This window comes from Elephas maximus, chromosome 9 (genome assembly GCF_024166365.1).
Source record: "Elephas maximus indicus isolate mEleMax1 chromosome 9, mEleMax1 primary haplotype, whole genome shotgun sequence".
In the NCBI taxonomy this organism is placed as follows: Eukaryota; Metazoa; Chordata; class Mammalia; order Proboscidea; family Elephantidae; genus Elephas; species Elephas maximus.
This window is the reverse complement of record NC_064827.1, coordinates 30,818,837-30,890,925: the sequence shown is the minus strand read 5'-3', so window position 1 is coordinate 30,890,925 and position 72,089 is coordinate 30,818,837. Positions and strand designations below refer to the sequence as shown.

Below are 72,089 nucleotides of genomic sequence, written 5' to 3'. Positions count from 1 at the left end.
TGCAACATTTAGCTCTTTTTTGCACCTGATGGAGCCCTGGTGGTGCAGTGGTTATGAGCTCGGCTGCTAACTGAAAAAATGGTTGGCAGTTCAAATTCACCAGCCACTCCTTGGAAACTCTGTGGGGTGGTTCTACTCTGTCCTATAGGGTCACTATGAGTCAAAATCGACTCGATGGCAATGGGTTTTTTGGTTTATGGAACAGAGACCTCTTTTCTGCTTCCTCTGAGACAGATACTGTGCTGACCACTCAGGATACAGAATTACTGCACTCAGGGAGCTCACAGTCTAGCAGGGAAGTCAGATGTTAAACCAATAACTAGACTGATTACTTAACTACAAGCGAGCTGAGCACAGCTAAAGGAGAATGCTTAAGGCTAACGAGGAGTATAACATAATAAAACATAATAACGAGGAGTATAACATAATACAGCACGGCATTTGGGGAGAGAAGCAACCTCTTTGAGTTTTCAGCTTCCTTATATACAAAATATAATTCTAACAATTATCTAATAGGGAAGCTGTGAAGATTAAATGAAACAATGTTTGTAAAACACTTTGCTGAGATTCATAAAATAAACAATTACTTTCATTAGTATTAATATTATTAAAAGCAATTTGTACCTTAGAGATTCAATAAAGACATGTTATGACAAGCGTTGAATACCATCACAGCTCCAGTTACCCCTGAGTATGTGGTGGAATATCACTTGTCAGTGGAAAATCTAAGGAGATAAGAATATCTGCATTACCACATCGGAACTGAGACAAAGTTTTAATAGCTAAAGGTTGTACTTGGTGGAGAACAGAGTCATACACAGGAGAATTTGAAACTCTTTTAGGGAAATCAATACTTCGCAAAGTTCCTGACAGACCATAGGTGCACCATAATTTTTTAAAAAATAATTTAACAATATTTTTAAGAAAAACAATTTTTGATATTGTTCACCAAACAAAATCATGAGAATAAATATATCTTCAGTTAATTTTAGACCAACTCAGGTGATATCTTAAAGGCACAGATAAAACTTAAATATTTTTTTCTTTTTTAAAAATTTTTATTGTGCTTTAAGTGAAAGTTTACAAATCAAGTCAGTCTTTCATACAAAAATTTACATACACCTTGCTATATACTTCTAATTGCTCTTCCTCTAACGAGACAGCACATTCCTTCTCTCCACCTTCTATTTCCATGTCCCTTCAGCCAGCTTCTGACCCCCTCTGCCTTCTCATCTCCTCTCCAGACTATGCCCACAGAGTCTTATGTGTCAACTTGATCCAAGAAGCTCACTCCTCAACAGCATCCCTCTCCATCCCATTGTCCAATCCAATCCCTGTCTGAAGAGTTGGCTTTGGGAATGGTTCCTGTCTTGGGCTAACAGAAGGCCTGGGGACCATGACATCGGGGGTCCTTTTAGTCTCAGTCAGATCATTAAGTCTGGCCTTTTCACCAGAATTTGAGGTCTGCATCCTACTGCTCTCCTGCTCCTTCAGAGTTTCTCTTTTGTGTTCCCTGTCAGGGCAGTCATCGGTTGTAGGTGGGCATCATCTAGTTCTTCTGGTCTCAGGCTGATGTACTCTCTGGTTTATGTGGCCCTTTCTGTCTCTTGGGCTCATAATTACCTTATGTCTTGATGTTCTTCATTCTCCTTTGCTACAGGTAGGTTGACACCAATTGATGCATCTTAGATGGCCTCTTGCTAGCGTTTAAGACCCCAGACGCCACTCTCCAAACTGGGAAGCAGAATGATTTCTTAATAGATTTTATTATGCCGATTGACTTAGATGTCCCCTGAAACCATGGTCCCCAGGCCCCCGTCCCTGCTACACTGGCCTTCAAAGCATTCAGTTTATTCAGGAAATTTCATTGCTTTTGGTTTAGTCCAGTTGTACTGATCTCGCCTGTATTGTGTGTTGTCTTTCCCTTCACCTAAAATAGTTCTTATCTACTATCTAATTAGTGAAAAACACTCTCCCTCCCTCCCTCTCATAACTATCAAAGAATATTTTCTTCTCTGTTTAAACTATTTCTCGAGTTCTTATAATAGCGGTCTCATATAATATTTGTCCTTTTGCAACTGACTGATTTCACCTGGCGTAATGCCTTCCAGATTCCTCCATGTTATGAAATGTTTCACGGATTCAGCATCGTTCTTTATCGATGCGTAATATTTCATTTGTGAATATACCATGATTTATTTATTCATTCATCCATTATGGGCACCTTGCTTGCTTCCATCTTTTTGCTATTGTAAACAGTGCTGCAATGAACATGAGTGCATGTACCTGTTCGTGTAAAGGCTCTTATTTCTCTAGGATATATTCCAAGGAGTGGGATTGCTGGATCACATGGTAGTTCTATTTCTAACCTTTTAAGGAAGCGCCAAATCAATTTCCAGAGTGGTTGTACCATTTGACATTCCCACCAGCAGTGTATAATTGTTCCAGTCTCTCCGCAGCCTCTCCAACATTTATTATTTTGTGTTTTTTGGATTAATGCCAGCCTTGTTGGGGTGAGATGGAATCTCATTGTAGTTTTGATTTCCATTTCTGTAATGGCTAAGGATCGTGAGCATTTCCTCATGTATCTGTTAGCTACCTGAATGTCTTTAGTGAAGTATCTATTCATATCTTTTGCCCATTTTTTAATTGGGTTGTCTTTTTGCAGTTGAGTTTTTGCAGTATCATGTAGATTTTAGAGATCGGATGCTGATTGGAAATGTCATAGCTAAAAATTTTTTCCCAGTCTGTAAGTAATCTTTATACTCTTTTGGTGAAGTCCTTGCATGAGTATAGGTGTTTGATTTTTAGGAGCTCCCGGTTATCTAGTTTCTCTTCCTCATTGTTAGTAATGTTTCGTATACTGTTTATGCCATGTATTAGGGCTCCTAGCATTGTCCCTATTTTTTCTTCCATGGTCTTTATCATTTTAGATTTTATATTTAGGTCTTTGATCCATTTTGAGTTAGTTTTTGTGTATGGTGTGAGGTATGGGTCTTGTTTCATTTTTTTGCAGATGGATATCTAGTTATGCCAGCACCATTTGTAAAAGAGACTGCCTTTTCCTCATTTAAGTGTTTTGGGGCCTTTGTCAAATATCAGCTGCTCATATGTGGATGAATTTATGTCTGGATTCTCAATTCTGTTCCCTCGGTCTGTGTATCTGTTATTGTACCAGTACCAGGCTGTTTTGACTACTGTGGCAGTATAGTGGGTTCTAAAATCAGGTAGTGTGAGGCCTCCCACTTTGTCCTTTTTTTTCAGTAATGCTTTACTTATCCGGGGCCTCTTTCCTTTCCATATGAAGTTGGTGATTTGTTTCTCCATCTCATTAAAAAATGTCATTGGAATTTGGATATGAATTGCATTGTATCTAATGATCGCTTTTGGTAAAATAGATATTTTTACAGTGTTAAGTCTTCCTATCCGTGAGCAAGGTATGTTTTTCCACATATGTAGGTCTCTTTTGGCTTCTTGCAGTAGTGTCCTGTAGTTTTCTTTGTATAGGTCTTTTACGTCTCTGGTAAGATTTATTCCTAAGTATTTTATCTTCCTGGGGGCTACTGTAGATGATACTGATTTGGCGATTTCCTCTTCGATGTTCTTTTCATTGGTGTAGAGGAATCCAACTGATTTTCGTATGTTTACCTTGTGTCCTGATGCTCTGCTGAACTCTTCTATTAGTTTCAGTTGTTTTCTTGAGGATTCTTCAGGGTTTTCTGCGTATAAGATCATGTCATCTTCAAACAGAGATACTTTTACTTCTTCCTTACCAATCTGGATGCCCTTTCTTTCTTTATCTAGCCTAATTGCTCTGGCTAGGACCTCCAGCACAATGTTGAATAAGAGTGGTGAAAAAGGGCATCCTTGTCTGGTTCCCGATCTCAGGGGGAATGCTTTCAGAATCTCTCCATTTAGGATGATGTGGGCTGTTGGCTTTGTATAAAAGCTCTTTGTTATGTTTAGGAATTTTCCTTCTATTCCTATTTTGGTGAGAGTTTTTGTCATCAGTGGGTGTTGAACTTTATCAAATGCGTTTTCTGCATCGATTGATAAGATCATGTTGTTCTTGTCTTTTGTTTTATTTACATGATGGATTATATTAATTGTTTTTCTAATGTTGAACCATCTCTGCATACCTGGTATGAATCCCACTTGGTCATGGTCAATTATTTTTTTCATATGTTGTTGAATTCTACTGGCTAGAATTTTGTTGAGGATTTTTGCATCTAAGTTCATGAGGGATATAGGTCTGTAATTTTCTTTTCTTGTGGTGTCTTTACTTGGTTTTGGTATCAGGGATATGCTGGCTTCATAGAATGAGTTTGGGAATAGTCCATCCTTTTCTATGCTCTGAAATACCTTTGGTAGTACTGGTGTTAACTCTTCTCTGAAAGTTTGGTAGACCTCTCCAGTGAAGCCATTCAGGTCAGGGCTTTTTTTTTGTTGGTAGTTTTTAAGTCACCTTTCCAATCTCTTCCTTTGTTGTGGGTTTATTTAGTTGTTCTACCTCTGTTTGTGTTAGTTTAGGTAGGTAGTGTGTATCTAGAAATCCATCTGTTTCTTCTAGGGTTTCAAATTTTTTGGAGTACAATTTTTCATAGTAATCTGGTATGATTCTTTTAATTTCAGTTGGGTCTGTTGTGATATTGTCCATCTCATTTCTTATCAGGGTTATTTGCTTCCTCTCTTGTTTTTCTTTTGTCAGTTTGGCCAATGGCTTATCAATTTTGTTAATTTTTTCAAAGAACCAGGTTTTGGTCTTGTTAACTCTTTCAATTGTTTTTTCTGTTCTCTATTTCATTTAGTTCTGCTCTAAATTTTATTATTTCCTTTCTTCTGGTGCCTGAGGGTTTCTTTTGTTGCTCTTTTTCTATTTGTTCAAGTTGTAGGGATAATTCTTTGATTTTGGCCCTTTGTTCTTTTTGTATGTGTGCATTTATTGATATAAATTGACCTCTGAGCACTGCTTCAGCTGTTTCCCAATGGTTCTGATAGAAAGTGTTTTCAGTCTCATTCGATTCTATGAATTTCTTTATTCCATCCTTAATGTCTTCTATAACTCAGTTATTTCTGATCAGGGTATTATTCAGTTTCGAAGTGTTTGATTTCTTTTCCCTGTTTTTTTGTTACTGATTTTTACTTTTATGGCCTTATGGTCAAAGAAGATGCTTTGTAATATTTCAATGTTTTGGATTCTGCTAAGGCTTGCTTTATGATCTAATATGTGGTCTATTCTTGAGAATGTTCCATGTGCATTGGAAAAGAACCTATACTTGGCTGCTGTTGGATGGAGTGTTCTCTATATGTCTATGAAGTCCAGTTGGTTGATTGTGGCATTTAAATTTTCCGTGTCTTTATTAAGCTTCTTTCTGGATGTACTGTCCTTCACCAAAAGTGGTGCATTGAAGTCTCCTACTATAATTGTGGAGCTGTCTATCTCATTTTTCAATGCTGTTAGAGTTTGTTTTATGTATCTTGCAGCCCTGTCATTGGGTACATAAATACTAAATATGGTTATATCATCCTGGTATATTGTCTCTTTAATCATTATATAGTGTCCTTCCTTATCTTTTGTGGTGGATTTAAGTTTAAAGTCTATTTTGTCAGAAATTAATATTGGTACTCCTACTCTTTTTTGATTGTTGTTTGCTTGATACATTTTTTCCATCCTTTGAGTTTTAATTTCTTTGTATCTCTAGGTCTAAGGTGTGTCTCTTGTAGGCAGCATATAGTCGGAATTTGTTTTTTAACCCATTCTGCCACTCTCTTTATCTTTATTGGTGCATTTAGTCCATGTACATTCAGCATAATCGTGAATAGCTAAGAGTTTAGTGCTGTCATCTTGATTTCTTTTTTTGTGTGTCGTTGACAGTTTCTTTTTCCCACTTTATATTTTGTGCTGAGTAGTTTATATCTATATATTGTCTTTTCCTCTTATTTATTGTTGTTGATTTTGTTTCTGTTGAGTCTCTTTTTTTTTTCTTGTATTTTATTTTGATGAGTAGGATTGTTAGTCTCCTTTGTGGTTACCTGAATATTTACCCCTATTTTTCAAAGTTTAAACCTAAGTTTTATTTCTTTATATCGTCTTATCTTCCTCTCCATATGAAAGATCTATGACTACATTTCTTAGTCTCTCTTTATTGTTTTAATGTTGTCTTCTTTTACATGATGGCATTGCTGTTTCCCTGTTCTGAGGGTTTTTTTGACTTGATTTATTTTTGTGATTTCCCTATCTGGGTTGACATCTGGTGGCTCTGTCCTGTATTGTAGTCTTTGGCTGATATCTGATATCATTGATTTTCTAACCAGAGATCTCTCTTTAGTATTTCTTGTAGTTTTGGTTTGGTTTTTACAAATTCCCTACACTTCTGTTTATCTGGAACTATACTAATTTTGACTTCATATTTGAGAGACAGTTTTTCTGGATATATGATTTTTGGCTAGCAATTTTTCCTTCAATGCTTTATATAAGTCATCCCATTGCCTTCTTGCCTGCATGTTTTCTGCCGAGTAGTCTGAGCTTATATTGACTTCCGTTTGTAGGTGACTTTTTGTTTATCTGAAGGCACTCTTAAAATTCTCTCTTTATCTTTTGTTTTGGAAAGTTTGATTATAATATGTCTTGGTGGCTTTCTTTTGAGATCTACCTTATTCGGAGTTCAGTGAGCCTCTTGCATAGATATCCTCTCATTTTACATGATATCAGCGAAGTATTTTGCCAACAAATCTTCAACAGTTTTTTCTGTATTTTCCATTATCCCTCCCTGTTGTGGTACTCCAATCAGTTGTAAGTTCTTTCTCTTGATAGAATCCCATGTGATTCTTAGGGTTTCTTCATTTTTTAAAATTCTTCTTCGACTATGTTGGTGCCAGGTGTTTTATATTCAATCTCACTAATTCTGCCTTCTACTTCCTCAGTACTGCTCCTCTGACATTCTACTGAGTTGTCTAATTCTATAATTTTATTGTTAAACTTCTGAATTTCTGATTGTTGTCTTTCTATGGACTGTTGCAGCTTATATTTTTCACTATGTTCTTGAATAACCTTTTTAATTTCTTGGGCATGCTCTGCATTTTTTCTGATCTCCTTGTTGATCTCATTCCTGATGTCTTGAAGAGTTCTGTATATTAATCTTTCGTATTCTGCCTCTGGTAATTCCAGAAAGACACCTTCATCCAGAAAATCCCTTGGTTCTTTGTTTTGAGAGTTTGTTTAAGCAATCATGGTCTGCTTTTCTTCATGTGATTTGATATTGATCATTGTCTCTGAGCCATCTATAAGTTATTGTATTAGTTTATTTTATGTTTGCTTACTGTGTCCTAGCTTCTTGCTTTGTTTTGTTTGATATGCCTAAATAGGCTGCTTGAGAGAGCTAGCTTGATTATTTTCACCTTTGAAGCTCTAACGCATTGTTACCAGTTGGCTAGACCTGTTACAGGTATATGAGCCTAGGAGCCCATTCATTTTTCTTGTATGGATTCAGCTTAGGTGTCCAGGTAGCTGGTCATCAAGTGTGGGGTACAGGCTCTGTCCTACAGTCTTAGAGTGGCAGGGATGATTGGCGTAGGTACAGGTATCTGGTTGCTACAGGGGGTCACACTCTGAACAAGGCAGAAGGCTGAAACTATGCCCCTAGTGTCTGTGAGGAAAGCAGGTCCCTGTTGTCCACAGTGCACAAGTGGGAGGGTTCTGCAGACGGACCATGAGCACTGAAAGTTTTTGGTTGTAGGGACTGGGAGGTACCAGTTATCCTCAAACCCCTGTCGCGGGTGGCTGGGTGACATGGGTGTTGCCACCAGTCCTTAGGCCCCTGATGTGGTAGGTGAGGACCCTGTTTAATCAGCAAAGCAGTGTCAAACGTCAAACACCCACCTCTCCACCACACAGCTGAAACAGTTGCAGTCTGCCAACAAGGGCTTATTCTCCTGAAATAGGCCCACACAGGTTCATGCAGGGGGGAAAGGTATTCAATGTCCTCGGACCATTTATACCTGGATAGGAGCCCCTTCTGTCCTGAGCTCCCCAGGTTTGCGGAGCTGGCGGATTACCATTTCCCCCTATTGTAAATCTAGTCCTTCTCCAAGGGTGGGAGAATGGCTCAGGATGCTCAGCAGAACCTATCTCAGGCCCAGGGAAATTGACAGCCACTGAAGCCGACTTGGGGTCTGCGTGGATGGTAACATATATGCGAGTACTTAGCTTTTGCCGAGAGCACAATTCTCTGGTTCCAGAGGTGTGAGTAGGCTGTGTTGCTGGCTGTCTCTCCCTGAGGAAACTGCATCTGGAATGCTACCACCCACCCCACCGTGGTTGCTCCAGGGAATGGTGCCTGAGGGTTCCCAGCGATTCAGGTCTGGCAACTCCTCTGCACTTCTGAACTGTCTCTCCCTCTCCCTGTCACTCAGTCCATTTTCTAACTTTGCCTCCGATGTTCAGAGCTCCTAGTTTGTTATAAATATAATCATTTCACTTGCTTGTTCAGGCCTTTGTTGTAAGAAGGATCACTGGAATTGTCTGATTGCTCTGCCATCTTGGCCCTGCCTCCTTAAATTTTCTAAAGAAGGAGAAAAAATGTAAATATGAAAAATAAGTAAAATCACAACCTTCTATGGTGATGCAGTGGCTGAGAGCTCAGGCTGCTAAGCAAAATGTCAGTAGTTTGAATCCACCAGCCACTCCTTGGAAACCCTGTGGGGCAGTTCCACTCTGCCCTATAGGGTTGCTATGAGTCAGAATTGACTTGATGGCAATGGATTTGGTTTTTTGGTTTGGTTTAAATTTCCTGGAAAATCACAGTTTTTTTTTTTCTTTTCTATTAGTATTTTCCCCTTCCCTGACTTTGTCTAGGCTTTTCTCTCCAAGAACAACTCAGAAGTTGTGAAAAAAAAAAAATACTATAATCCTGTGCAGATCCCTGGTGGTGCAGTGGCTAAGAGTTCAGCAGCTAAACAAAAAGTGGGCAGTTTATATACATCAGCTGCTCCTCGGAAGCCCTGTGGGGCAGTTCTACTCTGTCCTATAGAGTCACTATGAATTGGAATTGACTTGAGGGCAATGATTTTTTCTCTTTTTTTGTAATAATGCTGGGGTAGATACTGCATTGGCACTTCCTGGTTTGGAGTCTCCCATCCAAGCTTTCATGTCAATAAATTTATATATTTAATTGACTTTCAAAAAAGGAAAGAAAAAGTAGAAATGGAAAATAAAGAAGAAAAATGGAATTGCCCAGAAAATGTAAGTTCTGTACTTACCATTTAAGAGGTATTCTTCACCAAAAGTCCTCAGAACTTTCTGAGGCAAGGCTTCCACTTCAGATAGTCCTGCAGAATCACCCAGCACCCTGATGGCCCTCCCAATCTCTGTGCTGATGGCCCTGGTGATGTTCTGCTGCAGACCTGCCTGCTTTTGGTGCTGTGACCTACCTCTGAGCCATAGCAATCAGGAAACCTTCACACTTTTGAATCAAATGGAGAGAATCTCCCTTCTGTCATGTCTGAAGGACAGGACTGATTTCAGATTTCCTCAGATACTTATGGATATGAACCAGCTGGAAAAGACGCAAGCTGCTGTTCTCCTGTATGAGATGCTTCAGCAAACCTTCAACCTCTTCAGCAGAAGTGACTCTCTTGAGGCTTGGGATGAGACCTTTCTGGACAAATTCCTGTTTGGACTTTATCAGCAGTTGAATGACCTGGAGATCTGTTTCGAGAAAGATAGGAGGGTGGAACAGATACCCCTGGGAACTGAGAACTCTGTGAAGAGTTACTTCCAAGGAATCGGTCTGTATCTGAAAGAGAAGGAACACAGCCTCTGTGCCTGGGAGGTTGTCAGAGTGGAAATCAGAAAATGCTTTCTCTTCATTAACATGCTCACAGGAAAACTCCAGACATAAAGTAGAGGCTGACTCTTAAAATAGTCCATCTGATCAACTAAGTTGCTATTTCCTAATACTCAAAGTGCAATCTTCATATCTATTTTTCATTCCAGATAAAAAATAAGTGTTGACAAATTTATGGGATTATTATAAAACTATATTAAATGTCATAAATTATAATAAGCTGTTTAGAATAGAGAAATGCATGATCCATTTGCTATGGCTGAGAAACTTTTGTTTACCTATTTAAATTATTTGAAATATTTATGTGGTTCACAGTATTTAAATATTTATTATTCATAAAACACTTATTTAGTATTATATTTTGTTTAAGACTACTGTTCATTTTCAAGTTGTGGGAAATAAATGAAATTTTCAAAAACCAACTTTCTTGATTGCACACACTTTTTGAAACCTAACTCAAATTCTAAGCCCACAAAACAAACCTAGGTAAGGTCATTTGAATGAAGAAAGAGTGGGGGCATGACCTAACATGGGTCATAGAACATGGACATTTTGAGAAGGGAATGAACCTAATTTCCAAAGACATAGCTTCCAGTTGCTGTTGAGCTGACTCCAAGTCACAGTGATCCCATGTTTGTCAGAGTAGAACCATGGTTCATAGGGTTTTCAATGGCTGATTTTTTGGAAGGAGATCATCCGGCCTTTCTTCTTCAAACCTCCAACCTTTCAGTTAGCAGCTGAGCATGTTAACTGTTTGTACTATCCAGGGACTTCTTAAGAGATCTGTGGAGAAAAACCCCGGGCATGAGCAAAATCACCTACTTGGTGCATGTAACAACTGGAAATGCTCCAAGGTCTAGCGAAGAACTGAGTGAGCCACAGGAAGTTAATTCAGCTTCTATCTGTGGACACTGGAGAATATTGGAGACAGCTGAGAAAAAGAGGGAGAGTTTCTATATGTGACCAGGCAGTTGGCCAGGTAGTTGTCTTCCAAATTTCTTGGCATAGACGAATGAGCACTTCCAGCACTGCATTCCTTTGTTGAAATATCTCAGTTGATACTCCGTCAATTCCTGGAAACTTGTTTTTTGTCAGTTCCTTCGGTGCAGCTGGACTTCTTCTTGAGCGTATGTTACCTGCTACCATTTGAATACCAGTGACAGCTTTCAGCATCACAGCAACACGCAAGCCCCCACAGTATGACAAACTGACAGATGTGTAGGGGTCTCCATGTATAACAGAACAAATCATTGCCTGTTCTTGCACCATCTTCACAATCCTTGGTATGCTCAAGTCCACTGTTGTGGCCACTGTGTATTTTCAGTGTCTCCCAACCTAGGAACCTCGTCTTCCAGCACTATATTGGACAATATTTTGTGATTCATAGGATTTTCATTGGCTAATTTTCAGAAACTCCCTGAAACCCGTTCACTATGGATGTCCCTGGTGGTATATGAAATACCAGTGGCATAGCTTCCAGCATCCTAGCAACACGCAAGCCACAACAGTACAACAAACTGACAGAAGAGTGGTGGAATCTAATAATTACCCTTGTTCATATCTACCAAACAGATCATAAATTCTTTATGGACAAGGTAATGTCATATCTTTTTTTTTTATCAACAAAATATTTCTTAATTATAAAACCCAATGTTCATGAGGCTGTGGGGAAATACATATGTTTAAAGTGGCAATCATAACCACAACAGTTGATTTTGTTATCATATCTTTTTTTATCCCCAAGGCATTCAGCCCAGAACTTTGAGCAGAGTAATATTTAAATATTTGCAGAGTAGTCATTCTTTCAGAGTAGCTATCATGACTTCCTTTTTAGAATGTCTCATCCAGTTTGCTGGGCTGTACAGAAAGGTACTAAAGATTGCTAATAAAAGTGAAAAATTAAGTCCATATATCTATTAGCTGTGTTTACATAATAATTAGTGTTTGTGTGAGTATGGCCTTATTTCTAATTTTCTCTAGTCTTGTCTTCTCCTTTGCGTATAGGTTTCTTACAACTGGGAACCTTCTTAGCCTCTCCCACAGCTTACTGCATGTCTTTGAGCAAGTTACCTGAGCTGGCTGTGGCTCGTTTTCCACAGCTGAAGTATGGGGATGTACCTCACAGACCTGTTGAAGTTAAATGAGTAATGCATACAAAATGCCTGGCACATGGGAATTGCTCTTATGTGAGACATTTGTTGTTGTTTTAACTGTGTAAAATGTATTGTACGTACGTGGTAAATAATGATTGATTCCTGAACAGGTTATAGCAACTATATAAAAGAATTTGGGTGCCTGTTGGTCTCCAACTAATGTCTCTACATATCCGGAGCTGGAGTAGAAAAGGAACTGGTCAAAGATACAAAGAAGCTATAATCAATGATGCGGGAGAGGAACTAGAAGCCTATAGTGTTGAAAAAGCTAAAGTTTTTTTTTTTTTTTTAATAAAAAGTGTTAAAATTCTTGCATAGACCTCTGAGAATCATCAGATCATTGTGGGTGAGGGCATGGTGTTTGTTCATAGTCTGAACTAAACTTTAAATTCTAGATTTCTGCTGGTTAACTGTAACATCTTGGGAAATTAACTGTTTTGAGCACTTGGCTTACTTCTGTATAAAATGGGGGTAATAATGCCTTCCTTGGAGCACTGTCAAAATGATGAAATGAGATAATCTATGCAGTATAGAACTATACTTGGCCCATAGAAAGGACTGTTATTACTGTTATTAAAACTGAGGACAGTCTATTAAATTTGGCAATCAGGTCCTTGGTGATCATGAAGAGGGTAAAGTCAATAATGAATTAGTCACAGACTGAGTCTTAGAAAATAGTGAGAAAATGAAGGCGATATCAAGGAAGTCATCATTTCATCACAAATAAATACAGGAAAAATATCTAAGGGTCTCATGGAAACTTCTTAGATTAGAAACGCTTATCATTCCCTCCTCGTTCTTACTTATCGTAGCTTCTTTCATATAATACTTTTAAAGAACTGCTTTCTGCTGTTAATAAACTTTTTGTTTAAAAGATGTATATAACGGGGAGAAAAATATTCAGGTATAAGTATTCTCGGCCCCTTTCTTACCCCCTGTGAAGCTGTTTGTGCCACTCAACTATCTCTGTTAAGTTAATTTGGATAAAGAATGAAGACGCACAACTCAAGCTACTTGGAGGAGAAAAAAGTCTTAATATTAACTGTTCAGAGGGAGGCAAGAAGAGCAAGGCAGGCTGTAGCATGCAGAGAGACAGATGACAGATGTGAGAATGAGTAGCTGACATGATGAATGAATGTGGCTTAAAGAGCTAAAGAGGATTTAAGTCTATGTTTATAAAATACATATTAAAATTGTTAAAAATTCGAATGATTCATATCAAATGGAGAGTCCTGCCTTGACTTCTTAGAGGATCCACTCTAAACCCACACTGTTATATCTTTCTAGATATTTTACCATTTATTTAGGAAATACACACATATAAAAGTATTTAGTGAGTTGTAGGGGAAAAAGACCCCAGACTTAAATTTAATCAAAAGAGTTTTTTTTTTTTTTTTTTAACTAAGCCAAGACAAAGATAAAGACAATTTTTACAATGAGGGATTTGCCAGTGTGAACAGGTAGGTGGGACTAGTAGAATTTCCTGAATTATAGTTAGGGAACAGCTAAGATACTGTTACAGAAGGAAGGAAAGATACGTCATTGTTGAAGGTGGGATAACAAAGTGGGACCTTAATAATGATTGGTTTACATAGCTGTATTGACTATTTACCTACTTAGTGACGCTACATTTGTTGGTGGCTTACAGTTTTGTTATAAGCCTCCTTGGAACAAACTGTAGAGATGAGCTGTTTGTGTTAAGGCTGCTTTGGAAACAAGCTAACAAACTTTTGATTGGTGCTTGGTGAGGTAAGATAGCTACTACTTGGTGATATGGGTGCTTTGTTGCCTAGTTACCACTTATCAACTGTAGGGGTTCACAGAGTGGCTACAGAACGTTTTCCCTGGAAATGTAGAAGTTACATAAAAGCTCCTTGGCTTTTTTAGAAGGAAAAGCCACATTCTTTCAAATATCAGATAACAGACAGAACTGCCCTAACCACTGTAGTTTTCTGGTTCTACAGGTTTTCTATACAAAGTGAATTCCAAGCCTGGACCCCACTTTAGCTTCTTTCACTCAGGCCAGATACTTCATAATAATTTTTTAGGGTCTCCATACCAAGTGTATATTACACAGATATTATTTTGTACACACACACACATACATACTTCACTCTGTAATTTTTCTTTTTTACTTACTATCTTAGAGGTTTTCTTTATTAGGCAATAAAAATCTACCACATTGCTTATAATTGCCGCATTATATTTTAATATAAATTCAATACATTCCCAATCAAAATCTCAACACAGGTTTTAGATAGAACTTGTCATGCTGACTATAAAATGAATCAAGAAGAAAAAATTTATAAGAAGATCTAAGAAAATTTGAGAAGGAAAAAAATACACAAATGGACTTCCTTTGTTAAATACCAAATTATCTTCTAAGGCTAAGGAAATTGAAACCAAGTGGTTGTGTTGCAAGAATAGACAAATAGATCAAGATAACAGAATAGAGTCCCAGGAATAAGACAAGTGAATTTATTAGTCTTTTGCATGAAATAAAGATGGCATTTTACATCAGTGGGAAGAGTGGGTGTTGGGCAACTAGCTACCCATTTAGACATAATCCCTGTGTCCCTTTCTTTGAGGTTCTCCTTGCCACTTCAGGCCCAGGTCCATAATAAAACATGAAGATATCACTAAGTGACACAATTATTATTATTATTATTATTATTATTATTGTGACACGATTCTAAGCAATGAGATTTGGGGGAATTTGACTGGGGACATCTGGAAGGGATTTCAGCTCTCATTTTTCCCTTCCTGCCAGGGATGCTTTTGAGGATTAGATGCTTAGATCTGGCATAGCCATTTTGTGACCATTAGTAAAAGACCAAGAGAATCATAGAGATACAAGTCCAACACACTTACAGCTTTGAGCTGCCGATTTAACCCTGCAACTATCGCCCCTAAGACTTCCAATTATGTAGGATAAACAAATACCTTCATTATTTCAGCCTCTATTACTAACCTGTTGCCGTCGAGTCGATTCCTACTCATAGCTACCTATTAAAGGACAGGATAGAACTGCCCCATAGGGTTTTCAAGGCTGTGATCTTTGCAGAAGCAGACTGCCACATCTTGCTCCCTCAGAGAGGCTGATGGGTTCAAACCGTACTTGTTAGCAGCTGAGTGCTTAACTACTGAGACACTACAGCTCCAATTAGGCTAAGGTACTGCTTTTTAATTAAAATTTTTGGCACCTATTGAGATCAGTGTATGGTTTTCCTCCTTGTTACACAGTGATGTAGTAAAGGAGAGGAACAAATTTTCTTATCTTGAATTAGCATTGATGTCTTGCATAAACTCTAGTTGTTGATATATAGTGCACTCTTGGATTTGATTTGCTAATATTTAACATGGTATTTTTTTTGTCTTCATCTTTGTAAGTAATAATTGCCTATGATTTTTGTTTCTGATTTTGGTATCCAACTTACATCAGCCTCATAAAATGAATTGCTTAGGTTTCCATCTTTTCCTATGTCCTGCTAAAACAAGAACTAAATACATTTTACTAAATAGTTTTAAGATATAATTTGCCATTTTTCCATCTCTTCAAAATACTTCAGTGAAGACCTATATTGCTCTTTAAAGACTTTTGATGATGAGTTTATGTTTCTTTTGGATGCACTGAAAAGAGTAAGAAACCCATTGCCAACGAGTTGATTCTGACTCATAGCAACCCTATAAGATGGAGTAGAACTGCCCGAATAGGTTTCCAAGGCTGTAATCTTTATCAGATCTTCCTCCTAAGAAGCAGCTGGGGGGTTTGCACTGCTGACCTTTTGGTCAGCAGCTGAGCACTTAACCACTGCGCCACCAGGACTCCTTGAAAAGAGTATAAGGAGGGGCAGCACTTTGTCTGAGGCTATATTTTAAGTTATTTTTCAATAGAAACTCTATTCTATTTTGAACTTTATTTTTCCTCCTTTGTTCACATTGCCTAGCAATGTGCTCATAGATACAGCAAGTTCTCAAATTCTTGTCAAGAGAACTTACTAAACGAACTCAGCAAATAACACTAGGACAACCCCTTGATTTGACAGCCAGAAGCTCATCAAAGCACATATTCCTAGGATAGTATTTCTTCAAAAAACAATACTTACATTCCTACCATGGAGTAGGCACCAGACTAATGATTTGGAGGTATAAAGTTTGGACTCAAAAAGTCCAACCTTCTGGGAGAGAGAAAAAAACCACCCATCAATTACAGAACAGCATGCTAAATGTCCCAATGGAAGCTCAGTATTTGCAAAGAGCTATAATGCACAGTGTAGGAAGAGAGGTAAAATAAATAAATAGAATTAAATAATCAGCACTTTAGGACTGATGGAAGGAGGTGAGAAGACATTCAAGGAATTAGTGGAGAAGAGAGAGGTGTACACACCATTTGGAAGCAAGACTAAATCAAAGGGTGGACAAAAATGGGCATTTTATAAAAATAAGAAATGAGTAAACAATAAGAGCTAGGAGTAAAGTCAAGGTTCCCTCATTACAGGTGCTCTAGAAACAAGAGAAAGTAAAATACACCAGATCTTAAATATTCCTATTAGAACTCGGATGCCAGGACAGGGCCCTACTATTCAATTTCTCAAAAAGAAAAGGGAAATAGACCTCTCTGTGCCCAATTTACTCATCTGCAAAATTACAATAATCATAATACCTCCTCATAGAATGGTGGTGAGAATTAATTGCTTTGATGAATATTATGTACCTAAAACTGTACCGGTTGCGGTACTCCAGCTCCTGGCAAGCCTGTGTATCAGAGCAGAGCTCTGCTCCATAAGGTTTTCTTTTCTCTTTTTTCCCTAAGGTTTTCCATGGCGATTTTTTGGAAGTAGATCAGCAGGACTTTCTCCTGAGGTACCTCTGAGTACCTTGAACTTCCAAGCTTTCTGTTGGCAGCCAAGCACTGAACCCTTTGTTCTACCCTGGGACTCTGCTCAGAATGGTACCTGGCACTTAGTAAGTGCTTCTTACATGTTACGTGCTCTTCTCTTTGGATCTGGTCAGAGATTATTCCTCAATATTCTACGTCTATGGGCAGGAAGACGAGGCAATTGCAAGAGTGGGCCAGGAGCCTTTTAGTGCCAGCTCAACTGCTGCACAAAAGAGGCAGCATTAGCCATTTACTGGGATGACTGAACCAAGCATGTGGCAGTAAATGTCCCCAGGTTCTAGACAGAACCACTTCTACTTGGTGCACACATCAGATGTCCACAGGGACACACCTTCCCTGACCAGTTTGTTGATCCTTGCTTGGATTCAAGGAACGGAAAAGGCTTACCAGAATGACACACGTATTTTCCAGGCAGACAGAAAAATTCTCTGCCCTGTGAAGATTCTGTGCTTTTATCTCACCCAAGCAGCTGGGCTAGAGGGGAATCTCTGCCTGTTCTTCAAGTCCAGTTAGCCAACGTATATTTAGTTCCCTTTTCACTTTGTTGCATCACCTTCCTTGTTATTTTCGAATCACCCTGTTCCTGTGTAAGATTCCTGATGATGAAATAAAACTAAATTTAGTTTTAAGTCTAAACTATCTGGAGGTTTTTACTCTTGGCTGTTTCACTTTAAATAATAGCCAGAAACTGCTTCAGACACAGGAACCAGTCCTTGATTAAAACAGAAAACAAAAGACCCACACACACACACACACACACACACACACACGTGGTAGCAGAGGGAAGGAGACTAATGCTTATTCAGGAACTGCTGTAAATGTGTTGCTTCCTTTGATTCTTTTCTCAATCCTGGGCCTGGCTCAAGTCACCTCTCAGAGTGGTTGTGAAAATTCAGTGAGCCTGGCTGGCAAAACTGCAGGGTTTCCAAAGGGAAAAGTAAATCCAGGGTTGGTTCAGACTGGCTTCTGTATCTGAGAAGGCCAATCTGGAGTTTTTAGCAGCGGGAGTCTTGGCAGCAAATGGGTGGGAGATATTAGGTGGGTAGGTTTGTGTGTCCCTGGGCCACCAACCCATGGACTAGGGCATTCCCAACTGCAGCAGGGGGTGCGGAATATAGGACACCCTGCTTGTGTTCATGTATGGGAGGAGGGGTACAGTTAGCAAGAGCTGGAATCCCCACTGGATCCTGATGTGACCAGAAGGAAAACTGAGGAATGAGTCTAGTCAAAGGCCTGTGACAAGATCCAGAATGTAGGGAAGGGAAAAAGAGCAGAGAAGACTCTGGAACTAGTGGTCCAAGGACTCTTAGGCAGCATTCTCTGGCTAACCTCATACCAGGTCAAGGCTTCAAGTTGACTTGTCTACCCTCCCAGCTGTTGGTCTGTGGTTACAGAGGAACCCCTGCTCTGGCACAGAGTGAGAGTGAAAGTGAGGCAGCAGGTGGAAGACTGGACAGACAGACTCTTCTCCCCGCTTCCCCTGAATTCAGGATGTCCCATTGTGGTTCCTAAGTTTCACAGGAACTCTCTAGATGGCCAAGAAAAATTGCTCCAGTGAAATTAGAACTTTTGGTGAGATTATCACTCATGTTTCTGCTGTGGAGGTTATTGTTTCTGAACCAAGCTCTTCCTCCTTTTCCGTGTCCCTGTTGCCTCTTATTCTCATCCTGTTTAATAAATTTTACTCCGTGTATAATCTGGGGCTACACCACCGTTGCTACCTGTGATAAAGTAAACTATCTCACTTGTCAGAATCGACTCGATGGCAACCAACAATAACAACAATTCTGTGGTTTGAATAGGATAACCATTAAAGAAAAAGAGATTGTTATTATAAACCTATGAGACACATCCCCAACTAATCACTCAAATTAGTGGTAAATATTATTAAGAGTAACAGTTCTCAAATATTTTTGTCTTAAGGTCCACTGACACTCCTAAAAATAAAGAGATTGTGTTGATTTGGGTTAAAAACTGAGAAAATTTTACGTATTTATTTGTTTAAAAATAACAAAAATAAACCCAATTACATGTTAACAAAAAATGGATATTTTTATGAAAAATAACTATATTTTCCCAAACAAAAATCAGTTAGAATAATGGCAGTGTTTTATAGTTTTGCAAATCTCTTTAATATCTGGCTTAATAGAAGACAGTTGGAGTCTCATATCTGCTTCTACATCCAATCTGTTGTAGTATGTTGTTTTGGTTGAAGTACATAAACGGAATCCAGCCCCACACAGATATGTAGTTAGAAAAGGAAGGATCTTGAAGACCCCTAAAAGAGTCTCTGAGAACCCCAGGGGTCCTCAGACCATAGTTTGAGAACCACTGATACACATCATTGTCATAGAAGGTTACAAGGATACTGCACTGCCCACAGCGTACTTGAATTTCTGCTCACCTTCTGCCTATTTTTCCAATTCCGCTTATGTTCGTTATAATTTCAAAAACAGAGAAGTATAGGACAACGTTATATCCTTGTGGCTAAAATTGTTCAGGATTATGAGCTAAAAGATTTAGATAAGAGTATGCACACATGCACAGTTTTTATTCTAGTTTATTAACTTTCTTTTATTATGAAATACAGCAATTACATAAAAGTGCATAAAACCTAAATATACATTTAAATAAAAATTAAAGCAAATTCTTGTGAAACCACCGAACGGTAAAAATAATCAAAATCTGCAACACTCTGGAAGCCTCCCACTACTACCCTATGTGTCCCTTCCCCTCCCCCCGATAGTAACCATCGTCCTGAATTTTATAGTAATCACTCCCTCACCTTTATTTATCATTTTACCCTAAAGCCTGTTTTTAAATTTTCATGGGTTATGTAATCTTTTTAAATGGAGTATATATTTTTCATGTATTCTTTCAGTCAACATTATGTTTGTTGGGTTCATTCATGTTTGTCCATATAATTGCGATTCTTCATTTTTATTGCTATTTATGATTCTATTACATATATAGAGTACAATATGTTTACCCATACTACTTTTTTAAAAATATTTGTCTTATTTATTTATTTTTCTTGTTGTTAAGAATATAAACAGCAAAACATATGCCAATTAAACAGTTTCTACATGTACAATTCAGTGACATTGATTACATTCTTCTAGTTGTGCAACTATTCTCACTCTCCTTTTCTGAATTGTTCCTCCCCCATTAACATGAATTCAGTGCCCCTATGGGTTCTACCTAATCTTTCAAATTGTTGTTGTCAATTTGATCCAATATGGGTAGACCTTAAAAGAGCATAATGCTCAGGCAGACATTCTTTACTAGTTAAGCAAACTATTGTTTCATTTTAAGAAGACTTCAGAAGACAAAGTAAAGTATTATAATGAAACGTGCTAAGACCTGGAGTTAGAAAACCAAAACGGAAGAACACAGTTGGCATTTCTCAAGCTGAAAAACCTGAAGAAAGAAATTCAAGCCTTGAGTTACAATATTGAAAGGTTAATTCTATGGGCAGAATATGGAATGATGCAGGAAGCATCAAAAGAATATGGAAGGACTACAGAGAGTCCCTGTACCAAATAGAATTGGTCAATGTTCAACTATTTCAGGAGATAACATATGATCAAGACTGATGGTATTGAAGGAGAAAGTCCAAGCTCCCCTGAAGTCACTGGCGAAAAACAAGGCTCCAGGAACTGAAAGAATGCCAACTGAGATGTTTCAACAAGTGGATGCTACGCTGGAAGCACCCAATTGTCTACTGCAAAAAAATTGGAAGCCAGCTACCTGGCTGATCAACTGGAAGAGATCCATCCATATTTGTGCTCATTCCAAAGACAGGTGATCCAAGAGAATGAGTAAATTATCAAAAAATATCATTAATATCACATGCAAATAAAATTTTGCTGAAGATAAACTCAAAAATGGTCGCAGCAGTACATCAATAGGGAACTGCCAGAAGTTCAAGCTAAATTCAGGAGAGGATATGGGACGAGAGAGATATCGTTGCTGATGTCAGATGGATCCTGGCTGAAAGCTGAGAATATCAGAAAGATGTTTACCTGTGTTTTATTGACTGTGCGAAGGTATTTGACTGTGTGGATCATATCAAATTATGAATAACATTGTGAAGAATGGGAATTCCCAAACACTTAATTGTGCTCATGAGGAACTTGTACATAGACCAAGAGACAGTTGTTCGAACAGAACAAGAGGAGCCTGAGGAGTTTAAAATCAGGAAAGGTGTGCATCAGGGTTATATCCTTTCATCATACTCATTCAATCTATATGCTGAGCAAATACTTTGAGAGGCTGGAAGAAGAACACAGCATCAGGATTGGAGGAAGGCTCATTAACAACCTGTGATATTCAGGTGGCGCAATCATGCTTGCTGAAAGTGAAGAGGACTTGAAGCACTTACTGATGAAGATCAAAAACTACAGCCTTAAGTATGGACTACATCTCAACATAAAGAAAACAAAAATCCTCACAACTGGACCAATAAGCAACATCATGATAAACAGAGAAGAGACTGAAGTTGTCAGGCATTTTGTTTCACAGGGATCCATGAGCAACACCTATGGAGGCAGCATCAAGAGATCAAATTATGTATTGCATTGCGCAAATCACCTCTTTAAAGACCTTTAAAAGACCTTTTTAAAAAGCAAAGATGTCACTTTGATGACTAAAGTGCACCTGACCCAAGCCATAGTGTTTTCAGCCACCCCATATACATACAAAAGCCAGATAATGAATAAGAAAGACCAATGAATTGACACATTTGAATTACGATGTTGGCAAACAATGTTGAATATACCATGGACTGCCAGAAAACAAACAAATCTGTCTTGGAAGAAGTGCAGCCGGAACGCGCCTTAGAAGGGAGGATGGCGAGACTTCATCTCACGTACTTTGGACATATTATCCGGGGACCAGTCCCTGGAGAAGAACATCATGCTTGGTAAAATAGAGGGTCAGTGAAAAAGAGAAAGACCCTCAATCAGATGGATTGACACGGTGGCTGCAACAATAGGCTCAAACATAGCAACGACTGTGAGGATGGTGAAGGACTGGGCGGTGTTTCATTCTGCTGTACATAGGGTCACTATGAGTCGTAACTGACTAGACAGCATCTAACAACAATAACAATGTTTGGTCTTAAGAAGACTACAGGGGATATTTTTGGTTCAAGTTTCAAAGATTATCTCAGGGCAATAGTTTTATGGGTTCCTGCAACCTCCACGGCTCCAGGAAATCTGGATTCCATGAGAATTTGAAATCCTGTTCTGCATTTTCTCCCTTTTAATCGGGATTCTTCCGCAGAATCTTTGATCTAAGTGTTCAGTAACGGTAGCTGGGCACCATCCAGTTCTTCTGGTCTCAGGGTACCCATGCTTCTTTTAAGGGACAGTTAGGCTGTCCAGTTTGGGCTACTATGAATTGTGCTGCTGTAAACATCCTTGTACATATATCCTGAAGCATATCTGCATAATTTTTCCAGGATAATTTCTAAGAGTGAATTTGCTGGGCCGTAGGGTATGCATAAGGTCACAGAGTTTGTATAAGAGTCCTGGTGGTGCAGTGGTTAAGCACTCAGCTGCTAACTGAAAGGTCAGCGGTTCAAACCTGCCAGCCCCTACCTAGGAGAAAAGACCTGGCAGTCTGCTCTCCAAAAGATTACAGCCTCGAAAACCCTATGGGGCAACAACAACAGGATATGCATATTTTCAGCTTCAGAAGATAATGCCATAATGCTTTCTAAAGTAGTTGTAAGAATTTACACACCCAACAGCAATTGATGAGAGTCCCTGTTGCTTCCAGTTCTCACCACACTTAATATTTTTAGCCTTTCAATTTTTTAATTTGTACCCAATATATTTCTTATCTAAAAATCAGAAAGAAAAAAAAATGAGACATAGTGTTTGACCAGATACAAAACCAGCAACTTTCATATATGTACATATATGAGGAAGGAGGTATCCATTGTGCTGGTAATGTTTATGTCTTAGTTTGTACTTACAAAGGTATAAAAGGTGTGTTTGTTTTCTAATAATTCATTGAGATTTGTGTATGATTCTCTACATATGTTATTTTTAATAAACTTTTCTTTAAAAAAGGGAAGATAGAGAATTCCCTTTTTTATATATTATAATTAAAATTATTATAGACTTCGCTGCCCATTCCAAGGTATCCTTGAAAAATTACTTTTGGCATAATTTCTGTTCTGCTACTGCTTATGGACTTCCCAGTAGCTCTTAATCTTGTCTAATTTATCATTTTTTGATAGGGACCATTTTCCTTGTCAAATGATTGAAGAGATGAGAAGTAGAGAATTTTTTTTTTTTAATTTCTAGACACACAATTGTCCTGCATAGATAATTGTTTTGAAAAAGCATGGAGGAGCCTCTTCCTGTCTGTAAGGTTTACAGCAAAGCAGCTCCAAATTCAAATGATTTCAAAAGGTGAAATATCATTCAAGATTTTCTAAATATCACTGTCTCTCTGAAACACCTCATCAACCAGAAGAAACTGGTACAAGGATTGGAAATCGTTCTTTGCACCACATAAAGTTGGTAGAGGATGCTCACAGAAGGGTGAAATGAAAAGTAGCTTTAAGTAACAAAATAAACAATGAAAGGAAGGACTGAAGTATTACCATGCAATGGAGCCATATATCAGGGCCAGTCTGAGAAATGTTTCCCTGGTAGAGAGAGTGTTAAATGAACCTGGTTATTGTGATAAAACTCTAACTAAATAGGGAAATTAATCTAAAATAGTGAATAAAAAAACCAAACCCATGCCATCGAGTCGATTCCGATTCATAGCGACCCTAAAAGACTGAGTAGAACTGCCCCATAGGGTTTGCAAGGAGCGCCTGGTGCCCTACAAAGGAAGAGATTTAACCCATTCGAAGGTGGACTTCCGCCGTTATTATCATTAAATTCCCAGGACAAGGGAAAGAGCAGAAATTTTATAAAGACAACTGCAAGAGAAGTATTAAGAAGTACTCCATGTGCACAACAGCAGGATATGGGAGGAGGACAAAGAGCAGAAAGTAGAAAAACTAATTCTCTTTTTATTATCCTCCTCCATCCCCTTCCTTCCATTTTCATAGCTACCACCTTTATTTTTTTTAACCATGAGAGGCCCTGGGCAGAACTTCTCATTACCTGCCTCTCCCTGTTCCAATTCTCCTCCAACATTTCCACTTATCACTCTGCCTAGAGCAAAATTTCAGCCCCCTATCTGCCCAAGGACCTCTTGAATTAATTGCAAACGCTACACACAGGCATTCAAGACCCTCCACAATACATCTGAAGCTCATTTTCTACCCTCAGTCCCCTTGACTTCTGATGCATAGCCTGTCCACAAGTTGAAGCTCCTTGTATTTGCTTCTTGCAAACTTGTCCATTCTCCTGGCTCTCCTTTTAGAGCTGCGCTATCCATGATGGTAGCCATTAACCACGTGCAACTGTTAAGCACTTGATATGTGACCAGTCCAAACGTACTGAGTGTAAAATCCGCATCATAGTTTCATAATGATGGTGGTTTCAGCCCACCCAGAGGCACCTTGGAAAAAGGGCCTGATGATCTGTTGTTGCTGTTAGGTGCCATCTAGTTGGTTCTGACTCATAGCAACCCTATGTACAACAAAATGAAACACTGCCTGCTCCTCCACCGTCCTCACAATTGTTGCCATGTTTGAGCCCATTGTTGCAGCCACTGTCTCAATCCATCTTGTTGAGGGTCTTCCTTTTTTTCGAGGACCTTCTACTTTACCAAGCGTGATGTCCTTCTCCAGAGACTGGTCCCTTCTGATAACATGTGCAAAGTACATAAGATGAAGTCTCTTAGCAAATTTCTTGGCATAGATCCGTGAGCTTCCGTTGAAATTAGCCACTGAAAAACGTGTGGAGCACAGTTCTGCTCTGACATACATAGCATCACCATGAGTCAGAATTGACTCGGTGGTAGTTTTTTTTTAATCTCAGTAATAATTTTATATTGATTACATGCTGAGATGATATTTTGGATACATTAGGTTGAACAAAATATATTATTAAAATTAACTTCACCTGTTTTCTTTTTACTTATATAACGTGACAACTAAAATTTTTAAAAATATGAAAACTTACAATGTTGCTCACATTATATTTCTGTTGGACAATGCTGATCTAGAATGTCCTCCACCATGTCACCTTTACCACAGCCATTTCTACCTATGCCAATTCTACCTCTTCTTTAGGCTCACTGCCTACATGGAGTGCCTCCTAATCCTCTCCACTGGAAGTAATTACTTACTCCTTTTGAGAGTCACCATAACCACCATCATCAGCACTATGTACCTACCTAAAGGAGTTGATCATGTTCTATTTTTTGTTTTAACTCTAGTATACTGGAAAGGGAGAAGATTTCAATGGAATCCACCCATCTTGTCAGTTGTGTATGTCTTGGGCACATTACTTAACCTCTCTGAGCCTCAGCCGCCTCCTCTGTAAAATGGGGATGATGGTAACCCATCTCAAATGTTTATTATGAGGATTAGTCAGAGAATGGCACATAGCAAGTGCTTAAATATTAACTAATACTACTGCTACTACTGCCACCACTGTTATTTTTATTCCCTTAGGTTATCAACAAGGAGCCCTAGTGGCACAGTGGATAAGCACTCAGCTGCTAACTGAAAGGTCAGTGGTTTGAATCCACCATCTGCTCCACAGGAGAAAGATGTGGCAGCCTGCTTCCATAGAGATTACAGCCTTGGAAACCCTATGTGACAGCTGGCTTCCATCAAGATTACAACCTTGGAAATCCTTTGGGGCAGTTCTACTCTGTCCTGTAGGGTCACTATGAGTCAAAATCAACTCAACGGCAACGGGCTTTTTTATGAGGCCATATTAAGAGGTTTTCATTTATATTTATGTATTTATCCTAAGAGTAGTAGCGCCATGTTAAAATTTTAAGCTAGGTGACATTAACTTGATTAATAATTTTGAAAAAAAAATATGAATCCGACCATACTGAACAAAAAAGTAATGGAGAGAAGGCAGAATGGATGCGGGCAGATCAGTTAGGGGACTTATCAATTCTTTAGACCAGGAGACTGATGGTGAGGAGGAGAGACTTGTATAGATTCATCTACATGAAATCTCTCATACCCTGACAACACCATATCCAAATGCTTGAAAAAATTTTTCCACCATTTTACAGATAGCTGTATCAGTTCTACTTTTTTGTTCATTTCAGTATATGCTTATGTACACGAACATTAATTCTATTGTAAAAAGTTGAAATAGAGGCTGGAAGTATCTGGGTAAATGTGGATTTATAAGCTTGGAGTAACCTTGAGCTACAGGTTTCACATCATCTATAGGTTTCCTGTCTTCTGGTCTTTATGATATGCTTAACTTATCTCCCAAATTGTTGTTGTTAGGTGCCATCGAGTTGGTTCCAACTCATAGCAACCTTGTGTACAACAGAACAAAACACTGCCTGGTCCTGTGCCATTCTCACAATCATTGTTATGCTTGAGCCCATTGTTGCAGCCAGTGTGACAATCCATCTCCTTGAGGATCTTCCTCTTTTTTGCTGACCCTCTACTTTACCAAGCATGATGTCCTTCTCCAGGGACTGATCCTTCTTAACCCCACTCTCGGTACCAAATTTTGTCTTAGTCATCTAGTGCTGCTGTAGCAGAAATACCACAAGTGGATGGCTTTAACAAAGAGAAGCTTATTCTCTCACAGTCCAATAGGCTAGAAGTTCGAATTCAGGGTGCAGGCTCCAGGAGATGGCTTTGCCTCTCTGTTGGCTTTGGAGGAAGGTCCTCATCACCAATCTTCCCTTGGTCTGGGAGCATCTCATCGCAGGAACCTCAGGTCCAAAGGACTTGCTCTGCTCCCAGCACGCTTTCTTGGTGGTATGAGATTCCCATGACTCTCTGCTCTCTTCTCTCTTTTATCTCTCAAAAGAGATTGGCTTAAGACACTACCCAATCTTGTAGACCTCGTCAGTATAATTGCTGCTAATCCATCTTATTGCATCATAGTGATAGGATTTATAACATATAGGGAAATCATATCAGAAGATAAAATGGTAGACAATCATAAATCATACAAGGGATTGATGACCTAGCCAAGTTGACAGATATGTTGTGGGGACACAGTTCAGTCCATGACACCATACCATACCCATTGCTGTCAAGTCGATTCCAACACACAGTGACCGTATAGGACAGAGTAGAACTGCCTCATAGGGTTTCCAAGGAGCAGCTGGTAGATTCAAACTGTCGACCTTTTGGTTAGCAGCTGGGCTCTTAACTACTTTGCTACCAGGGCTCCTATCCCATATCACAGCACCATAAATCTCTCTTCTGGAACACTTGTCACAGTTGCATTTTACGTTTGTATAATTCTTTGATGAATATTTTTCTTTCTCAGTTAACTGTAAGATCCATGAGAGTGAAAACTATGTATCTTCAGCACATACCTTGCACACAGTGGGGTTTCAGTAAATTCAGGTTGGAAGATAATCTACGTTTGTCTGAAAATTGAAAATAATTTTATTAGAACTATGAATGGAACCATGAGCTTTTATGCATGGGTTGTGTAACATTCAATTGTCTGTTCAGAGATCTTGTATAATCCCCAGCTTTTAGTTGAGTTCCAGATACTTGTGATTTCCAGGTAAGCAATTAGCCATGTCATGTCTTGTACATGGTTAAAGTCCTTCAAAAAAAATTCAGGTGAACTTAATTTAACACTATTCTATTTTAGATAGGATAAGTAGGTGTCCTTTTTTATTTTTTTAAGTCATAAACTGTATATCTGTATTATTTGTGATAGTGTAATGGGGAATTAAATCTAATTTTTAATGGGGAACTAAATCTAATTCTTATGAAAAATGTAACTCCCAGATAAACAAAGGCAAAAGGTAAATCTTTTAATACTTAAATAGAAAAACAAAAAAATCTTGTCAAATTAAAGTTCTCTGTAATAGTAGAGTTCTCAATGGTTTGCCCTTATTGATTTTTTTCTTTAGTATTTAGCAATTCACTGAAACTTTACAAAACATTAGAAATCTTCACAGTTTGTATATCTCTTTTTCTTGTATACATACATATATATAATAAAACAGTAAGGAGCTAACAGAAAAAGAGTTTTAGTGAGTCTACTAATAATTTAAAGTGACATAGGAAAACTGAAAGGGAGAACTGAAAGTGGGAAATTCCTCGGCAGTAGAGGGACTGTTCTATCCCATATAAATAGCCCATACCCATGGAGGAAAGGCATTCAAACTCTTGAAACCTTCACTGGGTGCGCAGGTAGCGCTAGACAACCTTGTTCCTGTTTTCATCATGACCACCAGGTGCATCCTCCAAGTGGCTCTCCTGTTGAGCATCTCCACCACAGCTCTTGCCAGGAGCTACAAGTTGCTTCAGTTCCAACAAAGAAGCAGCAATTTGGCATGTCAGAAGCTCCTGTGGAAGCTGAATGGGGCCCCTGAGTCTTGCCTTGAGGACAGGATGGACTTCAAGATCCCTGAGGAAATTAAGCAACCAGGTCAGCTCCAGAAGGAGGATGCTGCATTGGTCATCTATGAGATGTTGCTGCAGATCTTTGATATTTTCCTTGGAAATTTCTCACATACTGGCTGGGATGAGACTGTCATTGAGAACCTTCTAGCTGAGCTCTCTCAGCAGAGGGACCGTCTGGTGACAATCCTGGAGGAAAGTATGGAGGAGGAGAACCCCACCTCGAGAAACATCATGACCATTCTCCACCTGAAGGACTATTACTTAGGGATTGGCCAGTACCTGGAAGCCAAGGACTACAGCAGCTGTGCCTGGACAGTAGTTCAGATGGAAATCCTCCGAAACTTTTCCTTCATTAGTGGACTTACAGATTACCTCCAAAACTGAGGATCCGCCAGCTTGTGTACCTGGGACCGGACCGTGCTGACAACAATGTCAGGCATTCTTCAACCAGCAGAGACTCTTCAAGTGACTGACAGCAAATGCACTGCCTTTGAAAGGACAGTTAAAGACTTTAAGCTTTTAAAATTAATTTATGAATTAAGTTATTTTTTATTCTTTATTTAAACTCTCACCTTGAAAAATAAATTATTTATGAAATGAAAGTCAACGTGGATGTTTTAATTTGAGTTTGATATTATGGATATCCATACCCATATTATGGATATTCATAGCCATCCATATTAAAAATTGCTGGGCATCTATTAGATGGTCTGTGTAAAATGTGCCTACAGAATAGTATAGTTTCTGGACACTGCCTTCAAGGAATTTAATATCCAAGGAAGACATGTGGAAGATACAAGGTAAGAGATGATAAGGAAACCCAAACCTTATAAGGGAATAAATGTGACTTGGATCTATAGGGTGTTAAAAGGGAAGAGGCAGGCAGGTGGCTCTGAAAGGAGAACCACTGCTTCTTCTCTGTATGCCAGGCTCTCTGGCCTGAAGTTGGGATGGTGGTGCAGTGGTTAAGAGCTATGGCATGCTATGGCTGCTAACCTATGAAGTCGGCAGTTCAAATCCACTAGCTGCTCCTTAGAAACCTTATAGGGCAGTTCTACTCTGTCCTATAGTGTCATTATGAGTTGGAATCAACTTGACAGCAATGAGTTTTTTTTTTTTTTTTTAGCAGTAGCCAGAGGAATGTGCCAGCTCTATCCCAATTATCTGCCCTCAGCAGGATTTTAAAACTCTGTGTGCCCGCTTTGTGTAAGGATGAGAAGTCCCAGGTACTTCCATGGCACTGTGTAGCAGCAGTGCCTTTATCATGCTCTCCAGGGGACAGCCCAGATGTTTGGGTCTCTTAGGGAGATAAGGTTCACCCTTCATTTCCATGGCACTGGTGCCATGGGGAGGGAGAATTTTGCTTTATCCCTCTGCCATCTGGCTAAGTTTTCTTTCCATTTTTCTAGAAAACTAAGTCAGCTCAAGGTCCTCCCTACCTTGCTCATACAGAATTCCAAGGACAGACTTGCCTACTGCTCTGCATCTCTGAAGCCATATACTCCCTAAGGCCAAATCCAAAACTTATTTGGCAGATGAAGTCCAGCGTCAGGCCAAATGAAAAACCAGGATGCATGGGAGAAAAGGACATTCAGGGTGGATAAAGAGGGCATGGGCTTTTCCCAGGGCTTCCACTGGGAAAATACAGTTTTCTCAGGATCCCTTTTGGACACCTGGTCAGCATGTGCCAAATACCTGAGGCTTTGTCTTTGTACTGACCCCTTGAAAACTGGGGTTATCATTACTGTTAGTATCATTAGCAGCTGCCATTTACTGAGAGCTTCTAATGAAACGGGCACCGTGCTCAGGTCTTAGGTACAGAATCGGATTTAATCCTCTTTACAAACGCCCCTCAGGTTGACATAATTGCGTTATTTTCATTTTACAGAAAGGAAACTAAGTCTCCAAGAGGTTTGGTAACTGCCCTGAGGTCACATAGATAGTGAACAGAGGTTAAAAAAAGTACAAAGGGAAGATTCATAAAAGCCCTTATTTGTATCTAGACTTTTTTTTTTTTCTTAGAGTAGTACAGAAGTCTGAGTTCCTTTTAAAGGAGTCAGCCTTTGGGAGAAGAAATCTGTGTCCGTCAAGAGTTGCAGAGATGACACTGTTATGCAGACAGTAAACTCTGGACTCCCTCTTCTGACTGAAGGCGAGTATCACATGGACTGTGGCACCAAGAAGTGCCATCCTGGTGGGCTGCTGCCATTATCTTCAGGCTAACCAAGGCCCCCATAAAACAAGATCTCCTTTTTCTCCCAGTTCCCAACATGCTATTCCATATCCCAGCTCTGCCAAAAGCCCTTCCATAGCAATGCTCCTTTTTGCCTGGGAGTCAAGGACAAGATCAGCATGTAGGAAAAGACTAGGCAGGGTTTAGAGCAGCCAGAAGATGCTAAAGAAGTACTCTCTCAGCAATGGACCCTGACTGGACCAAATAGCTGACCTGACCCAGAAACCGAGAGGTTGGGGGAGCCTTTGGAAGGTCTGCCCAGTCTTTGTGCTGGGGATAAGGAAGACAGGAGGAGGCTTTTCCTGCAGAATTATAAATAACTGTGCCACAGCTGAGCACGTTGGCCCATCTAGAACATCAATGGCACAGCTATCACCACTAGAAATAAATGGTAATTAAAATTAATTTTGCTGAAAATGGGGTAGGCTACCCTGCAGATACATTTGTGAGCATTTGCATATGCTAAACAGATAGCCCACCACCCTACTGCCATTTTGTCATACTGTGGTGGCTTCTGTGTTGCTCCGATGCTGGAAGCTATGCCACCAGTATTTCAAATACCAGCAGGGTCACCAATGGTGGATAGGTTCAGCAGAACTTCCAGACTAAAATAGACTAGGAAGAAAGGCCTGACAATGTACTTCTGAAAATTAGCCAATGAAAACTCTAAGGATCACAACACAATATTGTCCAATGTAGAGCTGAGAGATGAGCCCTGAAGGTTAGAAGGCACTTAAAATACACAATAGCTACAACAGTGGACTCTAACATGCCAATGATGGTGCAGGACCAGGCAACATTCCATTCTCTCATACACAAAGTCACCATGAGTTGGGGCTGACTTGACACGTATTTGGTGTGAAACTGTTATTACCTTAGCTGGGAACAGAATACCTCTTAGGGAGAGAATATTCTTTAAAAAAATATTTTATGAAGCCTCTTGAGATGTAAGACAAGATCTTGAAATTAAGGATATAGCAACCAAAAAGACAGTAAATGCCTATAGCATGTTTCTGTATGCCTGCTTGTTTCTGAGAAGGAAAGAAACAGAGAAAAGTATGGTGTGATGCTCTCTGGCATAAATAAGGCAGGCAGTGAAAAATTCCTGGTGGGGGTGAAAAAAGGACTTTTAAGAAGAGGGATGTTTCACCTGCAACTTGAAATTATGTGCACTGATGTGACGAAACCCTCTCCTCCTTGTCCTCCAATCTTCAGTAAAGACCGCTACCCACATAAAGCCTTTATGTATATAGAATTTCTCTGTGCGAATCGTAGAAAGTGTTCGGGCCGATGTCTGACATAGTGTGGGGAAGCAAGCACAGGGTGGCCAGACCTCCATAAATGAACCAAATTAGTGGGGACAGAAGACAGACCTATGGCAGCAGAACCATCTTCTTTCCTGCCACACCCTCCACCCCCACCCTGGGATCCAAGGAAATCATGGAGAGAACACTATGCTACCACAAGACACAGATTCAGACGTGGAACAGTTTTATCTAGCTCTTAACAGGTAGGAATACCCCACTAACATCCAAGTTACATACAAATATGTAAATATTGCCTAAATGTAAGGATATACAGATACAGGGTAATAGCAACATATACGTGTACGGTACTTTTTTTTTTTTTTTTACAGTTAAAGCTGATGCTTAGGTACTTTAGATGGCCGTGGGCACTTTTAATATTCGATATTTTCCCTGTGGAATCCTTCAGTATTGCAACTGCAGGCTTGAATTTTTTCTTCTGTTCTTTCAGGTTGAGAAATGCTGAGAGTGTTCTGCCCTTTTGGTTTTCTACCTCCAGGTCTTTGCACATATCATTACAATACTTTACCCTGTCTTCTTGAGCCCCGCTTTGAAATCTGTTCAGTTCTTTTACTTCATCATTTCTTCCATTTGTTTTAACTACTGATGTTCAAGTTTCAGAGTCTCTTCTGACATCCATTTTGGTCTTTTCTTTCTTTCCTGTCTCTTTAATGACTTTTTACTTTCTTCATGTATGATACACTTGATGTCATTCCACAACTAATCTGGTTTTTGGTCATTAGTGTTCAACATGTCAAATCTATTCTTGAGATGGTCTCTAAATTCAGATGGGATATACTCAAGGTCATACTTTGGCTGTCCTGGACTTGTTCTTATTTTCTTCAAACTTGCATATGAGCCATTGATGGTCTGTTCTGAAGTCGTCCCCTGGCCTCGTTCTGACTGATGAACCTGGTGCTTATAGGCATTTTCTCTACATTTGTTGCAGCGATGCTTATTGAACCTAAAACATAAACTGTTTTTATGAATTTATCCTTTTGTTTTCAATGCTAACTGTTGCTTTTTAAACATCAGTTTAATTGCCAAAAATCTCCAGGGATAGTTAGCTTAAAACAGTCATACTACAAGATTGGGCTAGAAGTGCCAGCACAGAGAGGCATACTTTCCTAATTTAGTGGCATCGAAATAATCAAAAGGCATTGACCTCGACTTGATGGAGAGTACTCCAGAAACTTGCTCCCCTCAAGCAGTTACCAGCAAATCAGTAAATTCTGCTTCAATTGATATTCTGTTTCCAAATTCATGCTTTGCTTTATAATTCTCTGTGTAGCGTGTTCTTAGAAAACTCAAAATGTATGCTGAACTATATCCGAACAATTAGCCTAGCAATTAAAAAAATGAGGATCACTTCAAAAGATCCTCTTAAGAAAAAAAAAACAAACCATATCACAGAATGGGAGAATATATTTGCAAGTCACATATCTGATAAAGGACTTGTATAAATACATCAAGAGCCCTCAAAACTTAGAGAACAAGTAATCCAATAAAAAATGAAGATTTAAGCAGACACTTCACTGAAGAAGATCTACAGATGGGAAACAGTACAGGAAAAGATGCTCAACCTCATTAGGTATTACGGAAATGCAAATTAAAACCACTATGGACACCGAACCAAAAAAAAAAAGAAACCAAATCCTATGCCATGGGGTCGATTCCGACTCATAGCAACCCTATAGGACAGAGTAGAACTGCCCCTTAGGGTTTCCAAGGAGCGGCTGGTGGATTCAAACTGCCGGCCTTTTAGTTAGTAGCCATAGATCTTAACTACTTGGCCACCAGAGCTCCTATGGGCCAACACTACTCCCCTACTAGAATGGCTCAGGTTAAAAAGACTGACCACATCAAGCTTTGGCAAGGATGTAGAGCAACTGGAGTTCTCATACACTGCTGGTTGGAACCAAAAATGGTACAACTATTTTGGAAAACAGATTAACAGTTTCTTAAAAAGTTAAACATACACCCAAAGGTCAGCAGTTCAAATCTACCAGCTGCTCCTTGGAAACCATATGGGGCAGTTCTACTCTGTCCTATACGGTCACTGTTAGTCCGAATCTACTAGATGGCAATGGGCTTGGGGTTTTTTTTTTTTTTTCATATGACCTAGCCATTCCACTGTTATTGTTAGTTGCTATCGAATTGATTCTGAATCATGGTGACCCCAAGTGTGCAGAGTAGAACTGCAGTCCATAGAGTTTTCAAGGCTGTGACCTTTCAGAAGTAGGTCGCCAGGTGTTACTTCCAAGACGCTGCTGGGTGGGTCTGAACCACCAACCCTTCTGTTAGTAGTCCATTGCTTAACCATTTGTGCCATCCAGAACTCCTAGCCATTCCACTACTAGGTATTTATCCAAAAGAAATGAAATTTCCATCAAAGACTTGTACTTGAATGTTTGTAGCCACTTTATTTGTAACCAAACTGGAAACAACTGAGATGTTCGTGATAGACAAATAAATTTTGCCTACTGTAAAGAAATTGTAATATATTCATACATGAAATACTACTCAGCAATCAAAAGGAATGAACCACTGATAGATACAACAACACGAATGAACCTCAAATTAATTATGCTGAGTGTAACCCACTGCCATCAAGTGGATTCTGACTCATAGCAATCCTACAGGGCAGAGCAGAACTGTCCCATAGGGTTTCCAAGGCTGTAAATCTTTTTTTTTTCCAATTTTTTTTTTTAATGAACTTTAGGTGAAGGTTTACAAAACAAACAATTTTCTCATTAAATAGTCAGTACACACATTGCTCTATGACATTGGTTAACAACCCCACAACATGTCAACACTCTCCCTTCTTAACCCTGGGTTCCCTATTACCAGCTTTTCTGTTCCCTCTGGCGTTCCAGTCCCTGCCCCAGGGCTGGTGCTCCCCTTTAGTCTTGTTTTGTTTCATGGGCTTGTTCAATCTTTGGCTGAAGGGTGAACCTCAGGAGTGGCCTCATTACTGAGTTGAAAGGGTGTCAGGAGCGAGGGCCATACCCTCAGGGTTTCTCCAGTCTCTGACAGGCCAAGGCTGTAAATCTTCAGGAAAGCACACTGCCACAGATTTCTTCCATAGAGTGGCTGGTGGGTTTGAATCACCAACCTTTCTATAGGCAGCTGAGCGCTTTAACCACTGCACCGCCAGGGCTACTTATGCTGAGTATAAGACAGACAAAAAAAAAAAAAAAACCCCTACATTCTGTATTTTTCCGTTTATATAAAATTCTAAACAGGCAAATTAATCTATAGTGACAGAAACTAGATCAGTGATAGCATGGGTGTGGTTGGGAGGAAGGAGAAAGATGGAGAGATTACAAAGGGGCACGAGGAAACTTTTGAGAGGACAAAGGTATGTTCACTATCTTGATTGTGGTGATGGTTTCAGGGAGTGTATACATTTCATTCCATTATGCAGGCAACATTTCATTCTGTTATACACAAAGTTGCTATGAGTCGGAGACAACTGGATGGCTACTAACAAAAACAACATACATATGTCAAAACTGAGCAAATTGTACACTTAAAACAAGTGTAACTTATTATATAGCAATTATGCCTCATTAAAGCTCTTAAAATAGGGTTATCTTTGTTATATTAATGAGATGGTATCAATTTAGGGTGTGTCTTAAGTCAATCTCTTTTGAGACAGAGCAGAGACGAGAAGGGGTAAGACAGATGCTGAGACACATGGATATCTCCAAGGAACCAGGAAGCAGAAGCTGAAGAGACAAGGACCTTCCTGCAGAGTTGAGAGAGAGAGAAAGCCTTTCCCTAGAGCCAGCACCCTAAATTCGGACTTCTACCCTCCTAAACTGTGAGAAAATAAATTTCTGTTTGTTAAAGCCAAAAAAAAAGCTCTTAAAAAATAAAAAAATATATATAATATATTAATTAAAAAAGAAAGAAAATGGAGTCCAAGCACCTGTGTCCCTTTGTCAGGCTCCACATAAATTGCTTGATGTCTTAAGATCTAATAAAATTCCAAGATAGGATTAATTTGACAGACCCTTAGAAAATTATCTTATATAAAAAAAATAGCCTAAGTTAATCATTGTCAGCAGTTAGATTATTAGAGGTTTTTATTTATGTTACATGCACAATAGTCCTTCATATTGTAAAACGTTGCCACAGAAGGTAATCAATATCCTTATACACCAAAACTCTGCAAAAGGCCCAGAGCACTTTACACATCAAGTACTGTACCAAGTACATTTCAAATTGCAGATTTCAAACCTGGTGCTGAAGGCAATTATTTTTTGGTTATATATTTACAATGCAAATATTTGCATTAATAACATGATGCAAAAATGACAATAAGAGAATACATTTCTTAAGGGACTCTGATAAGTGTGTTACATATGCCATTTTATTAAGCCTCCAGGGAACCCTATGAGGAAAGCAAGATTATCCTCTTTTTATAGATGAGAAATGGAAGCTCGGTGAGGTTCAGTAACTTGTCCAAGCCCACAGTTGAGAAAGAATAGAGACATACTTGGAATGTAGGTCTAACTCTGGAGACATTATGCTTAATATCCATAATTAACTACCTTTTGTTGCTGTTGTTGCTAGTTGACATTGAGTCAATTCGGACTTATGGCAACTTCATGTGTTACAGAGTAGAACTGCTCCACAGGGTTATCTTGGCTGTGATCTTAACAGAAACAAATCTCAAGGCCTATATTCTTTGGTACCTCTGTGTGGGTTCTAACTGCTAATCTTTAGATAGCAGTTGAGCACAAACCATTTGCCCCACCCAGGTGCCTAATCATCTACTATCTTCCAAAACGTTATTTTATCCAACTAGACAGCATGGATGTCGTAAGTTGAGAAGGAACAAAAAGATCTATGACCCAGTGGTTCATGCAAGCTGGCACACTAGCTCCAGGCTTTGCTCTAAGTGCCACTATCGTCCAGTAGCCAGTGGGGACCTTTTCCAAAGGGTCTGCTGACTTTACTCAAGCAGCTGGTTTCCCTTCCATACCCATTCAGATGCGGACTGTCTCTCTATCTCTAAAGAAAATAGTACGGAATTTCCATTTGCTCCCTCGCCAGCCTCTAGAAAGAGTATTTTCCCTCAAGGGTTTTGGAGGCAACCGTCTGAGAATCGTGAGTCACAGTTTTCCCTGGCGAGTCTGCATTTCCTTCTCTCGACCACTATGTCTTTATCCCTTAGCGAGGAGGCTCTGTTTGCCGTTTCCCTTTTCAAGTCTGTCACCAGTTGCTTTCATTATCTCACAGGAAAGGGTAAGAACTAGAGGCCTACCTACACTGTTTAACAGAAACACAGCAAATTTCTCTTTCCCGTCACTTCCTGATTTAGCTCTTTTTTTTTTTTTTTAATTGAAAATCCAGCAGTAAAACAAGTAGTTTTCAAAGCAGAAAATGACTTACTAATCCAAGAATGCATGAATTGGATATCTGTGGAGTTAAAAGTCCAGCTGTTAAAGAAAAAAAAGTTTGTCATATTCAAGTGGAATGTACATAGAATAATACAAACCTAAGAGCTAATGTGGGTTCTAGCTGTATAAGCTATGGCAAGTTACTTAAATTAGAGATAAACCCATTGCCGGTGAGTTGATTCCAACTCATAGCAACCCTATAGGACAGAGTAGAAATGTCCCACAGGGTTTCCAAGGAGCGCCTGGTGGGTTCGATCTGCAACTTTTGGTTAGCAGCCAAACTCTTAACTACTATACCACAGATAATCATATCCCAAAACCTTCATGACTGTTGTGAGAACTAAATGCAGTAACAGGATGTATGATGAGATCCAGCACAGGGTCTTGCCTATAGAAGATTCTCAATAAATAAAAAGCCTAGAAATTTCTTACACAAAATTAAATGGACTTCTGGAGCACCCTTCCAAAACTCTCACACAAAAAGCAAGTGCATAGTAATTAGATGACTGAAAACAGTATTACACTCATAACGAGGTCTAAATGAATGTAATTTTCACCAAAGTCATATTTATAGACACAGGGAAAGTATATTCAGTATACATGATTACAAAGTATAAACCAGACATTTCTGAAATTCCAATGTCAACATTTTTATAAAGCGTTCCCCCCCCCCCACCGAAATTTATTTAAGAAGCAAGACCAATTGTTTCACACATCAAAAAAGATAAGTAATGAAACAGGCCGTGGGGAAGGGTGGACAGGAAGGAGAAGCAGACGTTGTTGAGCTCCTGCCCTGCATCAGAGCTGGGCTCAGCTCTTTATCTATTACTCTGAACATCTGTTGTTGCCTGCCTGGCATCTAGGTCACCACCTACTGCCATCAAAGTCGGGCAATGCCCAACTCTGGAAATGGGTATTTGACCCACCCTGGGCCACTGAGAGCACTGGTATCTCCATTGCTACAGTGGTTGGTCAAGATTAGATACGTGACCCAGGCAGAGGTCATGAGTAACAGGCAGGACTTTTGCTGGACCTGCCGAACTCCATCTGCCATGGCAGGTACCTGCTCCCCTGTAAGCCTGGAGCCAGGACTGCCACATCTAGCCATACAGCTTGTGCTCTGCACACTGGTGAGCCTGAAGTGTCCTACAATGGAAAAAAATGCTTAAGAAAGAAGACAGCTCAGAGCACAGCAGGAGGGAAAGAGAAACAGAAACATGTTCCCAAAGATTACTTCAGCCAAGCCTGAAGCCAGGTGACACGTTTAGGTTATTTGAGCCTTGAAATAGGGCTGAAGGGGATTGGAAAATAAATTAGAAAGCACCCACCCACTCACATACTTTTACCACCTTTTCAAGCAACCCAGCTGTACTTTTTCTTCACCCCAAATTTTGTGAAGGGTGTTCCAGATGTCTGTCTGGCCTTAGAAGTGTGGAGAGGTACTAGATACCCATACCAACTTGTCCCGTCCCTGCTCTTCCAGTGCTAGCTGATGTTTATGCCCTAACCAAGGTCAGGGATTTATGAAGCTGCTTACAACCTCACCACTGAATGCTTCAAGTTGGGGATTCGGCTGAATCTTTTTTTGGCTTTAACAAACAGAAATTTATTCTTTCACAGTCTAGGAGGCTGGAAGTCCAAATTCAGGGCACCAGATCCAGGAGAAACTCTTCTCTCTCCATTGATTCTGGGGGAAAGTCTCTGTCATCAACCTTTCCCTGGTCTAAGAGCTTCTCAGCTCAGGGACCCTGGGCCCAGAGGACACACTCCACTCCTGGCTCTTCTTGCTTGGTGGTAATGAGGTCCCCTCAGCTGAATCTTTATAGGAAGATAGCTAGGGCTTCAGAGTTAAATTGCCCTCTTCTTTCTATTTAAAAACTACATCTTCTTAGAGGTGCATATTTTGCCCTTCACTGCAATTCAGCAAACATTTCCTAAGTTCACACTGAATAGCAGACACTAGGTTAAAAGGTGGGCTTACAACTCAATGGCAACTAACAACAATTCCACCTTTAGAGAGTCTTACCAAAAAAACAAAAAAAAACAAACCCAGTGCCGTTAAGTCAATTCCGACTCATAGCAACTCTATAGGACAGAGTAGAACTGCCCCATAGAGTTTCCAAGGAGCGCCTGGCAGATTCGAACTGCTGACCCTTTGGTTAGCAGCCATAGCTCTGGTGAAATTCAGGCTCTGGTGGCAGAGGAAGATGGAATACCCTTTCTCCTTCTCCCCTAGCTACTACTTTCAGTAGGGGTGGAATGAAGTTTATAAACTCCCTTCCTCCTGAGAGAGGGACCACCCTCTCCGCCCCAGCTTCCTCTAGCTGCAGCAGCAGGGAGCTCAGCACAGACAACTTAAACTGTCCTGAAAACACTGCCACAAAGCAAAAGTGTACATCAGTCAAATAAAATGTCATAGAAATCTTCAAAAGCTATTAGTCTATCCATTATATTTTCTGTAATCTTTATAAGTAGGTTAAAGGACAAAGCCAAAATCCACTGCCATGGAGTCGATTCCGACTCATAGTGACCCCATAGAACAAATTAGAACTGTCCCATAGAGTTTCCAATGCTGTAAATCTTTACGGAAGCAGACTGCTACATCTTTCTCCCACGGAGTGGCTGGTGGGTTCGAACAGCCAACATTTTGGTTAGCAGCTGAGTGCTTAACCACTGTGCGACTAGGGTGCCTTCTTGTCAAGCACAATGCCTGGCATATGGTAAGTGTTCAATAAATGATAGCTCCACCCACCCCCTCTTTTCAGGCAATTGTTATGTATTATTCTCTTTACTTATTACATAGTTCCTCTGTTATAAAATACCCCATTCCTACGAGTCGGAATCGACTCGAGGACACTGGGTTCTTTTGGGTGATGCTTAAATAGGATTTCATAAAATCTGTACAAAATCTCAAATAACTCATACAATTGTTCTTCTTTTATGTGTTTAAAAACAGCATGGTCATATAATTGTCTGGTCAATAAAATGGAACCCAGCTCAAAGCCTGTGGGTATCTAAAACATATTTGTAAAATGAGAAAATGGCCTAGACTCAATCTTATCTTCAAACTGATTCTAGAATCAATTCAATCTATCTTCCACATCCAATAAACTTTCTATCTCTCATTGTACAATTTCACAGCCATCATTGCCTGAATCCAGCCTTTCACTGGAAATATCACTAGGTTTGGTGCCTCTGTATAGGACTTCTCGGCTGGCCCTCACTCCCCATCCCCTGGTAGCCCAGCCATATAAACGGCAAAATAAAAAAGATGACATCTTTAGATGTCTTATCACAGGGAGCTGTTACCAAGCGTAATGAGCCTCTGTCCCTTTTTCTGTCTTGCTTCCCTATCTGATCATTCCTTGGAAATGAAAAAACACAGGTAACTCACAAACTAAGTAATTGGGGACATTCAGTCACTAAACCTTCTAAAGGTTCTAAGTAATGATGATGGACTATCAAGCTGAGATAACTTCCAAGGAGACATTATCTCATTCACAAGTAGCAAGTTTTCCATCAACAAGTCTAAAACCTCTCCTGATTTTTTTTTCTTCTGATTTGCTGGAAGTGATAACCGGTTGTAACACAAAGAGAAAATAGTAATGGAGAGAAATTGTGGAAGAACAAGTTACAATACTGATTTGTTGACCTCAATAACTGTTCTCATTGATCAACTTGGCTGAGACTTCCCCTGTGGAATGAGTTGTCCAATTGCACCATACTAAGTGGTCAGCTTTTTAAGTGGTCACCTACCTAGTCGTATGTGGAACACATTTTGTCTCCAGAAAAGAACGGGCTATCAGTGATCTGGACCACCATTAACTAAACCAAAATAGAAGGAATGTGTTTTCACAGGCTTTTCCCCAGGTCTGACCATACAGTCATAAGGTCTGCAGGTGCTCCAAAACAATGATCCTCAACCAGTTGTGATATTATTTCCTTCCAGGTCAGATAGCTAACTTAGGTGCCTACCATTTAGTCACAATACCCTCTTCATGTATCACATGTTTCTTAAGGCAGTATGTGAATTTCAAAAAATAGACTTGTCAGAGAGCAGATTAGAGATCTGAGCATTAAAAACTTAATTTGCTCTAAAAACCCGTTGCTGTCGAGTTGATTCCGACTTAAATGGTTAGTAAATAGCAGAGGCAGAATTCAAAGGTAGGTAAAAATTTAATTGGTTAAGGCAATGGTACTATTCAGTAACTCTTTCATTGATTAACAGGGGGAAGGGTGATGACTGTATTTAGGACACATTCCCATCAGTGACAACCGAGAAGTCCTTAATTTTCTCTGTATTTATATATACATTATTCATTTTGCACATGTAAACTGGACAGCTTATCACTACAGGACATTAAAGACAGGGTGCCTGCTTCAGGGAGTTCAATCTCATTGAAGAATATGGACAGTTACAAGGCAAGGTGTTAAGTGCAATCACAGAGGCATGAGAGAGATGCTAAAAAACAGAGAACGGAGGGGAGTCCTTCTTAACTTCCAAGGTTGATTCCCTAGCTGGTGAAGCAGACACTAAATCACAGAGGCCAACCTGGTTTGATCACAGTGACAAGCCTGCCTTCACTCCCTCAGCCTGCTCAGGTCTTCTTTATTCCCACCCAACAATCCACATGCCCCCAAAGAAAAGACGAGAATTTCAGCAGTCGCCCTCAGAGCACTTCGAGCTGAAAGTGATAGGAACTCAACTCCAACCACCTTAAATAAATAACAGATTACTGGGAGGATGGAATTACTCAGAGATAGCATTAAAGTAATTGCTGCAGGAAGGGCAGTTTGAGGACCTCAAGAACAAGAACTGGAGACTCAATCCTACCAGGACTCTTTTCTGTCCTCCTCTCATTATGTTTCTCCCTGGCTTGGGACATGGGTGGTGGGCAACTCTGGTATCATATCCTTATTATATATATATCATCACTAACCCCTGAGTTGCTGTAAGATAGTATTTTCATCATTTTTAAGAAGAGAAAACTGAGTAGTACAGAATTAAGTAATTTGCTTTAAGTTCAGTGGTTAGTAAAAAAAAAAAAAAAAAAAAAAAAACCGGGGGAGAATTCAAGGCCAGGTTGGTCTTTCTGACTCCAAAACTACTTCAGTGTAATACACAGCCTGTTAACCTCTGTTGAATAAGTAAACACGTGAATGCATGCATTATAGATTTGAGTGAAAAGTGAACCCTTTTTAAAATTCCCTTTTATTCCACTCTAGGCAATCTTTGTCCAATCTCCTGGCTGCAAGTAATTTTATTTTGCTATAAAAAAAAAAAAAAAAATTTTTTTTTTTTTTATACATGATCCCCCAGAACTGAGATAGCCCCAGCCAAAAAGAAACAAAATTCCAAAGACTCTGTTCTGGCTTTAATGGGTACAGACTCTGCCAGGAGATCATCAAGGGCTCCCCAAGAGGAAGCTCACCACGAGAGATGGGGGAGCCTGGGCTGGTGGCTGAGCACCACACAAAAGGGGAAAAAGCTTCTTCTGGGCACTTTGTGTGACTGAGAATCCATCTCTCTTGACCCAGTCATCCTTACTTTTGGGGTATGCATTGGAAATAATAGCTAAATGTGGATACACACTTAAAACTTTCAGCATTACAAGTCAGGTCTATAGTGGTAAGTGGTCACAATAGTTAGCCAATGTAGTCGTGTTAGGGGGTATCCTCTTATATTCCCTGTCTAATCCCTGAGAGACTTCTGTTGGGCTACGGCCCCGGCACTGCAGCAACAATAGGAGGGCCTCTGACTTGGCAGTGTTATTGATCGGCAACATTAAAAAGGGCAACAAGGAATGGGCCCAAGGAAGGATCAAATCTTTCAATTACCTGTGTTTATATGAGTTGGAAGAAGAACTGGCTTTTGGTGCATCTGAACTATATGAGAGAAAGGGAGTATCCCATAGGAACACTCTAGGAATAGGTTGTATGAAGAGATCACTCTTGGGATAGATCATATCAAGAGAGCACTCTTGGGATAAGTCATATGAAACTTGAATCAATTAGCTTAAAAATCATAAAACGATGTGAAGTTCCTGGTTCAAGATGGCAGATAACCTCTATCTTTTACCTCTTCCTTTTTGAAATAACAGTAAACAAGTTGTTATAGATGATTCATGAGATAATGGCAAATGTGAATAAAATAAAAAATAGAGATTTAAATTATCATTTATACTCATATTTATTCTCACAAGTGTATTATTAAATTATACTTATAAGGTTACCAAGGAAGCTCTGATGACACAAACAGTTAAGTGCTCGGCTGCTAACAGAAAGGTTGGCAGTTCAAACTCACCCATTGGGTCCGCAGGAGAAAAACCTGGCAATCTACTTCCGCAAAGATTACAGCTAAGAAAACACGATGGGGGCAGTTCTACTCTGTTTCATGGAGTTGCGATGAGTCCAGAGCAACTCAATGGCACCCGACAACAATAATATAAAGTTAACAATGAAGAATGAAAATAATATAACTTTCTGTTAGGGATGCGGAAACCCTGCTGGCGTAGTGGTTAAGAGCTACAGCTGCTAACCAAAAGGTAGGCAGTTCAAGCCTACCAGGCACTCCTTGGAAACCCTATGGGGCAGCTCTACTCTGTCCTATAGGGCCGATACGAGTTGCAACCGACTCGATGACAACGGGTTTGTTTTGTGTTTTTGTTAGGAATGTGTTCTGCTACAAGTAATAAATAACCTTATTAGCAGTAACTTGAACAGTTGTGTCATTGTTAGGTGCTGTCAAGTCGGTTCTGACTCACAGGGACCTTACGTACAACAGAATGAAACACTGCCCGATTCTGCGCCATACTCACAATTCTTGCTATGTTTGAACCCATTGTTGCAGTCACTGTGTCAACCTATCTCACTGAGAGTGGTTTATATTCCTTATCTACAATAGATCCATAAGTAGGCAGCTAGAGCAGTAGTATCTGGGACTCGGTGCTCTCTTTCTTCTCTTATCATTTTTATTGCATCACTGTCATACTTGTCACCTCATGTTCTCATAACATGGCTGTCACATCTCCAGGCAATGCCTCTATGTTTTAGCAAAAAAGGAAAATGGATGCTTTCCCAGAATTCCTCATCTTCCAAATGGAGGCTGGGGAGTATTTATAGCTGGACACACTGTCTCTGTTTATAAGGAAGAAGGAATGGAAAATAGGTAAAAGTTTAAAAAAAAATTATATCTTTAACAATACTCAACAAAATTTGGGAGAAAAGAGGTGAGTGGCAGCAATATAGATAAGCTACGTTTATTATCTTTCAGAACATGAAATCAAAAGACTTTCAGTTCTTCTAGAACAGAAGTCAAAATTTACACCGAGATCCTGGTGTCTTAAAAATACTTGACCGTTTTGGCCTCCAGGTGCTCTGTTAACCCAGAACTGAAACCATTCCCGAAAATTAGACAGGACTATGAAATAAACAATATACGTGAGGAGTGTGCTTCTTAGTTCATTCAGATATATGAAACCAAATGGGCGGCTTCTGTCTGGAAGCAGGATGAGAAGGCAGGAAAGGATAGGAACTGGTCAAATGGACATACGGAACCCGGGGTGGAAAGGGGGAGTGTGCTGTCACATTGTGGGGATTGCAACTAATGTCATAAAACAATATGTGTATATATTTTTGTATGAGAAATTAACTTGAGCTGTAAACTTTCGCTTAAAGCACAATTAAAAAAAAAAAAAACTTGCCCATTTTTTGCCTTAGGTTTAAAATTCAGCTGTTAAAATTTCATTGCTTTGTCTCAAATGTTTGTGAATTGATTTAAATGGCCACAGGGAGCAGGTGTTTTAGCTATGTAGACCTCAATGGAAGGAGCTCTGGTGGTGCAATGGTTAAGCGCTTGGTTGCTCACCGAAAGGTCAGTGCTTTGCACCTACTAGTGACTCCTCGGGAGAAAAGGCTTGGCAATCTGCTCCTGTAGAGATGACAGCCTAGGAAACCCTATGGGGCAGTTCTACTCTGTCTTATAGAGTCACTGTGAGTTGGAATCAACTGGACAGCAAACAAAAACAACAGACCTCAATGGCAGGCAGCGGTGGTTCAGTGGTCGAATTCTTGCCTCCCACGTGGGAGACCTGGGTTCAATTCCTGGCTAATGCGCCTCAAGTGCAGCCACTATCCATCTGTCGGTGAAGGCTTATGTATTGCTGTGATGTTGAACAGGTTTCAGTAGAGGTTCCAGCCTATGACAGACTAGGAAGAAAGGCCTGGCAATCTACTTCTGAAAACCAGCCCATGAAAATCCCATAGATCACAATGGAACATAGTCTGATCTGCAACTAGTCATGAGGATGATGCAGGACTGGATAGCATTTTCTTCAGGTGTGCATGGGGACACCATGAGTCCAGGCCAACTCTGCAGCAACTAACAATAACAAAAATACTTAAACGTCTCTAAATTTGGTCTGTCTACCTGAAAGCAGGTTTTGATAAGGCCTAGGGAAAGTGACTGTGAGGGCACATGAAGGATAACATAAGGGATCCCAGCCCAGATGGAGAAAGAGTACAGACAGAAAGAAGAGAGATTAAAAAATAAACATGGGCTTCATAAAGATTTTCCAGCGCCAGTTCGAAGAATCAGAAAATGGAAGCTCTAAGCTCAGTCCTTTTGATGTCCTTTCTTCTCAGTTTTCCCCTCTGTAAAGTGAGAATAAGAATGCCTACTTTTAACTTATTTTGAAAGAATTTTCTTTTTTAGAAAGATGTAGGAAATTATCTGTAAAATGTGCTATGAATGTCAAACACCGCCCATTAGCCTTGAAAAGCAGCTGGTGGTCACTGACTCCATGTTTTAAATGTAATAATAATAAGAAGAAGAAAATACTCAACACTGGGAAAAGAAACAAGCACTGAATACAAAATAACATAATTTTCGGGTATGCTATTCAAATATTTAGCAACAACTGACATTGGCGGGAAAGAGAAAACAGCTACCAAAAGCTTAAAAGTGGGTGTTCCCCTTTGTATTGAGCTCTGTATAAAAAAAATACAGAACTCTCTCCTAAACAAATAATTAGACAGATTTTGAAAAGGTGCTTATACAAATATGTCTATTGGAGCAGAATTTACAATGTCCAGAATTTGGGAATAAAATATAAATTTATAACTATAGACGATGAACTAAACAAATTATGCTAAGGTTTCAAATGGAATACTATGTAGCTACTAACAATGATTAAGCCATATCTTTACGTACGTAGAAGTATTTCAAAGCCAACATACTATTAAGTGACAAAGCCAACATTTAAAACTCTGTGCAGAGTATAATCTCATTTTGTGAGAAACTAGATGTGTGTGTGCATAAAGTCTAGAATTATGTACATTAAAATAATTAAGTGACTATGGCTGCGAGATAGATTTATGAATGGATTTCCTTAGTCGTATCTTTTCTGTGTCTTATGTTTAACAACAAGCAGGTAATACTTCTATAATCATTAAATAATAATAAAGCCATCTCGGCTTTAAAGACTAAAATATGTTGTCTCCAGTCTTATCACAATTCTAATGAATCACTGGCCCTACCTGTATCTTGACACTCCATATACTACACAGAGCCGCTGATAGCCATGAAAGAAAACTCTGCTTGATATAGTTATAAGTCCAGGCAACCTAATTTCGGACAATCACATAAGGGTAATATATCTCAATGTAATTTTAAAAACATAATTACCCACACACAAGCTTTCATCATAGAATATACAGGAGGATTGGACACTTTTCCTTTCTCCTCCACTAGCTTGTTCGTTAGCTTTCCTTGAGTTGGCCCCCAACTCATGGGGACCCCATACATATCGGAAGGAAAGGCTGCCCAGTCCGGCACCATTCCCATGATCGGGTGTGAATCAGACCACAGTGACGCATAGGGTTTTCACTGGCTGATTTTCAGAAGTAGATTGCCAGGCCCTTCTTCCTAGTCTTAGTCTGGAAGCTCCATTGAAACCTGTTCAGTGTCATAGCAACACACCTGTTCAGTGTCATAGCAACACACAAGCCTCTCCTGACAGGCGGATGGTGGCTACAGATGAGGTGCATTGGCCAGGAATCAAACTCAAATCTCCTGGATAGAAATGGAGAATTCCACCACCGAATCACCAGCTAGCGAGTTCGGGCAAATCAGTCTGTAGGGCTTCTTAGGCACCCAGTGAAGATTTCAGAGGCTTGAGCTCAGATGAATTTTAGCTCTATCACTCAAAGATTTTATATTTTATCTGCTTTCCATCTCTCTTTAAGATTGTAATTGAATGTAAAGGACTTTTTCTGCTTGTTTAAAAAAGGCAGTTTCTATTAATCTAAAATTGAAGGTCTGGATTAAAAAAAGAATTCATTTGAACCCTAACTCTAACATTTATAGATTATGTGACCGTGGACAAATGTCTTAACCTTTCTGAGATTCAGCTTCCTTACACCTAAATCTGTCAGCACAATTCCCAATACATAGAACGTACTTGGCAAATGTTAGCTATTGTTATAACTGGCTAAATCGGTCACTTACCTCTGCTCAAACACAGATTAAACTCTAGTAATGAGAGACTATGTAAGATTGAGAGGAGGAAAACCGAAAAATTATTACTAGCATCCGTGTACCTGTCTCCATTATGTTAAATACAAATAGACTTTCAAGCTGATGAGAAGCAGGAATTAAAGACTTGACGGAGAAAGGAGGAGAGGGTGCTACAACCAGAATTTCCTGGGTGCCATCAAAGGAATTCTTCATACACAGGAACTTGAGGGTCATCTTCTCTTACTGTTAGGAAAAGCCATTTGTTTTAAAATGTTTAACAGCAACCACAATTTAGAGTGCTTTTTTTTTTTAATGAAATCAGTTCTTTATGTCAGAATAGCTGTTAAACATCAGTTCCACTGAAGTATTCATTTCAGTGGACTCTATCCTTTTCCATTCAAAAGTCTTCCTCAATAAATTGCATGGAAACAGTTTTTATACCCAGGCTTGTACAAAAAATTTTAAAAAGCAGCACTTTCAGGTGCTCTTGTAATTTAATCCCTAAATTCTGAATATCAATGGAGAGCAGGGGATTTACCAAATATGTGATGAAGAGCTATGTTTTCAGGTCCTTTCTTTTTGGCAGGAACTATTGTTTCAATTGAAAAAAAAATACGGAAACCCAGGGGGCAATCATGAGCTAAGACCTGGAAAATAAAACTGAAAGAAAAGGCTGGAACAAGAAGTGGTTATCATTTTCAAGGCTACAGAGGGGGGAAGTGGTTTTCCACTGCTGACTAAGCAAAGCACACGCACCACATTAGCGTGGAGGGCAGACAGCAGCAATACCAAGAGACAATGGCTCCCCTTTTTCCTTCATGGCAAAGTAGGTGCTTGCTGGCCCTGCAGTTAGGATTGCTTTGTTTAGGATTTTGATGTCATTTCACATTTCAGAAAATAGTTTTCTCATTCCATGTGTGACTTCTCACAACCATACAGAAAGATTTGCCCATCTAACTCTCTCAGGTTCCTCTTCCATAAAGATGGACCTTATCAGGTTGTGGGACTTCCCCAGGAGTTAGAAGTTTGATTGGAAATCACTATCCCAGAATTTTTGGTGTTACAAATTGCTGTTTTGTTTTGTTTTTTATAAATATATTTACAGTAAGTAATAGCAATAAAAAAAAAAAAGTTGCCATAGAGTTGATTCTGACTCATGGGACCCCGTGTGTATCAGAGCAGAACTATGCTTCACAGGGTTTTCAATGGCTAATATTTTGGAAGTAGATTGGCACATCTTTCTTCCGAGATGCCTCTGAGTGGACTTGAAACCAGTCTTTCAGTTTGTGGCCAAGCACATTACCCATTTGCAACACCCAGGGACATATTTACAATATCTGTTGTAAAAACAGTACTGACCTGGAGAAATTACCTCGTCATTCTTTCCAGCCTCCTCTTTAGTCAGCTTGTGGTAAAAAAAAAAAAAAAAAAAAAATCCTTTGCCGCTGAGTTGATTCTGACTCATAGCAACCTTATAGCACAGAGTAGAACTGCCCCATAAGGTTTCCAAGGAGTGCCTGGTAGACTTGAACTGCCAACCTTTTGGTTAGCAATCATAGCTCAACCACTACACCACCAGGGTTTCCTTGTGGTCACCATTCAGGTTTAATTTACCCTCATCCACTCCAGACTTAAATGCTGCTTCATTCATACTCCAGCAAACAAGACACATACCTAAGCTATCTAGTATTTACATGGCGATGGCAACTCACCTTTCTTCCATTCCTTGGCAGACATTGCTAGCTGATTACAGCACTCCCTCCACCTAGGCCAGCTGAAGCCTCAGAATCCTTCTCACTCTAGGGGAACGGTACCAACTGATTTGGAATTAAACCTCCTTGTCATCTCAGATTCAGAACATGGTCCCCATAGCCTTGTAGCTCCTCTATCCGATCTGTCCATTGTGAGGTCCTGGGAACATTTTAGAAAATGAAGCAATATTTAGAAATGTCTGATTATCTTCTATATTATGTTTTATATTAGTCCTGTATGTTTTCTTCAGGAGAGGTACTCTTGTAATCAGTACTCGATCCCATGTTATTGATATCCAGTGATAACAATTTTCCGTTGTGTAACCTGTTGAGCTGCTTTAATCCACGCAGTGCTGTCCAGTAGATTACTCTGCAGTAATGGAAATGTCTTCTGTGCTACCCAGAATAGTAGACAAAAGCCACAGGTGGCTGTTGAGCACGTGAAATGTGACTAGTGTGACTGAGGCATCGACTCGTAAATTTCATTTCATTGAAAATAATTCGAATGTAAATAGCACATGCTGCTGGCAACTATCACACTGGACTGTGCAATTTTAGATTCCCACGAATGATTGGGTGAGAGGAAAAACAAAGGAGAAGGCAACTTTCTGAAGTTATCTTGGCACATTCTTGATGTAAAACACAATTTTCATGAAAACAATGTTTATCACATGACAGAACCAAAGAGCAGGACTCTCAGTGAGGCATCGCCTGATTACCCCATAAAATTACCCTATATCCTGCTTCTCTGCTTTAGTTTCCTCCAGAGCACTAGTCACCGTCTGACAGACAATGAATTTAGTTTTTTATGGCCTGACTTCCTCTTATAGAATGTGAGCTTCACGAGGACAGACATTTTTGTCTACTTTGCTCACTGCTATCTCCTCAGAGTCTAGCACCTCACAGACTTTCTCTCTTTCTCCACACACACACACACACACAAACACACATACCCCACACTCAATGAATGGCTGTGCCCAGGGAATGCGCGTCCACTTGTGTGACAGGTATCTAAGGAATCACCAAATGGCTGCCTCAGTTAAGGATAGTCTGTGCCCTCAGGGAGCTGTTACAGGAATGTCAAGTGGATCCACCATGTTTTGAGGGCCTTAGGGGCCCAGGAAAGGATTTCTAAAGTTGGGCTTTGGGAAATAAAGAATTAATTGAAAAGAACAAAAACAATCCTGCATTTGCTTTCTTGGGCTTACTAAAGAACTATTAGAGCACATCCCATAGATCCCTTAGGCTACTATAGGCTACATTTTATGGGCATAGTTTTATTCAATCATTAACCCTTTCTCACTAAGACACAGAGGTCTAACTCTGGCTATGTATTAAGACCCACAGTGGAGCTTTAAAAATGCATATTTGGGGTACCCTATCTCAGATCCTTAGGATTTCCAGGGGTGAGACTTAGGCCTGCAGAGTTATGTGAAATCAGAATTGAAAAGCATTGCCCTAAGTGGAAAAATTGGACTATAATACAGCCACAAAATAAAAGCAATAATAATTCAATCTTGTTCAAAATGTCGATTCAGAGGTATTTTCAAATCCTACCTATAGTGACTCAGAATCAGCACCTTAGAAATTAATTTTCACCAAAATATAAATGCATCCTGCACAGCACTAGTTAGAAATCTGCCCTTGGATATCAGAAAGCAAAGAGTTTACAGTACTTAAGCTTTGTTTTCTAGTAAGTAAGAGAGCTAATTACAACCCAGGGGCATGTGCCTAGATATACTTAAGTTCCTGAGTTGTGAACCCAGTGACTGATTATTTCAACAGGCAGCGGCAGGTGGGGGAGGAATGAGCAATGACTAGAGGTCAGAAAATCTGGTTGGCAGTACCAGGACTTGACTGTTTTTTGCTGTGTGACAGGGTAGTCACCAAATCCCTCTAAGCCTCAGTGTCCTTAATTATAAAACCAGACCAATAATATCTACCATTCTTACTCATTAGGAAGATTAAATGAGACACCAAACAAAATGCAGTGCCATGGAGTCGATTCTGACTCATGGCGACTCTATCGGATCGAATAGAACTGCTGCATAGAATTTCCAAGGCTGTAAATACTGCCATACCTTTCTCCAGCTGGTGGGTGCCAACAGCTGACCTTTCAGTTAGCAGTCCAGCACTTAACCATCATGCCACGGAGGGGTCCTTCCATAAAGATTGTGCTGCAGTAGAGTCGATTCCGACTCACAGAAGACCCTATAGAACAGAGTAGAGCTGCCCCATAGCATTTCCAAGGAGTGGCTGGTGGATTTGAATTACCAACCTTTTGGTTAGCAGCTGAGCTCTTAACCACTGTGCCATCAGGGTCCCTCCATAAAGATTACAGACTTGGAAACCCTATGGGGCAGTTCTACTCTGTCCTATAGTGTCACTATGAGTTGGAATCAACTTGATGGCAATGGGTTATTCCTCATTCCACCATAACTACTATTAGGATGAAGTGGTACTTGTTACATGAAGAAAAATGTTGACATGTCAGTTACTGTTCACAAGCAGCAAAAATATTTTGGGACCAAATTGGGTGTGCCATTCTTGTAAATGGTATGTTTAGAAAATAATTTATTGAATGTAGCTGTAATAATGCACCAGGCACTGAGTTAAGAGTGTTTGTATGCACACACACACACAACATCAAATCTAATTTATCCCCAACTACAATCCTGAGATTTCAGAACTGTTACTCTACAGATGAGGAAACTAGGGTTTAAAGAGATAAGTACCTTACCCAAGGTTTCTTCCATACTAAGTCCATCTCCACCATTGTAGTCACCTTGAGTGTGTGTGTGTGTGTTTTTTTTTTTACTTTTATTTATTTATTTTTTATTGTACTTTAGATGAAGATTTACAAAGCAAACTAGTTTCTCATTAAACAGTTAGTACACATATTATTGTTTTATGGCATCGGTTAATAACGCCATGACATGTCAACAATCTCCCTTCTTGACCTTGGGTCCCCTATTACCAGCTTTTTTGACACCTCCTGCCTTCTAGTCCTTGCCCCTGGGATGGCATGCCCCTTTAGTCTGGTTTCGTTTTATGGACCTGTCTAATCTTTGACTGAAGGGTGAAGCTTGGGAGTGACTTCATTACTGGGTTAAAAGGGTGTCCAGGGGCCATACTCTTGGGGTTTTTCTGGTCTCTGTCAGGCCAGTTAGTCTGGTCTTTTTTTTTTTTTTGTGAACTATAATTTTGTTCTACATTTTACTCCAGCTCTGTCCAGGACCCTCTATTGTGATCCCTGTCAGAGCAGTCAGTGGTGGTAGCCAAGCACCATCTAGTTGTGCTGGACTCAGTCTGGTGGAGGCCGTGGTAGACGTGGTCCGTTAATCCTTTGGACTAATCTTTCCCTGTATCTTTAGTTTTCTTCATTCTTCATTCACTCCCAAAGGGGTGAGACCAGTGGAGTATCCTAGATGGCTGCTCACAGGCTTTTAAAACCCCAGATGCTACTCGCCGAAGTAGAATGTATTCTTCATAAACAATGTTATGCCAATTGAGCTAGCTATGAGCTAGATGATGGTCTCCACAGCCCTCAGCCCAGCAATTCCAACCCTCAGGGAGTAAGGATGTGTCTATGGAGCTTCTATGACCTTCATCTTGTTTTTTTTAAAAAGGTATTTAACGTCTCCCCCCTGCCCAAGGATTTTTTTTTAACCTGTAGTAAATATATATATATAACAAAATATTTGACTTTTCAATAATCTTCACATGAACAATTAAGTGGCGTTAATTATGTTCATCATGTTGTTCATGCTAGTTTGGTGGTAGAATTCTTAACGTTGCACTTAACACATTTTTGACAATACGTCATTACGGTTTAGACATCATTATAAAGATTTTTCACTCCAAGTCATCACCCATCGATATTATCTTCTTTTTAAATATACTCTGACATTTGTGAGGATTGTATCTTCAAGACCTTCCGCAATACCCCCAAACCACTATTGTGTATGTTTCCCCATACACACATAAAGGGAACTACAAAGCCCCTTTCGAGGGTGATGCATTTGAGGGCCTGCACTTACTAACTGGGAAGCGACACAGCCCTGCCCTCCACCCTCCCGGGAGGTGGGCACACGTAAGTTTGTCCTGGTGAAATCACAGGCATCTACCTCAAAGTAGCTCTCCGATGATCAAAGCCAAACATGTTAAATCTCTGAATCACTAAAGATATTCAACACAGTATGTTTTTGGAAGAGATAATAATACTACTATCACAGTATTTCTGATGGGCAAGGAAATTTCTGAACACATTTTTGATTTCTCTGAGAGAGGAAGAACTAAGGACATAGGGGCAGAGCTGAGGACAGGAGGATCCTTCCCACTTCCGGGTATTTCCAAGCTCCCTTTCCACAGTCTGCTCAAGACAGTGTCCTATCTCCATTTTGTGAATAAATTTAATCCCTTTTCCTCACAAAATTCTTCTCCAGGGTCTTCAAACATAGACAGCCTCCCAAATGTGGGGAAAAATTTCCCTTGATAGTAATATTCATGATTTTCTTGGAATAGGGTTCTTTTACCATCCCCCAGGCGACATTGCAGGCTTACCTGCCAACATTCTCAATGGAAGCTGTTTCAAATAACATGAGGCAACATTTTGGGAGTATCTACTCCTCACCTGGCTTCATGCCGGGCTGGGGGGTATGTGTGTGCAAAGATCCCTGTGTTCAGAAAGCTGAAGGTCTGATAAAGAGGCAGACCTACAGTCACTATATGTCACAGTAAATATAAAGTCGGAAATGAGAAAGAAGATCCAGAGAGGGAGAAGGAGCTAGGACAGAGGCAGAGACAGCGGTGGGCCACAAAGGGTTTAAAGAAGCAGGAAGTGGTTAACAATGTCAGATGAAGCAGAAAACCCAAGAAGATGAAGTCTGAAAAGCACACCAAGTTTGGCTTCGAACTGCGAACAGAAAGAGATAAGGCAACAGCTGGAGAGCAAGACACAGTTAGGGAGAGAGATCCTCTTAGTTGCACCTTAACATGCCCTGAGGATGATAGATTCAATTGCTTATAATAAAGATTTTCCCCTACGGCTGATAGCTGCCATGGAAATGTCATGATGATGGATGGATATCGAAACAGCTTCAGATGTAATCAAATTAAGCTGGTGGTGGGTGGAACACACCCTCTGGAAGACAGGCTAGAATTTTAGGCTAGTGTGAAGATTAGCCAACATTCTGCTCTAGAGTTCTAAGCAACTTTTAAATTCATCATTTAGAAAACTATTATGTATGTAAAGACAATCATTTGAGTCTGCCTGAGTTCAAATCCCAGCTTTACTGGGCAACTTACTTAAATTCTCTGTATTCCAGTTTCCTCATCTGTTAAATGGAGATAGTAACAGTGCTCACACTGCAGCTTTGCCGGAGGAGTGAATGAGTTGATTCACATAAAGTCTTTAGAATAGTGACTAGCAATGGTCAACCCTGAATATATTTAGCTATAATTATTATTATAAATGCTAATATCATTATTTGGTCTTGTTTTGGTCACAGTCTCATAAAAATAGGGCAGTTTATTTACCTAGTTTTACAGCTAAGGCAAATTGGTTGCACATGATTAAATGATTTGCTTTGAGCCCTGTACACAGCCAGAATTAGGATAAAGCTCTCAAACCTGCACTCATATGCAGCCTTGTCTCTGTTAAATATGAACACCTTTTACCCCAATGGCACCACTATTGTAGGATAAGACAATCTGAAGTTATTTTATACACAAGAACTGAAGTGATAGAACAAAATCTTTAGTCTGGTGTTCTGTCTTCATTCTTTTATCCCAGCTGTATTGGGTCACAGGTCCACAAATAGTTAAAACAAATCTAACCATATTGGAGCAAAAAAAAATAATAACAATGCAATAAAGGAAATTAAAAGGAAAAATGTTGAAACACTGTGAAACATCCAAACTTATGTCATTCTTACGCAGCCCTAAGTTTCACGAAGCCTTGAGAGAACTTTCTGAGGACAAACAGAACAGCAAAGCAATGCTAGGGTTTTTACGCAAGAAACACACTAAGCATGCCATTTTCATGACTGTCCACTTTGTAGAAGTGTCAGCATACTCTGATTCATCCTGGAAATGCCAGCACTTAGCACTATGCCTGGCACAAAGGTGGCCTGTGACACATGATGGTTTGTTGAACTGAATGGAAAAATAAGTTGAGGAGTTGAAGTTAATCTAACCTGTCCTGGGAACTGACAGGAGTATAACCTCCATCACAATACAAAAAAGGAAATGGACACATTCCACAGGTTCGTAATCTGCAGCAGTGGAGAAGATAATTCTAAACAAGAGATAAAACAAAAATCAGTTCTATCAGGCTTTGGAATGCACCAAATGATTGCAATTTGGGGAACACATTTATTTTTCATGCTGTGCACAAACTAAAATAAAGCAGGGATAACTTCATTTTCTAAAGGTCAAGTGGAAAAATAGAGGGAAGGGAGGGAAGAGAGAGAGGCAACAACACTCACATGGAGGCAGGCGCTAAGCAAAAGACGCTCATTCATTCATAAATGTCAAGTCCTCATTTCAGTAGCACCTAATGTTATCACTATCGATAGCATAATGTAACAAATTTAATTTATAATTGTGGCTAAGTTTTTGATAAAGGGTTAAACTGCATTTAGGGTTTAATTTTAAAACTCAGTCAATGATGTTATATTTTTCAACAACTTCTATCAAAAACCTTTTTTGTTTGTTTTTAGGCTCTCGTGACTGAACTTTAAGTGTCTGTTATGTGGAAAATTAAACTGTACGACTGATTCTGATTATGATGGAATACTGGGTATCAGACTTACTCTCCCACCATAAGCAATGATGAAACTAGACAAAATACATGAATCAACTGTTTTCATGCACTAGACAGCACATGGCTCTGATCCTTGAAAGAAGGGGAGCACACAGGGTGAGCTGTGTATTCATCCCAGCTTTCTGCTTGGAGGTACTTTCCAAATGGTGGCACAGTGAGTAAATCCCAAGCAAAAAGGAGCAGTCTCGTTGAAGAGAGGAAACAGCAATCAGAGTTCCAGGATGCTGAATTGGCTGGATTTTATGCTGTAAGATACTGGAAAGGAGGGAGCTGTGCAGTGAAAGAGCTCCAGATGTCTGCATAGGTCTTTGGCCAAATGCTAAGCTGTGCACGCTCAGGGCGATGCTCTGTGAGGCCTGGCTGACAACAGCTACTGAGAAGCTGTGAGCCAGACAGTGATTCCAGAGGTCTCCCAGTGCAGAAAGATGAAACACATCAGAATGAACCAGAGTGTAAAGACTTCACCAAATAACCTGGGGCATTTAGTTGAGATGCTGGAAAGATCAGGCCTTAGGAGGGCTACTCTATACTAGGGGCTACTCTAGACCTGCCCTAACAAAGCAAAACAAAACAAAAAACAAGCATAGACAGGATCTAGCTATCTGCCAATAAATTAACCAACTGCCAGGACAAAATTCAATCCTCATAAAGGTAGGACAATAAAATCTAGATTCTCAACTACCAGCATGCATAATGTGCAGCAATAAGAAGTTGTAAAAAAGCAGGAAAATGTAACACAAAAACAGGAGGAAAAAATGCTCAGTAGAAATCAACTCAGAGATGGCACAAATATTGGAATTAGCAGACATGAAAATAGCTATTATAAACAGGTTTAAGGAGGAAAAGGAAAACAATGGACATAATAAGTTAGTGTATAGAGAATCTCAGCAGGTACATTAAAACTAAAAAAAGGGGGGGTGGGAGGAGAATCAAATGGAAACCCCAAAACTGAAAAATGCAATGTCTGAAATGAATAATTATTTAAATGGGCTTAACAACAGGTTAAAACCTGTTGCCATCTAACCAATTTCCTAAATGTCCAATAAGGGCCCAGCTAGCACAAGGTCTTACACAATATTTTTTATAAAAAGTCATTCTGTGAAAAGTATACGCAGCAGCAGAATTAAAATATAAAACCAATACATACATAAAGAGGTACAAACTTTAACATCACTTATACAGCTGATGGCTTTTCTAAGAGCAGCTTTTATAGAAAGTGTGTATTTGGGATATGGAATCAATCAAAGGATCATAGAATATGAGAACCAGAAAGAACTTTTATGATCTTCTCATATAACACCTCTCAACTGAGAGAACAACCAAAATTTAGAAGGCAATATGGAGTTTTATGATCTGAGGAGTAAGCCCCTTTTCTAGATTCCAGGAACTGATTATTTGAGAGAGAACTCTTTCTGGTAATTTCTTTTGGGGCAAGAGTTTTCTACTATTGTTTAGCTACATAAGTGTACAAATATGAGCTATGTTTAGGTCTTTAAATATACAGTAAAAGCCAATGACTCAGATAAATTAATGTTTAAGTGCTTACATTATTTCTTTCTATATTCCTTTTTTAAACTTTCCTTGTTCAAAATATTACTACAAAAGATGTTGCTCTTTTGCTTATTGACTCTGGGTATATCATACAACCACAAAGTCTTAAATGCTTACAGACTGATTCATTTTGAAAACCTTTCATCTTAGAACCCCCCCCAAAACAACCTACCTTTAAATATGACCAGAATGTAATATGAATAATTTTACCTAATGAGAGCAATATAAAAGTTATCTCCTTTTGAAATTATATCTGCAACCCAAATAATGTTCTCATCATTAAAAAAACTAAACATCCTCTCCCCAAGTCACCACATTAAATTGTCTTTCTGTGGGTAAATACTCTAAGAGGTTTATAAAGTCAGTTACCAATCTAAGAAAAACAGCTTTCAACAATCATAGACACAGAACAAGAACATATAAAGTGAAAGCTTATATGAATCCAAGTAAAACCCTAACTGTAAAAAATGGGGATAAAATTTTGAAACATACTATTGTGATTTCCTCTTTTGCATTTTTTTTTTTATATGACTTCTTCCTAACCAGCCAGAAGCATCCATTTGCCTCAGGACGTTTGGGCCTGTAGCAAGGAAGCAAAGGGCAGGAGTGAGTTCACTCTCAGTCTTTGCCATTCAAAGTGGAATTTTTCAATACCTAGCAAGGCAATGGTATTAAAAGTCAAGCTTTGTCAAGAATTAAAGGAATTTCTAAATTCCCCAAAGACTCCAATGACATATTGATAGCAAAACTTGAAAAGCTGGGGACTGAGTTTTACACTAAGCAACAGGGAAAGAAAACTTAGGTTATGACAATAAACGAACAACCATGTGCCTAGGGAATTAGTCGGGGAGGTTTCTAGGATGAGAGGAAAGAGATTCTATGAGAAGGCAGCTGAAGAATGGAAATATCAGTAGCAAAAGTCCCCATTCTCCCTCCCTCTACCCTCTGCCACAGGCTTAAACCAAAGCACCAGGCAGGACCTGGACTGATGAAGCTAGGAGGTGCCTAGGATGTAAAAATTAAGGGAGTATTCCTTCTTAGCCTCACGCACCCAACCCTGAGAGGGAATGCTTCCTTGAATTTTGTTCCCTAGGAACCAAGCTAGGCTCACCTTATTATGCCCTGGCACAAAGATGAGGATGTGGTGACAGAAATGTCTGGAGAATTGTGGAGGAATGGGAAGCTGTGGAGGAATGGGAAGAGTTAGTGTTCATCTTCCAGGTGGAGATGGAAGAACCTGGCACTTTCCCAGAGCCTCTTCTCTCAGTGAATATCACATGAAGTACTAAAAAAAAAAAAAAAAAATGTGTACTGGCATTCAAAAAATGAGTTCCCCAAGAAAGTGAGAGGGGAAAATTACAAAAACATCATGAATGTGCCCAAAGTCAGGATTTTCAACCTTCGTGTTTCTCCGAATATCACTGTGAAAATAGTATGTGTAATGGATTGAATTGTGTCCCCCATAAAAATATGTTGAAGTCTTAACCCTCGTACCTAGGAATGTGACCCTATTTGAAAATAGAGTCTTTGCAGATGTAATCAAATTAAGATGAGGTCATATTGAATTAGGGTGGGCTCTAAATCTAATGACTAGTGTCTTCATAAAAGAAAGCAGAGGGATATACGCATAGAGACACAGAGACATAGGGGGAGAAGACCACTGAAGACAGAGGCAGAGCCAGGAGCTATGCTGATAAGCCAAGGAACAGTTGGGGTCACCAGAAGCTGAAAGAGGCAAGAAAGGATCTTCTCCTAGAGTCTTCAGAGAGAGAGTATGGCTCTATTGACAGCCTTATTTGAACTTCTAGCCTTGAGAGCTGTGAGAGAATAAATTTCTGTCATTTTAAGCCATTCCATTTGTAGCACTTGTTACAGCAGCTCTAGGAAATTACTACAGTGTGCTTGATCACTTTTTGTATATGGTTTTAAAAAGTCTTGAGCCAGTCTATTACTGCCTTAAAATGTATTGCAAGTATTTAGTCTCTCAGTTGGTGCTCTTAGAAATGAAAATAAAATTTTAAACATTTCCCCAAGGAAAACAAAACTGATGTGAAAAAGAAATTTAGGAATTCCTTCCAAAGATAAGTATATATTCATTCTGAGTTATCTGTGGTTTTTTACTACCTTGGTCTCTGACTTCTTCTGTACTGGTAGATAATTAAAAGTTCACTGTACATATTTCATTAATGCAATCAGCACTCAACATTTTCTTTTGGTTAAAATTTGGGGAGAGGAGAATTCACACTGGGTTTTGTTCATTCATTCAATACATTTATGGGCACCTACTATGCCAAGCATTATACTAGGTGCTTTTAGATATTGAATCATTTAATCCTCTCTAAAACTACGTACTTTTGGCAAAATTAACTTAAAGAGGTTAAAAGTTGTCAAGTTCTCACTGCTAGTAACAGGTAAAGCCTTCTGAGACTCTGTTACCCAGTCAAGTATTGTACCTCAATAACAACACTCTAAGCCTCTGGGTGGTGCAAATAGTTAATGCTCTCAACTGCTAACTGAAAGGTTGGAGGTTTGAGTCTACCCGGGGTGCCTCGGAAGAAAGTCCTGGAGATTTACTTCAGAAAAATCAGTCATTGTAAACCCTATGGAGCACAGCTCTACTCTGACACACATGGGGTCACCATGAGTTGATGCCAACTGGTTAAAGTAAGTACCATCGTAGACATACTTTAGCCAAGTGTGGCTCCCAGAAGCAGGCTCTGTGAAGGGATTTGAAGAATAAATAAAACTTTTGGCCTGTAAATATTGAAAGAAAAATTTCAGAGGCACTATGACCAAAGAATGTCTGATGTGGTCATAGAGCAGTTAGTTGCTGTAATTTTGGTAAGGAGATAGGGAATGGAAGTTGTCAGCATGTGGAGGTCAGGTTGAGACATAACTATAGCAGGGGCAATAGGGGACCAGCAAAGGGTTTTGACCAGGAGAAAAGCTGGGTCAGGACTGTTTTAAGAACTACTTCCAGTAGTTCTCAGCTAATGTATGGCAATCTGGATAGGAGGAGGGGAGACTGGGTGGGGGAGGGCAGATGGAGTCTATCTTGGATATTCTGGTAGGACCTGGACAGGACCTGTACTGGGCCACACCGGGGGGAAGGGAGGGTTTCACTTCCCATAAAAGTGTCCTCTCACAAGCTCTCTTTTTCTACCCTTGGAAAACAGGGTAGAATTCCCTACTTTCTTGATTAGAAAAATTTGTTTGCTCTTTACCTGAGAAGAGCTGCACTAGAAAGATAGAATCCAAGTGATGCTCTAGGAAAATTAATCCAGTGGTGATACAAAGAATGGATTTAAGAGAGGTCAGTTAGGAGCTAGTGCCCATGCGAAGCATAGAGTCATAAGGGATGGAAGTGGAATGCTAGTTGTCAGTTGGACACTTGAAGAGGATGGAGACAGTAGCATGTGATTGAAGTAAAAACTTAATGATGACTCCTCAATTTCAAACCTGAACGACTACGAAAATGGTGGTCTCCCAGTGGGAAATAAGAGAAGGCAATAATTTGGGAATGAAGTGTGTCTATTTTAAGTATATTGCTTTGGAAGGTACAAAATGACTTTTGTCTTAGTTATCTAGTGCTGCTATGACAGAAATACCACAGGTGGTTGGCTTTAACAAACAGAAATTTATTCTATCACAATTTAGGAGGGTAGAAGTCCAAATTCAGGGCACCAACTCCAAGGGAAGGCTTTTTCTCTCTGTTGGCTCTGGGGGAAGGTCCTTGTCATCAATCTTCCCCTGAGTCTAAGAGTTTCTTAGCACAGGGACTGTGGGTCCAAAAGATGCGCTAAGCCCTTGGCTCTTATTTCTCTGTGGTAATGAGGTCCTTTTCCTCTATGATCTATTCTTTCTTTTATATCTCAAAATAGATTGACTCAAGATACAACCTATTCCTGCAGAATCCTGCCTCATTAACATAACTACCTCTAATCCTGCCTCATTAATGTCATAGAGGTTACAATTTACAACTCACAGGATAATCACATCAGATCACAAAATGGTAAACAACCACACAATACTAGGAATCATGGCCTAGCCAAGTCGACACATTTTTTTTTTTTTTTTTTTTGGTGGGGGGCACAATTCAATCTATAATAACTTTCATGGAGAAATCTCTAGAAGGTGTTGAAGGTGTTGTATCTGCATGGGGATAAAGCCATGTGCAAGAGAAGGTCTGTGCTGAGGGATAAAATGGTGGCAAATGGAAACAAGAGCCAAGGACAGACCTTTGAAGGAACTGAGTAGAATGGTCCCGTCCAGACAGGCAGGAAGGACAGGAGGGGACAAGAGTGGAACATGCATAGCCGTGGAGATAAAGGGAGAAAAAAAAAAAAAAAAGGGAGAGAAGTTGGTAAAATGCAGCTGACTTGTTGAGGAGGATTATGGGGATGTAGACACAGGGGCTATTTGGTAATGAAGCATTTCCTTGATGCTTTCCTTCCCCATGCTAGGATAGCCAGGACTTTTCTTCCTTGTCTTCTCTGTTTGGCTGAGCACAGGTGGCCTTGATGGTCAGTTAGCCACAAGCATTTGCTTGCATATCAGTTTGTGCTTTAGATCAAATGCTTCCTACAAGCTAGAATACAGAATAGGGACACAGTGAGGAAATTAACCCTGCCTCCTGAGAGAGCCGTTTCAGGACAGTGCTGGGAATGAAAGCCAAAGTGTAAGGCGTAATGGAATAAGAAGATGGAAAGGAAATTTAAGAAGCACCTAATTTTTTTTTTTTAAAATTACAGTGGGGAACCCTGCTGGCGCAGTGGTTAAGCATTTGGCTCCTATCCAAAATGTCGGCCGTTCAATCCACCAACCGCTCGGGGAAATCCTATGGGACAGTTATACTTTCTGTACTATAGGGTCTCCAGGAGTCGGAATAGACTCAACCTGTAATGGGTTTTTTTGGTTTAATTATAGGGGAGCAGGGCTGGGGGTTATAAGGAAAAGATGTTACATCAAGAGAGAAGCAGCAAGAATAAAATGTTTAATTCCAGAGTAGGAGAGATTTGACTAGATTCCTAAAACTGTGGTAAAAGCCAGTGGAAAGGAGAGAGTGAAGATGCGGGAAGAGGCCTGTTGCATTCAATCGATTCCAACTCATAGCAATCCTATAGGACAGAGTAGAACTACCCCATACAGTTTCCAAGGAGCGGCTGGTAGATAACTACAGCCGACCTTTAGGTTAGCAGTCGAGCTGGGTAATAAACCGAGTGAGATCTGGGGATAGACTGGTGCACACAGGGGAGGGTGAACCTCTGACAGAGGGCGGGGGATGAGTGAAGATACAGAGAAATGTGAAGGTTGGAGGTGGAAGTAGCGAATGGCCCCCGAAGAAGGAAGCTAAGGCCTAATGGAAAAACACGCTGGCCTTGAAGTTCTAAAACTGCTAAGTATCAGTGGTGTGACCTGTGGCAAGTGACTTAACATTGAAAGCCTCAACTTCCCCTTCAGTAAAGTGGGGGTATCACCTACCAACTCACAGTGGTGTTGTCCCGCTTATTTGCAAGTGCTTTCTTGGCTGTTTCTGTTTTTGTTTACTTGTGTTTGCTTTACAAGCGTGGTAAAAGGTGGGTCATCTGAGCATGGATAAAGCAGTAACGCCAGAGGCCTGAGCGATCAGAAGAAGGTTTTAGAGTGCTGGGGATAGCGCAGGGAGATGAACAGGACGTGAATAGAAGAACTTGGAAGCACCATTGAGGACCTGGGGAGATGGGAGGGCAGAGACGCCTGATCCCGGATCAATCAGGTCCCTTGGCTGACAAGAAGGTGTTTAGGGAGGTGTGACCACGGCTCTGTCTCTGAACCCCTTTCACCTGGAGGTAACAAGACAGGCGCCCACCTTGGGGTCCTCGCATCTCAGAAGGTCTTGGGATGGACTTCACCAAGCCCCTGGGCTCCGGAAGGAGAGCTCCGACAACCTGCTGGGGACGCGGGCCGCTTCCTGGGCACGTGCAGCGCCCGGAGCGCGGGTTGCAGCCGGCCCTCTGGCACTACCGCCGGCTTTTCTTTTTATTTTTTTGCTAACTTGCTGAGTGAGGAGAGGCCCCGCCCTCCCGCGCCTGGTCAGCGCCCGGCCAGGGCCCTGCACTGGGCTGCGGGCGGGCGGGGGGGCGGGGTCGCGGGGATCGTTCCCGCCTCCCGTTTCCCGCCTCCCGCCTCCCGCCTCCCGCCTCCCGCCTCCCGCCTCCCGCCTCCCGCCTCCCGCCTCCCGCCTCCCGCCTCCCGCCTCCCGCCTCCCGGCGGCGCTCCTTCCCGGACGGCGTGGAGCGGCGGCGGCGGCCCTGGGGCCATGGCACTGCCCCAGGCCTGGCTGCAGCCCAGGTACGGCGCCTGGCCTAGGCCGGGGAAAGGGGGCGGGAGGGGGCCTCAGGGCGGGGTTGTCCCTGTGCGCGGGCGGGCACCTGTTTAGTACCCCGTGCAGCCCTGCGGCGTGCACGCCCTCGCGCTTGCCGGATAGCAGCTAATTTAACCCTCTGGACAAGGCTGGGAGGAAGGCACTGTTATTTTCTCCAATTAACACAGAGGAGACGGGAGGGACAGGCTGCGTCGCCACTCCTTCCCCGTTGGGCGCCCTCTGCCAGTCCCCACTCCAGCTCCCCCTCTGCCCCTCGCCTGGGAGCCCCTCATTTGACTCTGGGGCGCCGTGTTAAGGGTGGCTTTTAGGTCTACCTGATGGAGCCGTGATGGTGCAGTGGTTAAGAGCTCACTCAGGCTGCTAACCAAAAGGCCGACAGTTCGAATCCACCAGCCACTCCTTGGAGGCGCAGGGGGGCAGTTCTACTCTGCTGTATAGGGGCCGCTGTGAGTCTGAATCAACTGGACGGCAAGGTTTTTTTTTTTTTTTTTTTTTTAACCGCAGAAACACTTACCGCACGCACAAACTCCAGGCCTTGTTCCAGAGAAACGGGCTCAATGGTACAGGGGTGGTGTCTGGGAATCCTTATGTTTAGCCGTTTGGTTTAGATTCTGATGCACCTCCCCACCCCTTAGTAGTTCATAACATTTAGTAGGCTCCCGAGTAAAGCCACACAGTCAAACTGTATCTCTTCCCAGCTTATTTGCCCTGTTTCTCAGAGGTTGCACATCTCCATCAAAGAGAAAACCTTAGCTGAGTTGTCACCACTGACAGGGCCACTCCCACCACTTTTGTGAAGCGTCTAGACCCTCAAGGAACACTTCAGACATTCTTTTCCTAACTCCCTCCAACAGCGTATCTGTCAATCTTCTCTTAGTCATCTCCCCAACAACCCACAACACATTTTTAAATCCAGCTTGATTTCCCCTTTCTGGCCTTCTGAGTGACTAAACTGCTTTCTATATGTGCCTAACTAAGGAAACTTTCCATCTGCCCTCAAAATGTAACAGCAGAGAGGGACTAGGTACTGACCTTAGTCACATCATGCATTCAAAAGTCAGGTATGTCCACTTGTTCAGTTGCCCACCAGTTAGGATTGCTGCCAGTACTACTCCTCACTTGTTACTACAAACCCTTTATAGCTTAGGTTCTGCACTTAGCAGGCTGAGCTTCTGAAACACATCTGACCACATCGACCACTCTCCATCCATGTTAATTTCCCCCCAAAATATTTAAAGCCATCTTTGCAATGATTGCTTCGTAACCCTTGGTGAACAGCGAGGTTAGGGCTTCACCAAAGATGAAAATTAATTTTGAAATAGAACCATACTTGGTTTTAAGCAAATGCAAGATAGTCACTTTAGCAGATAATGTGTATTGTGGGGCCCCTTTAAAAGCTGAAGTGAGTTTGGGGTAATGAAGTAAAAGACTCTGATAATGGAATAAACCCCTTGCCTTTGAGTTGATTCCAACTCATAGTGACCCTGTAGGTCTGAGTAGAACTGCCCCACAGGGTTTCCAAGGCTGTGATCTCTATGGAAGCAGATTGCTACATCATTTTCCTGTAAAGTGGCTGGTGGGTTCGAACTGCAAACCTTTGGGTTAGCAGCCAGGTGCTTAACCACTGTGCCACCAGAGCTCCTTGACAGTGGAATAGTAGGCTGTTAAATATATAAAAAAAAATATATAGGCAGTATAATATGGAAAGGATCATTACAAAGGAAGTGTTTGATGGTGTTTTCCTGTATTTGTAGGTACAGGAAGAATGCCTATCTTTTCATCTATTATTTAATCCAGTTCTGTGGCCACTCGTGGATCTTGACAAATATGACAGCCAGATTCTTTTCATTTGGAAAAGGTAAAACTCCAAAACAATTTTAGATTTTAAAATTTTAATCATCATTTTTACCTGGTCCTCCTTATATTAAATCTTTGTTTAATTTCTATATTCCTCACCCAGTCTCCTTCAGTCCTCCAAAATTTATATTTTTCACTAACTGTATTTATTGGTTGTTGCAAAAAACAGAACCTTTTTGGTTGTTGCAAAAAACAAAACCTTTTTGAAGAGGTGAGAAATAGGATAAGGGAAAGAGACTTGGCTTCCCCCTGACTAGGCAGTTTACCCTGAAAACACATGCATGGCCTTTGGAAGTTACCGTTTTGCTATTCCTTTTTCGTCCTGCACCAAACTTTAGCAGATTTGATGTGTTTTGAGGAACTCTGTAAATGACATTTTGCGCACAGAAATTGGGAATTAAACCAAATTCTCCCCATGCTTTTTATTCCCCAGGTTTCAGGTAATTGGATATCACTAGTAAGTGAATGACAGAATTCACATTCCCCAGGCCTTATTTGCTCCCCTTGAGAAGTAATGTGCCATTAAGAAAATGACACACTTTGGAGATGGCTAATCACCTGTATGGGATTAGTTTTGGGCATTAAGGTCTTAGTGTGCACATTAATCGTTCAGTCATAAATTTCCTCTAGTTTCCTAAAAAGTAAAGACACTGGTTTTTAGATAGCATTTCAGTTTTTAAAAAATGAATCATTAAATGACTGTCAAAGTAACATTCTCTCACGTTCCACCCCACACGGATATGTGTCATCACAGTTTACAACTGTTGGGTGACTTGACAATTTGAGCAACTGCTGTTTTCAGCTAAAAACAAACGTGTAGAGTATTTCTGGGGAAAGTTATGCTGTGCTCATCACTTCAGACTTCTGTATTGTAAAGAAAGCAATCTACTTCTGGAGTCCCGTGAACTATTTTATGTTGCTTTTTATTACTGAAAATCTATGGATGAATTCTTGTGTTTGTTAAGAACCTCCAAAGATACAACCAAAGGCTTGAATTTCACACAGGAACATTCAGCACTGGGTGTCTTTAAGCGGAGGAAAACAGAAGCTGGGAAACACAAAATGGGAAAACTTCCTTTATATTTAAAAAAAAAAAAGTCCCTTCTAGGCCTTGGAAGTAAACCACGGCTGGGTGGGGAGATTATAAGTCATTTGCAACATAAATCACAAGCCACAGACTTTTTCTTATGCTGCCTCCATGCTTGTGAACCCAACATTGCTGGGGATACTGTTGCCTTTCCAAAGTGAAAAGTTGCCTTAGTCAGCAGTGTATTTCTTCATTACGCAGCCCTTATAATTATAATTATATGATATATATAGTAACAACAACAAAAAAACCCCATTGCTATCGAGTCAATGCCAATACATAGTGACCCTGTAGGACAGAGTAGAACTGCCCCATATGGTTTCCAAGGAGCACCTGGTGGATTTGAACTGCCAACCTTTTGGTTAGCGGCTATAGCTTTTAACCACTACACCACCAGCTTTTCCATTATATATATGTAAAATTATAATTGTAAATTATAGAATCTACTTATAATTAAAGAAGCACAACCCATGGAAAGCAGACTGAAATCAACTGAGGGTTCAGTACAATTTCTGAATCAATGTATAAATTAAGTAGCTCAACAGCAATCTAATAATGTGAATTAGTAACACCTGCTCTCCACACATCTGTCAGTTTGTTATACTGGGGTGGCTTGCGTACTGCTGTGATACTGGAAGCTATGCCACTGGTATTTGAAATACCAGCAGGGTCACTCATGGTGGACAGGTTTCAGCTGAGCATCCAAACTAAGACAGACTAGGAAGAAGGACCTGGCAGTCGACTTCTGAAAAAATAAGCCAGTGAAAACCTTATGAATAGCAGCAGAACTTGTCTGATATAGTGCTGAAAGATGAGCCCTTCAGGTTGGAAGACACTCAAAATACAACTGAGGAAGAAAGAGTTGCCTCCTCAAAGTAGAGTTGACCTTAATGATGTGGATGGAGTCAAGCTTTTGGGACCTTCATTTGCTGATGTGGCATGACTCAAAATGAGAAGAAACTGCTGCAAATATCCATTAATAGTAGGAATGTGGAATGTATGAAGTATGAATCTAGGAAAATTGGAAATCATGAAAAATGAAATGGAACACATAAAGATTGATATCCTGGGCATTACTGAGCTGACATGGACTGCTATTGGCCATTTTGAATCAGATAATCATATGGTCTGGAAATGACAAACTGAAGTGGAATGGCATCACATTCATTGTCAAAAAGAACATTCCAAGATCTATCCTGAAGTACAACACTGTCAGTTATAGGATAATATCAATATGCCTACAGTTAATATGACTATTAGTCAACTTTACACACCAACCACTAAGACCAAAGATGAAGAAATTTGTTTTTACCAAATTCTGCAGTCTGAAATTGATTAAACAGGCAATCAAGATGCACTGATAATTACTGGAGACTGGAATGCAAAAGTTGGAAACAAAGAAGAAAGAACAGTAGTTGGAAAATATGTCCTTGGTAATAGAAACGAGGCCAGAGATTGCACGATAGATTTTATAAGGCCAACAACTTCTTCATTGCAAATACCTTTTTTAAACAACATAAATGGTGACTATACACATGGACCTCACCGGATGGAATATACAGGAATCAGATCGACTACATCTGTGGAAAGAGATGATGGAGAAGCTCGATATCATCAGACAGTATAAAGCCAGGGGCCAAATGGGGAACAGACCATCAAGTACTCATAAGCAACTGCAAGTCGAAGCTGAAGAAAATTAGAACACGTCTACGAGAGCCAAAATATGACCTTGAATATATCCCACCTGAATTTAGAGATCATGTCAAGAATAGATTTGATGAATTGAACACCAATGACTAAAGACCAGACGAGTTGTAGGATGACATCAAGGTCATCATACATGAAGGAAGCAAGAGGTCATTAAAGAGATAGGAAAGAAGGAAAAGACCAAAATGGATGTCAGAAGAGCCTCTGAAACTTGCTCCGGAACATAGAATAAATAAAGCAAAAGGAAGAAATGATGATGTAAAAGAGATGAACAGAAGATTTTAAAGGGTGACTTGAGAAGACATAGTAAAGTATTACAATGTGCAAAGACCTAGAGTTAGAAAACCAAAAGGGAAGAACATGCTCAGCATTTCTCAAGATGAAAGAACTGAAGAAAAAATTCAAGCCTTGAGTTGCAATACTGAAGGATTTTATGGGGAAATATTAAATGACACAAGAAGCATCAAAAGAAGATAGAAGGAATACACAGAGTCACTGAGCCAAAAGGAATTGCTCGATGTTCAGCCATTTCAGGAGGTAGCATATGATCAAGAATCGACGGTACCGAAGGCAGAATTCCAAGCTGCACTGAAGGCATTGATGAAAAACAGGGCTCCAGGAATTGATGGAATACCAGTTGAGATGTTTCAACAAACAGATGCAAGCTTGGAAGTGCTCACTCATCTATGCCAAGAAATTTGGAAGACAGCTACCTGGCCAACGGACCAGAAGAGATCTAAAGAAAGGCGATCCAACAGAATGTGGAAATTATTGAACAATATCAGTAATATCACACACAACTAAAATTTTGCTAAAGATCATTGAAAAGCAGTTGCAGCTGTATATAGACAGGGAACTGCCAGAAGTTTAAGCCAGATTCAGGAGAGAACATGAAACCAGGGATATCATTGCTCATGTCCATATCAGATAGATTTTGGCTGAAAGCAGAGAATACCAGAAAGATGTTTACATGTGTTTTATTGACTATGTAAAGGCATTCAACTGGGTGGATCATAACATATTATGGATAACGTTGTCAAGAATGGGAATTCCAGAACAATTAATTGTGCTCATGATGAACCTGTACATAGACCAAGCGGCAGTCCTTTGAACAGAACAAAGGGAAACTGTGTTGTGTAAAATCAGGAAAGGTGTGTACCAGGGTTGTATCCTTTCACGATTCTTATTCAATACGTATGCTGAGCAAATAATCCAAGAAGCTGGACTATATGAAGAAGAATGGGGCATCAGGATTGGAGGAAGACTTATTAACAACCTTGCGATATGCAGATGGTACAACCTTGCTTGCTGAAAGTGAAGAGAACTTTGAGCACTTACTGATGAAGGTCAAAGACTACAGCCCGTCAGTATGGATTGAACCTCAACATAAAGAAAACCAAAATCTCACAATGGGACCAATAAGCAACATCATGATAAACAGAAAAAAGATTGAAGTTGTCAAGGATTTCATTTTACTTAGATCCACAATCAATGCCCATGCAAGCAGCAATCGAGAAATCAAATGACACATTGCACTGGGCAAATTTGCTGCAAAAGCCCTCTTTAAAGGAGTAAGGTGTGCCTGACCCAAGCCATGGTGTTTTCACTTACCTCGTATGCATGCGGAAGTTGGACAGTGAATATGGAAGACTGAAGAAGAATTGATGCCTTTGAATTATGGTGTTGGTAAAGAATATTGAATATACCATGGATGGTCAGAAGAAGGAACAAAGCAGTCTTGGAAAAAGTGCAGCTGGAATGCTCCTTAGAAGCATTGATGGCATGACTTCGTCTCACATACTTTGGACATGTTATCGGGAGGGACTAGTCCCTGGAGAAGAACATCATGCTTGGTACAGGGTCAACGAAAAAGAGGAAGACCCTCAACAAGATGAGTGGCTGTGACAATGGGCTCAAGCATAGCAGAAATTATGAGGATGGCACAGGACTGGGTAGTGTTTTGTTCTGTTGTACATAGGGTTGCTATGAGTTGGGACCAACTGGACTGCACCCAACAATAACAAGTAACACCAGCTACCTTCCTCCTTCACAGAGCTGTGTAATTGATAATTCTGTGTTATGTCAAGGCCAGGGCATTGGATAAGAGTATGGACTGTCTGCCTCAGACATCCTCTGTAAAGTGGGATGATAAGAATAGTGTTGCTTCTTAGAGCTGTTGAGAAGAAAAACCCTTAGTTTGCACTTGGTAAATTAATATCATGTGACTGTTTGCCAGGCAATAAAGACAGCAAACTCTTCCCTAATGTGGTAGGATTTCATTTTAAAATTAAAACAATGGTCCTTCCAGTTTTTTCTCTCCCACTTCAACCCTCTCTAAATGCCATATTTCATTTCAGGCCCCCTGCAATGAAAACTCCAAAAGTACAAAGCAGAGGCCCAAATTCTCATGTTTAAAACTAACAAAAGTTAAACAAAAACACTAGCCAAGGATGTATAGGACACAAATGGTACATACACATAAGATGTTATATTATTTGCTATCACAGTACCATTACTATCGTTTCCATAAAGCTTAAAATAATGGCCTTCTCATCTTTGCCATTTTCTTGACAATGGAAAAAGTTGTGAGCATGGCAGCTTCATAACCATTCTTTAATAAGCTCACATCAACCTATGTACTCTTGATGTAGTATAAATTCTAATTGGTTACTTTTTATGCAGGAATTGCCTTATAATCTCATATATGGAGAATAAATACTGTAGTTTTGGCCATGAAATTTTCTTTCTCAAGTTTTTACTTCTTTTTGGAGGAGGAGTAATTAAGATGTAGTACAGTATGAAATGCATTCTTCAATTGTATTGTTTAATTTAATCATTTAGTAGCTTGTTTGGACAATTTCTGACATGTTCAATGAAAAAGGAAGTAAATAATCTCAATTTTATTGCGAACTGCTACATAGATTTGGACTGCGATTTAGTTTTCTGTGGGTCTTTTACTTATTATATATATATTTTCACCGGGCACAGATTCAGTGGTTGATACTTTTTATGCTATTGGACTTGTGATGCAGCTTTGCCAATCCATTTCCCTTCTGGAGTTGCTGCACATATATGTTGGCATTG

General features: G+C 40.1%; 3 protein-coding genes across 3 annotated transcripts in view; all 3 read left to right on the top strand.

The window, feature by feature from the left end:
• Window positions 1-9,350: 9,350 nt before the first annotated feature.
• LOC126082394 (interferon alpha-6-like) lies at window positions 9,351-9,899 on the top strand. The gene has a single exon (XM_049894932.1). The coding sequence runs from the start codon at window positions 9,351-9,353 to the stop codon at window positions 9,897-9,899; it is 549 nt and encodes a 182-aa protein (XP_049750889.1).
• An 18,319-nt stretch (window positions 9,900-28,218) lies between these two features.
• IFNB1 (interferon beta 1) lies at window positions 28,219-28,782 on the top strand. The gene has a single exon (XM_049896735.1). The coding sequence runs from the start codon at window positions 28,219-28,221 to the stop codon at window positions 28,780-28,782; it is 564 nt and encodes a 187-aa protein (XP_049752692.1).
• Window positions 28,783-64,219: 35,437 nt separating this feature from the next.
• HACD4 (3-hydroxyacyl-CoA dehydratase 4) overlaps window positions 64,220-72,089 on the top strand; it is a 26,267-nt gene continuing 18,397 nt past the window's right edge. The window contains exons 1-3 of the mRNA XM_049896733.1: window positions 64,220-64,320; window positions 66,109-66,212; window positions 71,994-72,089. The exon at window positions 71,994-72,089 is cut by the window's right edge and continues 32 nt beyond it. Of these exons, the coding sequence (XP_049752690.1) occupies window positions 64,289-64,320; window positions 66,109-66,212; window positions 71,994-72,089 (232 nt within the window). The 5' untranslated portion in view covers window positions 64,220-64,288. The remainder of the gene's footprint in view (window positions 64,321-66,108; window positions 66,213-71,993) is intronic.

Bases quoted from the DNA above. Each gene is read 5' to 3' on its own strand.
- LOC126082394 (XM_049894932.1), top strand. From the start codon at position 9,351: ATGGCCCTCCCAATCTCTGTGCTGATGGCCCTGGTGATGTTCTGCTGC.
- IFNB1 (XM_049896735.1), top strand. From the start codon at position 28,219: ATGACCACCAGGTGCATCCTCCAAGTGGCTCTCCTGTTGAGCATCTCC.